This window comes from Balaenoptera ricei, chromosome 2 (genome assembly GCF_028023285.1).
Source record: "Balaenoptera ricei isolate mBalRic1 chromosome 2, mBalRic1.hap2, whole genome shotgun sequence".
Taxonomy (NCBI): Eukaryota; Metazoa; Chordata; class Mammalia; order Artiodactyla; family Balaenopteridae; genus Balaenoptera; species Balaenoptera ricei.
The window spans coordinates 100,479,884-100,540,831 of record NC_082640.1 but is presented as its reverse complement, the minus strand read 5'-3'; the positions used below and the strand labels follow the sequence as shown (position 1 = coordinate 100,540,831).

The window sequence follows — 60,948 nt, the reverse complement described above, 5'->3', positions numbered from 1 at the left end:
ACCACCTCCCAGAGGCCCCCTCCTCCTAATACCATCACCTTGGGGGATAGGATTTCAACATATGAATTTGGGGGGGGACACAGATATTTAGTCCAAAGCCATGACCTTTGAGGAATATAGGCTAAGGATATAAAACTACTATTTTTTAACCGATATTTTATGTTGAATTACAATATTTGGTTATAAAAATCTCAAAAATGATATTGTTTCCCAAAACTATGCTTCTATTTACATTATAGGACAGGTGCATATGTAGACAGAGAAAAGTTGAGACTTTGTTTTCCAAATCTATATTCAATCTATAATCAGGTAATTCAATTTCTGTGATTAATCTGTAATTGTCACATTTATAAAGAAACTCCTGGTTAAGAGAAACTTTTAAAAAGAGACTGTTTGGTGCTGCATTTAGTCTCAATGTTTGTTTGTTTGTTTGTTTATTTATTAAAAATTTTACTTTCTTCATTTCAATGTTCATTCATTTTATTTTTTTTTAATATTTATTTATTTGGTTGCGCTCGGTCTTAATTGCAGCAGGTGGGCTCCTTAGTTGTGGCATGCAAACTCTTAGTTGCAGCATGCATGTGGGATCTAGTTCCCTGACTAGGGATCGAACCCAGGCCCCCTGCATTGGGAGCGTGAAGACTTATCCATTGTGTCACCAGGGAAGTCTCAAGGTTCATTCATTTAAATCACCTATAATATTTGGAAAATTTTTTCACCTTAGGAAAGTGCAGTTTAGGGTTTCATTGAATTATACCTAAGCTCTAAAATATTTCTGTTACACAAAATTGAATGAATTACAATTGAATAAATAAGATTACATAGACAAAAGTGAAGATTTTCCTTTCACATTTAAATTATATTTGTTTTACATGTAAGACTGTCTGAAAACAAGTTGGAAGAGACTATTAAGGACAGTGACAGTGACAGTTTATTGCATTTTTCAGCATCTTTTTTTTTTTCATGTTAAATAGGAGTACTAAGTTCAACTTTTCTGCTTACTTTCAAAAAGATGGATTAGCGTAAAACCTGAATGGCTGACACTACTACCATGACCATTAAATTGTTCATGGATCAGAACTCAACTCTATCAAAGTTGCTTCCTTGTAAATTTTGATCATGAGCTTTAAATGCTCTAAGCAGAATATGGATATGACTATATTTGCCTAACCCTGATTTGATGCTGAAGATGGTTCCAGGATGTCTTTTGGTTTCATATCCAATTCATCTGTGCCTATAATATATTTCCTCCTATGCTTGGTCCTGTTCCCCCATATTATCCAGGATTAATTCAGAGGAAGTCACCTTTCAGAAATGGTGCTGAATGTATAGTCACCAACCTTAGTGTCCACCATGTGTACTCTACCTGATTTTCTCTGTTCAAAAACTGAGGTTTTCATTCCTGGAGAGGCATGATGAAAATCAATATCTTTTCCTGCTTTATCTGAAACGTGGTAGTTGATTTCCACTGAGGTGAAAGTCACTGTACAGAAGAGCTGAGGCTAGCTCAGGAGCAGGCTGGCTCTTGTCACCCATCCTGCTGGAAGAGGTGGACTCATTCAAGTTGGCTGAGAACCTCCAGATAGCGGTGTCAATCGTCCTCAGAGCTGGGAGCATGGTCGGAGAACGGGAGAGATCCAGGTTGGGCTGCAATCACTTTCTGAACACTTGTGGGCCTCTGTGTCCTCAGTACCCTCTTCCTCCTAGTGTTTTATTTTGAAAATCTTCAGTCTGACAAAAAGTTGAGAGGATAATAAAATTAACTTCTGTGTATCCTTTACTTAGCAGTTGATAACATTTTGCTTAGCAATATTCTTTATTTTTTTATTTTTTAAAATTAATTAATTTATTTATTTTTGGCTGTATGGGTCTTCATTGCAGCCCGCAGGCTTTCTCTAGTTGCGCGGAGCAGGGGCTACTCTTTCTTGCGGTGTGCGGGCTTTTCATTGAGGTAGCTTCTCTTGTTGCAGAGCACGGGCTTCAGTAGTTGGGACATGCAGGTTCAGGAGTTGTGGCTCGTGGGCTCTAGAGCGCAGGCTCAGTAGTTGTGGCACACGGCCTTAGTTGCTCCGCGGCATGTGGGATCTTCCCGGACCAGGACGCGAACCCGTGTTCCTTGCATTGGCAGGCGGATTCTTAACCACTGCGCCACCAGGGAAGTCCCGCAATAGTCTTTAAATAAACTCCTTCTCTGCTACATCAGGCAGTGTCTGTCCCTAGTGATCAGGGACTTTGGCTGACAGACTATGAACAGGAAATTCACAGGAGAAAAACAAATAACAAGTAAACATATAAAACATCTTAAACATTTCCTCCTTGAGAAAATAATTTCCCCAGATGAGCCCAGTGCCCAGCACCTAGCAAGGTGACAGTAAAGGTTTGTAGAACCTGAATGATTGCTGTGAACACTGAGGCCTGATGGATAGGTTGGGGCCAGGCTAAGAAGAAAGAAGCCAAAGCTTTGCGGCACCTTTGTCCTGGGGACTAGAGGGCTCCTCTTCTTACTCTCCTTCCCTGTTCAGCACTGGCAACGGCAGGTAGAGCAGGAGTGGTTTGGCCCACTGGGTGCGTGCTGTCAGAGAAATAGTCCAGAAATGGCAGGGCCAGCTGGGCCCACATCACTGGGGATGACCCAGCTCAGTCGGGGCAGGGTAGGAGGGGGAGGACCAAGGCTCCTGACCAAGCCAGGCTACAGCAAAACTCCTCCCCCCTCAGCTGTTGAGCTGATGATAGCCCTCCCTCACACGAGAGTACCCAAAATGCGCTGTGTGGCCAGATCTGGTTAACCGACAGGTAAAGACATTGAAAAGGCAAATATTTACACTGAGCTAGGCTCCTGGCAACCAAGGCCCAAACCTGTATGATTCTGGAGCAGTACGAATGGGGTTTGTTTGTTTTTTTTCATGCTGCTGTTATACATTACCACAAACCTGATGGCTTAAAACAACACAATTTATCATCCTACAGTTCTGTAAGTCAGAAGTCCAACACAAGTCTCCTGGGCTTAACATTAAGGCAGGGCTGCTTTCCTTTCTGCAGACTATGGGACATTCCATGTCCTTACCTTTCCCACCTTCTAGAAGTTGCCTACATTCCTTGACTCATGGTCCCTTCTTCATCTGCAAAACCAGCATGCTGCATCTCTCTGATCATACTTCTGTAGTCACATCTCCCTCTGACCACAGTCAGGAAAGTTCTCTGCGGTTTTTTTTTTTTGCCACTCAGCGAGGCATGCAGGATCCTAGTTCCCCGACCATGGATCAAACTGGTGCCCCCTGCAGTGGAAGCTCAGAGTCCTAACCACTGGACCATCAGGGAATTCCCTATAGTTTTTTGATTGTTCCAGTTTTCTATCATATGCATATATAGGGAAGCCCCAAAGTTCTCTGCTGTTAAGTCCTATGTGGTTATACTGGGCTGACCCCAATCATTTCTGATAATCTCCCCATCTCAAGGTCCCTAACCTTAATCACACCTGCAAAGCCCTTTATGCCATGTAAGGTAACATATTCACAGGCTCCAGGAATTAGGCTATGAACATCTTCTTTTGGGGGGAGGGGGGGAGGCATTAGTCTCCCTACCACAAGGTATGGTAAGGAAAAATGTATAATATTGTTAATGATAAGTAGGCAGCTCTGTACATAACGACATGGATAGTATCGATGATATATTATGAAATGGAAATAAGCAAGTTCAGTAAGTATTTATAGAATGATCCAAATTTTGTGGAATCTCCCTTGCCCCCAATAAATGCTGAATGAATTCTCTCTGAGCCACACCCCACCGTTCATAGCCTGGCTTCGTCGGGGAGATGGTGGAGCCCACCTCACCCACTCAACCCTCAAGGCACTGGTTTCTTCACAGTCCTCTTTTAGGAGAAGAGTTTAGAAAGGTCCAAGACACCAGAGAGTAGAGAGAAAAGGATCTGATGCAGGTTCAACATAGCAGGGGACAGCCAGAAAAGACCACACACTGTAATTGGCCAGAGGCAAGTGTCAGCCAAGCAATGTGGAAAGTGAGAAGGCGAGGCTTACAGGAATTTGCCAAAAAGGAAAAAGGGCATTTGAAGGAGAGTCTTCATTTTTAATAGTGCTGAATAGAATCCAAGGCAGGATAGAAAGTCCAAGCAGGAATTCTGCAGTTTTAAGTAGGTTCTGAGATGCAGACCCAAGGACCTATGAGAGGAAAACACCCATGAAAGGAAGCTGTGCCAGTAACTTAGTCACTGGGCGTAGCATTCCCCAGGGACGGTGCCCAATCCTTGGCTCCTGGGATTGTCCTGTTGTCCCCACAGTGTCAGGGGGTCTTGGCTTCAGCATTTCCCTAACCCTCTCTCCATCCAAGCTGAGGACCGATGCTACCTCTAACCCCCTTCATGCTTTTAGTGGGCACTGAGTTCTTAACACATAATAATAGCAGTCTCTGTAGTTATAATTTTAAAATTCCTCACCTTCCAAACTATATACAATATATATCCACGAAGGGATAGGCACCAAAGCTTAACAATGTTTCCAGAGGAGAGGACAGTGAGACGGGAAGAGACACAGGAGGGCAACTTTCACTTTCACTCAGTAGACCTCTGACTGTATTTTTGCAACAGACATACATTCATGTATCAGAATTGTAATTAAAAATAAAAAGTGCTTGAAACACTGTGGTTACTACTGTTTATAGTTCTGTACTGCTTGATTTATTTTATACCAGGTCTGTATGATTTTCCCAATTAAATCACCCTGGCAATTGGAAGAGCGTGGTGGTTACACGCAAGCCTGTGAGGCAGAGATTCCTCACCAACGAGATACTTCACCTGTCTCAACTTTAGGCTTCCCACATACTCTCCCTCAATTAGTGAAAACAGTACTTGCCTTCCTGGGATCTTGTGAGGTTTTTCCCCTCCTTTGTATGGCGTCTGACTTTGTAACTATCAGGAAACAAAACAGCTCCCCTCTGTGTCCCATTTGCTTTGGGTCTGTTGCCTGTTATGTAACAGCACAAATCTGAGAATTCAGTCGGCATGAACACCTTAGGTGGCTGCTAATAAATTAATTATTGGGCTGATTTGAACTCTAGATTGGATTCTCCTGGTTGGCAGTCTGGCATCTTCTGATTTATCCTTACAGTATTTCCATTTGCCACAAAGCCTGCACTCAACTGACATTGGCTGTATTCAGTGGAATTTAACATAGAAGACTGAGGATTGCGAGCTCCAAAACAGATCTAACCAGGATTGACTTTTTTGTTAATTCTATTTTTCTAATTGATGTATAGTTGATTTACAGCACCGTGCCAATCTCTGCTGCACAGCAAAGTGACTCAGTTATACACATAGAGACATGCTTTCAGGATGGACTTCTGAGCAGGCAACCACCTTCAGACTCATTAAATTAAACCATTTAACGATAGTTCTCTCTGGGTTGGAGGGTCACTGTGGTTTTAATTTTCCTCTTTATAGTTTTTCTTATTTTTAATTTATTTTTAGTTTTTAAAAAAATTTATTTTGGTCACGCTGCACAGCTTGTGGGATCTTAGTTCCCCAACCAGGGATCAAACCACGGGGCCCCTGTAGTGGAAGCTTGGAGTCCTAACCACTGGACCATCAGGGAATTCCCTATAGTTTTTTGATTGTTCCAGTTTTCTATCATATGCATATATTATTTTTGTGGGCAGACAAAAACAAATGTGAGTTAAATAACAACTACCATACATTGTCTTACTTGTTCCTTCTTCTCTGCACCTTCTCATATGCTTTTAATCCTTGCCCTGATCCAAGCCACCCAGTGAACCGTTTCCCGTGAACCCCTTCTCAGAAGTGGTTGTCAGGTGGACGTTATAAGCCCTTTCGAATCACATGGACCAGCATTGGAATCATAGCTCAGAGCTAACGTGGACAAGCATCTTAATTCTCTGAAACTGTCTCTTTATCTGTAAAAGAAAGTAAGACCTACCTTCTGGATTGTTGAGTAGTTTGGCGCAGCGGCTTCACAAACTTTAATGTGTATACGAATCACCTGGGATGTTGTTAAAATGCAGGCTAGGATGGGCCCAAGTGTCTCCATTTCTAAGAGCTCCTAGGTGTTGCTGATGTTGTGATGCATGTACCACACTTTGATTAGTGACATAACATTTGAAAGAGCCCAGGCACAAATGTCCTACAGGTGCTTGTTCTTCTCCTTCCAGGGGGCCTGGATTTTCTGGCCGTTTGATGAGTTCACCTCAGAAAAGTGCTGACTGAGATCCACTGAGGTGCAACCCAACTCATTTGAGCTTTCACCTATTCCTATTTTCTCCCCACTTCAATATCCTTCTTTTTCTTTCTGTACAAGGACTTCATTCTTCCTTGGCCTAACAAAGATACAGGTACCTGTGCTTTTAGGTTTTTTTGTTTTTTTGATTTGTTTTTGGCCGCACCACGCGGCCTGTAGAACTTCCCTGCCCAGGGATTGAACGCATGCCCACTGCACTGGAAGCGTGGAGTCTTATTAGGTTATTTCTTTTTAAAAGGAGCTTTACTGAGGTATAATTGACGTATGATAAATTACACTTAAAGTATACACTTTAATAAGTTCTACTACATGTACACACTTGAGAAACTATCATCATACTCAAGATAATGGATCAAGCGTCCTTAGCCTCCTGATGCTCCCTCCACCCTCTGGAAACCAACCATCTGCTTCTGTTACATAGATTAGTCTGCTTTTTCTAGAGTTTTAAATAAAAAGAATCATACAGCACGTACTCTTTATTGTCTTGCTTTTTTCCTTCAGCCTCATTATTTCATCCATTAATCTGTGTACCAATAGTTCATGCCTTGTTTATTGCTGATAGTATTCCATTGTATGCCTGTTGATGGAAGTTTGGATTGTTTCCAATTTCTGGCTGTTACCAATAAAGCTGCTTTGAACAGTTTTGTACAAGTCCTCATCATGAAAATACACTTTCATTTTCTCTTGGGTAAATACCTAGAGTGAGTGGTTGGGTCATATGGCCAGCATATGTTTAACTTTCTTAAAAACTGTGAAACTGTTTTCCAAAGTAGTTGTACCATTTTCCATTCCCAGCAAGAGTGTATGAAATTCCAGTTCTTCCACATTCAGAAAATATTTACTATTATGAATAACATTTATTGTAAAAAAATTTTTTAGAAAAGTCATTAGGCCAAAAAAATAAAAAATTCCATCTTTCATTCCACTAATGGAAGATAACACTGTTAAAAGTCCATGTTTGTACATTTCCAGAAGTCTGCCCTCCTAGGCAGTGGTCTCCTTTTTAAAAAAAAAAAAAACTGAAAACATATAATTTTCTCTGTCTTCACTGTTTTTTTTAAAAAGTGTTTTTAAAACTGGTTTTCCAAGTGAATAGATCAGATTCTATCTTTTAAGAATTTTTAGTACTCCAGTATTTGTCTGTGATGTGGTAAACAAGGAATACAGAGGTGACCACTAGCCCCGTCTCTTCCTATACTCCCAAGGCACTAGAAAAGAATTCAACACTGACATTCCAGGCGTTAAGACCCTTAAATGAGTTAACAACAAACAAACAAACAAAAGGGAGGGGCAGGAGTGCCTTTACTCATCACTTTATGACTAACAATTATTCTTTCATTTCGACAGAGTTATAGAGAGCTGGTAGAAAAAATAGGTAACTAGCATCAATAATCATAGTACACTTCTTAATCATTACTGAACACTCCCTCTGTGCTCCCTGGGGCTCTCTCTGTGCATTATCTCCTTTCATTAGGTCTGCGGAGAGTATCCTACTTTTTTTAGTTTAGACACAACCACCACAGTAGGGATAGTTGCAATGTCTAAAAACATGTAAAAGAAATCCAGATGACATTTGTTGTGCTCTTTGGGGAAGCACCACCCAACTCCCTTCAAACTGCAAACTAGGGTGATTTCCAAGATCTCTGCCCCTCCCCGCCCCCATGGTTCACTCCCTCTTCTGAGTGTTCCACTCAGAATAGATCCCTGGACTCAGCCACCAGGTGATGTCAGCATCTTTTTATGGTATCTCTAGAGTGGAGGTTTCCTTAAGGAGTCTAACACTGACACGGTCTTAGAGTCAGTAGGCCTAACTTCTTTGGCTGGGCCCACAGCAGATGCAAGCGAAATTCTCACTAAAATTGTCCAGTCCTCTTATCTTCCAAGTGTCTGAAGCACGAATGACAAATGAATCAGGCCCGTCTGAAACCTAACACTTAGCCTTTGTTTTCCTATCCATTAAAATGTAACGGGGTAATTCCTACATCCTAATGTTTACTCACGTATTCCCTCGCATGTTCGTTCGTTCCTTCATTCGTAGGTTCATCCATCCATCCTTCCATCCATCCATCCATTCACTCATTCAGTCAGTTTACCAAGTATTTACTCCATGCCAAGCACCATTCTAGTGTGGTAATTCGCAGGGAATGATGTTCCTCAAGGGGTCGGTAAAGTCTAACGCTCTAAGCACTTACTGCTTTTACCTTTTACTATCAGGGGTCATTTCCCCACAAATCAACAAAACAAAGAAAATTACCTAAACTACAGCGGCAAGATACAGGCCACACTTTCTCCGCACAGGATTTTCCCTGAAAGGACTCAGGAAGCAAGAAGGTCCTCCTTCACTCTGGACGGTTCTCTGAGCTGTCCTCATGAGGCCTCGAGGTTTCTGAACGACTTTTCTTGCCCAAAGAATCCAGAAGCCCTACAGCGTACTTCCGGGCTGTAATTGTGAACCCAAGTTCTGATTCTGCCCAGTACCATTCAATCTCTGTCCTTACGCTTATTAATTTTTCTGGGCTTCAGTTTTCCCGATCGAAAACCAGGTTCTAGGCTCCTGACTCGCTGGGGCATGCTTGGGGAGCAAGTGACTGAGCGTTTCTGGTGCTGTTCCGAAAAGCGAAGCTTCCTCCAGACTCAAGTTCTCGGGTGGGTGGCCCGCGCCCCAAGCTTGGGCGCGCACCCCTGATAAGAGGGCGCCGATGTACAGACAGCGAATCCACCCGGTTGAACCCTGCCTTCCTAAGCATCACGAGACTTACCAGAAAATGAAACTGAAAACCGGGAAGTCCCTCTTTCTAACCTGCCCGGGCCTCGCTCGCTAGGAGACCGGTGACGTCCCGGCGGGCAGGGTTCTGATTGGCGGCCTGGGCGTGGACTATAAGTGCGGGCGCGGGACCGGGCCCTCACTTCGCTACCCGGGCTGCTCCTGTAGCGATGGCTCCCTTCGTGACCTTGGTCCTGCTCGGGCTGCTCTCGCTGTCTGGCCTGGACGCCGTCCCGCGTGAGTGTCCCCTCCTCCCTTTCCCTCTTCCACCAGCCCGTCCTGTCCCGCTCGCAGCCACTGGGCACTAACTCCGTACCCCCAGGTCCCGCTCCCAAATTTTCCTTCCCGACTCGGTGGAGTAGCACGCGGCTTTCTCTCAGGCTGTGGAGGCAGTGGGGGGGTGGGGAGTGGGGAGGGGGTGCGAGCCCAGGACGCCTGCTTCCCCGGGATGGGGGAGGGGACCTCTCGCACGCCCGCACCGGGTGGGTCGGGACAGAGCGACCGAGGTGGGGGAGGGGTTCTCTTCCGCTGGTTCGCGGGGCCTTTGGCTCCCCCCGCGCAGCGGGAGCGGAGGGCGGGCTGGCAGGTCCCAAAGGGCTGGGTTGGGGGCTGCGAATGGGTGGAGACCACGCGTGGGCTTTGGGGGAGTCGCCGCCAGGGTGTATCAGTCCGCTGGGAGCCCGAGGGCCTCGAGCTTCCTCCAGGCGCCCGCCAGGTTCAGCTGACGCTCTGCACTTTTCCCAAATACGCGACGACCAAACCACGGCGAGGAAGTTGCACGCGACTTTTGTGGAATGTCCTGAGGTGTTTACATACCGTTTCACGTCGTTCATTCTCTTGTTCTCGCTACCTGTCACTCTTAGTAATAATCATAGAGCTACCCGTTGGCGGCTCACTGACCTGCGCTATGCGCTGTCATTTAATTGTGAAATGCGCCTGCGATGTAAACAGGATGCCTTTATCATCAGCTTGTCACAGATGAGGAAAGAGAGGCTCGAAGAGCTGAAGTGACTTAATCACGCAGGGGATTAATGGCAGACAGTAGAGCCTGACCAGAGCATTTGGCGGGTCGTGAGCCCTTTGCCTGTAATCCGTGCGTTTTTCACAACCTTCTGGGGTGAGATTCTCGGGAGCAAGCTGGGCGGACATGGGCCCCTGTTGCCTTTCTTCACAGAGGGCCCCTCCTTTGGCTCCTTGCCTGGTTCTTTCCAAGATGAGCTGAGTCTCTACTTTCAGTTTTGAGTAAGCGAAGGTTTATCATTCAGAAAGGTTGTAAAACTAGGGATAAGAGTAATCAATATGCTTACCCAAGCTGTCTGTCAGCGACACCATGGATACTGAGTACCTTCTAAATACCCTGCAATATACCGGACCCTCAGATTTTTCTCTCTCACAAAAGGCTCTGTGAAGCGGGTGTTTTTGTTTGTTTGTTTGTGTGTTTGTTTGTTTGTTGTTGTTCATGAGAAAAAGGAAGTTTAAAATTTATTTACAAAAGCAGCATAATGTCTGTATTATCACTATTATTGATATTTGTGGTGGCATATAGCTTTAGAAAAATAGCAAGCCAACATTAAAAACTATCTGAATTTGAAAATTTCCTAAGTAGTACATGCCTGGAAGATATACAAGGCCATTTCCGGAACGTATACAAGAAACATGTAATTGTGATTCCCTCTGGGGGATCTATTTTCTGCTCTTTCCCCTGTGTGGGTTTTATTTCACTCTGGGTGTAGATAATTTTTCGATTAAACTACAGAAACTCAAATAACTCTCCCCAAAACCCTGAGCCAGTAAGTGGTTGAGGGCAGATTCAAACCCAGGCCTGTCTGATACACCTCCTCCTCTTAGAAGCCACTATTGTGATATTCTTCCAAAAAAAAAAAAAAAAACCCACAAACTGCCTAGCTCCCTCAGAGAGAGAATTCCAAGTGGGATGAAACTGTGCTCTCACTACTGTAGCACCTACTATGTTCTAATTATTAGAAGCTCAAATGCAAAGAGGTTTCTGAATTATCTTCACTTTGAACTATGAAAATATATCGAGGCTTCATGGTATTTCCAGTCTAGCCGTTGGTGGGCCTAGGGACCTTTTCTTTGATGATGGGACATTTTTAGACAGATACATCTGTTCAGAGTGGCCTGGTACTCCACCTTCTCTCTACCACTGGACATGGAGGATGAGCTGACCTTTATAACCATGTACTCTGAGTATATTTGTATTTAAGTGGTTATATATATATATTTATATCAGTCTGTATATTCAGGAGCAGTAACACTTCACTTTGGAAGAAAAATATAGAAATAGAGTTTATAATATTTTCTTTACACATCCCCATGAAGGGTCTAGACATGCATCCCATTTTGGAAGCCACTGTTCTGTAGCATTATGCAATATTCCCAACCTGGCAGATTATGGCAATCACTTGAGCATGCTAATTAAAAATACAAATTCCACTGTCACATGCATTACTCCACCTGGTCCTAATGGAGAGTATGTTCTCTCCCATTTGCCATAGTCCTCACCCTTCCCTGTTGTTCTTACCCAGCCCAACTACTTCATTTAAGGTATTTGCCAGCTCCTGTAGGTGTTTCAGTTTTTGTTTCTTTGTTTTCTAGCTCATGAAATCAGATACAGATTCAGATAGAGATTTGTCATATAAACTCTGGACATGATGAAGAGGTTGTGTTTTGTAGAAATATACTTTCGGTTGACTCTGTTAGGAACCTGAGCAAGGAGGTAAAATAATTACACCTGCCACTTACAGAGCAATTGCTGTGTGCCAGGCACTGTACTAGGCACATATTGAGAAGTCTGATTGGTCTGGATCTAGGCAGGAGGCAAAAAAAAAAAAAAAAAAGGAGTAAACATAGGGGGAAAAAATTGACTGGGTTGAAACAGCGTACAATAACGGGAATTTTTGATGTGGCTAATCTGGAGGGAGTGTGAAGTGAGAAACGAAGCTTGATAAGTAGATTAGGGCCAAATCATGTATACTCTTGAATGATAAGGAATTCTGTGGGTGCTGAAGAGCCATGAAAAGTTCTTGAGATTCTCCACAGAGAGATTATTAAAGATACAGCACAATCTCCATTGACAGAAGAAGATGTTAAGAGAAATCTGCTAGAAAAAGCCCTGAAGGCATGTGTAGGGGAATTATGTGGGAAAGATACTAAGTCATGGTTTATCCCAGAAAATGGAGGCTGCCTTTTGGAAAAATGGAAGCTCATTTGGCATGAGGGGAAATGGAATTGGGAGAAATGGAGGATCAAATATAAACACCTGGGGCCTGATCTAGCTTTAGACCAAGGTAGCCCCAAGTGAAATACTCTGCAATTTCATCTGTCTTTTCCCTGCTGCTCCTCAGGTCCTCCGAAGGTTCAGGTTTACTCACGACACCCCGCAGAGAATGGAAAACCAAATTACCTGAACTGCTATGTGTCTGGGTTCCATCCACCCCAGATTGAGATTGATTTGCTGAAGAATGGGGAGAAGATGGAAGTGGAGCAGTCAGACCTGTCTTTCAGCAAGGACTGGTCTTTCTACCTTCTGGTCCACACTGCGTTCACTCCCAACGCAGTGGATCAGTATAGCTGCCGCGTGAAACATGTTACTCTCAGCGAGCCCAAGATAGTTAAGTGGGGTAAGTTCCCTTCCTTAGCTGCTGACAGTTGTATCTGAACATAGCCACAGCATAAAGCTGCCTTGATATAAAAACATCTGCATACTGGGATTATCAGGGAATGTTATTAAAGCTCTGATTAGTGGCACCTTCTGAGAGATCTCTGCACAGCGTGGTCACTGAGACAGTGGTTTCCCTGTAGTGAGAGCAGGGGGCAGTAGCAGCGCTTCCACAAGTGCACAGGCATTCCCAGTGGTTCTTCCCTGCTGGCTCCCTTGGGCCTTCCTGACAGCCTCAGGGATACTCAGGACCAAGGAGAGTCTCAGGAAGGCACCGGCCTTGTCTGTAAGCCCTGCTGTGGTTGTGCCCTCCAATCCTAGACTCCTGCAGTTCTCTGGCTGGCTTGGGGTCTAAGGCTAGTAGGCAAGGTGGGCACCTCCTGGGTTTTTCTTAACAAGACACTCACGGTGAGGGACAGTGGGCTCTTCTGCCGGCTTTATTTATAACAGTTTTAGACATTTGTTAGTACATAGTATTTCAAAAGTGAAACTTAACTGTTTTTCTTTTTCTTTCTCCATTTTCTTTTCTGTAGATCGAGACCACTAACCAGCATCATGGAGGTGGGTTTCTAATCTTAAGAAAATCTTTCTTTTATAAATTTATTTATTTATTTTTGGCTGTGTAGGGTGTTTGTTGCTGCACACGGGCTTTCTCTAGTTGCGGCGAGCGGGGGCTACTCTTCGTTGTGGTGGGCTGGCTTCTTACTGTGGTGGCTTCTCTTGTTGCGGAGCACGGGCCTAAGCGTGCGGGCTTCAGTAGTTGTGGCATGTGGGCTCAGTAGTTGTGGCTCGCGGGCTCTAGAGCGCAGGCTTAGTAGTTGTGGTGCATGGGTTTAGTTGCTGCGTGGCATGTGGGATCTTCCCGGACCAAGGCTCGAACCCATGTCCCCTGCATTGGCAGGTGGATTCTTAACCACTGCGCCACCAGGGAAGCCCCAGAAAATCTTTTTTTAATGTCACTATCCTGGAGACTGTTATAGACAGCTCTAATATGATAACCCTCACCGTCTGGAGGACATTAATCAGGGTAGCAATTTAGCAGGCAGAGAAGAACCCCATGGGGTCACATTCCCTTCTCCTGTGGGGTGGCATGAGGAAGGCATGTGGCCCTGGGTGGGGCTCTGCCAGCATCACTGACCCTCTAAAGGGAGGACAGAAGAGCTGCAGGTGTGCTGTGACAGGACCGAGGCAGCGGTTACCCACAGCACCCGCAACGGTTTCCTCTTTCTTCTGCCATTTCTGCCTTGGGCATCTCTGGGCCTTCAAAAGTGAACCGTCCCTTCCTTTGCATGGCAGTTACTTTGTTATTTAGCCAGAAGGGAAGAGTGACATGGTTCTGCAGACGCATCATTCCTAAGTGTGTGGGCACTGTGGTTGCCTTTAGAAGCTCCCAGTCCAATAGAGGAAAGAAATGGAAACAGATTGTTGTAACCTAATGTAAAGCTACTATAACAGACGTATCTTGCAAGTATCTGTAGCAGCATGAAACAGGGAGCAATTGGACTTCTCTGCATCTTCAGTTGGAGGCCAGAAGCAGATAATCCAGCTTTTCTGGGAAATTTTACTCCACAGGGTATCTTGGCACTGAAAACATATTCAAATTTCCTGTTACACTGTAGGACAGGGAAGGTAATTTTCGAGAGCATGAGAGTTTGGGTGACCTGCCCAGAGTCACACAGTTACTAAATGGTAGAGCCAGAATCTGAACTATAGTACCAGCATTCTTTCCTCTAAGGTCGTGGGGAAACCAGTGGGATAAACTAGTAGGATATGCTCTTTTAATGGATCTAGAAAATCACCTGCACCTACTACTTTTACCAACAGTGAGTTATTTATACAGCACAAGTTACATAAGTTTGGTGGTGCTATCTGTAATCCAAATAAAATAAATGTATTTACTAATATTCCATTTTTTCTTTTTTTCAGGTTTGAAGATGCCTCATTTGGATTGGACTAATTCCAAATTCTGTTGTCTTGCTTTTTATTTTTTATTTTATTTTTTTAAAATTTATTGAAGTATAGTTGATTTATAATATTGTGTTAACTTCTGCTGTATAGCAAAGTGATTCAGTTATTGTTGTCTTGCTTTTTAATGCTGATATGCTTTTTGCTTTACGCATATAAATCAGAAGTTGTATTGATGTTACCGCAAATATCATCTTCCTTATAATTCTACCTAGGGCGCCACGTCTCCATGTTTGACCTGTCTTGGCAGGTAACTGGCGCTATGTCTCCATGTTTGACCTGTCTTGGCAGGTAGCTGTTGTGGGGGCTCTGGCAGCCTAGAGGTGGGGAAGACGGAATTTCAGGTTTAACATCAACATCTTGGTCAAATCTGAACTCTTCAGTCTCTTCTGCATACAAAACTGGATAATAAGATAGTATGCATGTTTAGAGTAAGCCTCCAATTTGTAATTTTTCTTAGAATTTTGGAAAAATTTTGAAAGATAATTTTCAGAATTATGGAAATTTGTTATAGTGGATAAAACATTTTGCCATATAAAATTCATATTTACCTCTTAACATCTGTTAGAGACTTGGTTGTACCCATTTTGTTTGTTTCACTAATTAAAACAATGGTAAAACATTGTGTTCAGCTTCTCAAAGGAACAACAGCTGACTTCTCAATGTCAGTGGGATCCAGAACATAGCAGAAAGTAATCATGAATGTAGTAAAACAACTGCCTACCTAGAATTCCATACACAACAAAAATATCTTTTAAAAAATGACAGCAAAGTAAACATCGTTAGATAAAGAGTAAGATTTCAGTACCCTTTAGATCCTCACTAAAGGAGATTCTAAATGATACACTTCAGGCAGAGAGAAGGCCTAAAATGTGAGAAGAAAGGAAGAGCAAAGGAAATGTATCAGTTTTGTGTAAAAAGAAATCAACCTAAATAAGCACATAAACTGAATATTTAATATCTAACTAGTAGAGGGCACAGGAGCTTATGGAGTGCTAGTAATGTTTTATTTCTTGACAAGGATGGTGGTTACAAGAGATTTTGCTTTGTAATTTTTTGTTAAATGTACATATATTCTGCACATTTTAAAGGAATGTTATATTTCACATTAAAAATCATAAAATTGATTAATGTGCTTTATTACAGTAACAGATTAAAGGAGATGATTTATATGCTTATTTCAAAGATTCAGAATAAGTGTTCAATTAAATTTCAACACTCAGTGAGTTTATGATAAAAAACTCATAGCTGGAGGAAAAACAGGCTAATTTACTTAGACTTATAAGGGTTTTCTTAACACACATAAACAGACACATACACACATTGAGAGATACCGGTATTTTACAGGTAAAATCAGAGATAAGATAAGGAGGCCCAATGCTACTTCTGAGTGTTATTATACTAGAGGTCCCAGCAGCAAATTAAGACAAGGAAAAAAAGTAAAATGAATAAGGATTTGAAGAGAAGAAACAAAATTATATTATTTTGATGTTATATATAGATTAACTGTATAGAAATGTCAATAAGGTATAAAAGATGAATTATTAGGATTAATAAGAGAATTTAACAAATTTGCTGGACACAAAAATCAACATAAAAGTTAAATGCATTTATACTGGTAACAAAATGTAAATTAAAAAATATTTAATTTATAATAGCAATATACATAGTACTTAAGTATATATAAATATATATGCTATATATGTTCAAATAACAGTATTTAAATTTAAATACACACACATTTAAATATATACAGTGTTGGGGCTTCCCTGGTGGCGCAGTGGTTGAGAATCTGCCTGCTAATGCAGGGGACATGGGTTCGAGCCCTGGTCTGGGAAGATCCCACATGCCACAGAGTGGCTGGGCCCGTGAGCCACAATTACTGAGCCTGCGCGTCTGGAGCCTGTGCCCCGCAACGGGAGGGGCCGCGATAGTGAAAGGCCCGCGCACCGCGATGAAGAGCGGTCCCCGCACCGCGATGAAGAGTGGCCCCCGCTTGCCGCAACTGGAGAAAGCCCTCGCACGAACCGAAGACCCAACACAGCCAAAATAAATAAATAAATAAATAAATAAATAAATAAAGTAGCTATTAAAAAAAAAAAAAAACGGTGTTACATTTAAAAAAAAAATCACCGTCTATAAAAAATAAAAAAAAAATAAATAAATATATACAGTGTTTAAATATAAATGCATATACCAATATAAAGCTAACAAAAGATGTTAATGGAAGCTCTTAATGGAAAAATTGTAGGAATTGTTTTATTGGAGGAAATTAATGAAAACTTAAAAAAATGGGGAGAGAGAGTATGTTTATGTATAGGAAGATTAAATATCCTAAAGATACCACTTCTTCCCAACTTGATATATAGATTTAATGTAATTATTAACAAAATTTTAATAGTTTTTCATGAAACTTGACAAACTGATCCTAAAATACGGAAGAGGGTTAATGGAGGAAGAAAGACAAAGACACACTTGAAGAATAATAAAGTGAGAGATTTATAATTAAAACAGGATGGTATTGGCCCAGGGATGGACAAAGACCAATGGAATAGAAAAGAGCCCAGAAACAAACTCATGCATCTATGGAAACTTGACATACAAGACATTTCAGATCAATGGTAAAAGGAAGGACTTCTGAAAAAAAAAACGGTGCTGAGACAAATGGTTATCAATATGTGGAGGGAAAATAGGTCCCTACCTCACACTATGCACAAATGTTAAGTTCCATCAGAAAAGGACTTAGATGCAAGATTCAAAAATTTTAAACATAGGAAAAAAATATAAAACCATTTTTCTGACCTCAACATGGAAGTCACAAATTACATGCATATAGCAAAAGACTGATTAATCTCATTAAAATTTAGAACTACATTAAAATTAGAGACCCCATGAAAAAAGTAAAAAGTCAAGCCACAGATCTGAATATATTCACCACACCTACAACAAAGATTGGTATCTAGAATATATCAAACACTACAAACCACTAAGAAAAAGGCAACACCCCAAGAGAAAAATAGGCAAAAGACTTGAATAGTCATTTTACAAAAAACTCCACACCATATATATATGGTGTTTAACATTAATGCAAATTAAAACCCATCATACCATCAGATAGGCAAAAGTTTTAAAAATCTGGATATGCTAAGTGTTGGCAAAGACATACCCCAATGAGGACTTATTACATTGCTGTTGAGAGCATAAACTGATAAAACAACTTTGGAAAACTAGAGTATTATGTAGTAAAATTAAAGATGCACATGCCCTATGACCCAGCAATTCTACTACCAACATAGAGAAACTCTTGCACATGGGCTGCAATAGATGTATAAAATGTGTATGCATATGGCTGATTCGCTTTGTTGTACAACAGAAACTAACACAGTATTGTGAAGTAATTATACTCCAATAAAGATCTATTAAAAAAAAAGTTTACTGCAACACTGTTTCTAACAGCAAACAATGGAAACAATCTAAAGTTGGATAAAGATACATTCAGACAATGGAATGCTATGCAGGGGTGAAACTGAATGAATTGTTGTTATAAAAATTAACATGGATGAATCACAATAAATGTTGAGTGAAGAAAAACCCAGCAAGTCCCCCACAAAATATATACAGTGATTCCATTTTATATAAAACTCAACAGTAGCCAAAACTAAATAGCACTATTTGGGTATATATTTATATGGAGTAAGTAAGATAAAGAAAAACAGGGAATGGTAGAAAATTTCAGAATGGTAGTTAACTCTGAGGCTGGCAAGGTAAGGGAATAGAATGGGGATGGGCACACACATTCAACAGGAGGGGCACACATTTAAAGATATTGGAGATACCTGAGTTCTTGCCTGGATGGTGGGAACAAGAGTATGTGTTTTGTTATTATTGTTGTTATCAATTAAATCATACATATTCACTCATTTGTATGTAGGGGGAGACTAAGGCTAGAACAATGCTGTAATACCACAAAATAATAATTTAACTCACACACGCCTGCACACTGTAGAAGTGCAGAGGCTCTGCAGTCACACTGCCTGGGTTCAAATCCTGGCACTACCACTTACTGCCCAAGTACATCTGAATTAGAATTCCTAATCTCTCTGTGTTCCCTCATCTGTAAAATGGAAATAATAACAGTACTTACCTATAAAATTGATAAGATTAACTAGATAACACCTGATTGTTAACATTAATATTTAAGAAAAAACAACTATAAGGAAATAATCCTAATAGTAAACAAGATCACTTTGAGTAATAGATTTATAAGTGACAAATTTCCTTTTTTCCTCTATTACTCAAATGTTCTACAGCGATATTCTGTAGTATATAAAGGTAAGTTTTTCAACAAATGGTGCTGGAAAAATGGAATATCCACATGCAAAAGAATGACGTTGGGTCTGTTAGTCATACCATACACAAAAAATCATCAAAATCCATCAAAGACATAAATGTGAGAGCTAAAACTATAAAACTCTTGTAAAAAAATCTTCATGATCTCAGATTAGGCAATGGTTTCTTAGACGTGACACCAAAAGCACAAGTGACCCGAAAAAGGTAAAAACTGACTTTTAAAAACTTTTGAGTTTCATAGGACACCATCGAGAAGGTGAAAAGACAACCCATAGAAGAGAGAAAATATTTACAAATCATATACCTCAGAAAGGTCTAGAATATATAAAGAACTCTTAGAACTCAACAATAAAAACAAATAACTCAATTACAAAGTGAACAAAGGATTTAAGTAGACATTTCTCCAAAGTCATATATAAATGGCCAATAAGCACTTGAAAACATGTTCAACACATTAGTCATTAGGAAAATACAAGTCAGGGCTTCCCTGATGGCCCAGTGGTTAAGAATCCGCCTGCCAACGCAGGGGCCACAGGTTCGATCCCTGGTCCAGGAAGATCCCACATGCCGTGGAGCAATGAAGCCCGTGCGCCACAACTACTGAAGCCCACGCGCCCTAGAGCCCACGAGCCACAACTACTGAGACCATGCACTGCAATACTGAAGCCCGCCTGCCTAGAGCCCATGCTCCGCAACAAAAGAAGCCACCACTATGAGAAGCTTGCACATTGCAACGCTGCAACTAGATAAAAGCCCACGCGCAGCAACAAGACCCAATGCAGCCAAGAAATAAATAAAATTTAAACAAACAAGAAAACAAAATACATCCTCTTTAAAAAAAAAAAAAAAAATATTCCCAGCCCCTCCCCTGCTCCCCTGTTAAAGGGCCAGCATCCCCAACCACTGCATCCTGGTAGAAATGTCAGAACACAAACTCATGAGAAAGAAAACCCTTGAAAGGGCAAGAGAATTAAAGTGCATTTTTAACCATCCATGGTTGTGAGTACAGTTTGTTGGGATCACTACTGGGGAGCAGATATTTAAAAAGAGGATCCCTGTTTTCCACACCCTTAATAGGAACTGTGTGAAGTTATGGTCTCTCAATCCTTAAGCTTTGCTCCATTAAATTGGATAGGAAATCCCTGGGTGGATCTTGAGGTGATTACTGAGCAGCCAAGTTCTCAGTGCTTCAGGGCAGGGTGCTTGTGGACCCCTAAGGTCCACCTGGTGATGCTTGCCCTTCACTGGGTCCCGTGAGCTTGAGTTGGCTACCCACTCATGGGTACTACGCTCAGAATGTAGAAGCCAGATGTTCAAGTTAAAAACACTTTTGCATGAGTTACACAGATAATCCCATATCTTCTTGGCTGCTGTAAATGGAAAACTGGTTCAGAAGCTCAGGAGTAAAAAGAAAAAGAAACAACAACAAAAACAAGCACCTTGGGCTTACCTGGTGGCACAGTGGTTGAGAATCTGCCTGCCAATGAAGGGGACACGGGTTCGAGCCCTGGTCTGGGAAGATCCCACATGCCGCGGAGCAACTGGGCCTGTGAGCCACAGCTACTGAGCCTGCACGTCTGGAGCTTGTGCTCCACAACAAGAGAGGCCGCAATAGTGAGAGGCCCACGCACCGCGATGAAGCGTGGCCCCCGCTCGCCGCAACTAGAGAAAGCCCTCGCACAGAAACGAAGACCCAACACAGCCAAAAATAAATAAATAAATAAATTTATTTAAAAAAACAAGCACCTCGGGACTGCTGGTGGCAAAACCTGAGACCCATCTGCGCCTCATCTAGCCCCTCAGCGATTCTGGGTTCTGTGCCCACATCCTGTGTTCAGCTGAAACACACAGGCTTTACAGAACTTCTGAATAAAACTAAAAGTGAAGCTAATTCTCTACACTAAAAATGCAAGTTAGAGCTCTTTTGTCATGGTTATAAGACTATTAATAATCTCTACTGTGACAGTTTATTGCATTTCAGCCCCCTTTATAAAATGTTAAATAGATTGGAGTAAGTTCTACTTTTCTGCTTACTTTCAAATAGATGGATTAGCATAAAACCCGAATGGCTGACACCACTACCATGACCATTAAATAGTTCATGGTCCAAAGGGCAGTTTCATAGTGTGCAGGATGAGTTATAATAGAAAAAAACTGGAAACATCCCCAATACAGGATTGGATAAAAATATGGAATATTCATATAATGAAATGCTACGAAAGTATGAAAAAACTATGTACATCTTTTATTATAGAAAGAGATATATTTTCATGACACATCATTAAATAAAAAAGCTGTTGCAAAGAAATATGAGCAGAATGATTACATCTTTCCAAACATATATACCCATGCTTATATCTGTATATGAATAGACAAAGTCTGGGAACAAACATCAATTCATTAGCAGTGGATATTTTTGGATGGAGGGTTAACAGGTGATTTAAATTTTTATCTTTATTCTTACCTATATTGTGTGAACTTTTCATAATGGATATGAATTTTATAATTGGAAAAAAATTAAGCTAAGTGGAAAAGTTTTTTAAAATATCAAACAAAAAATGCTCAAAAGAAAACCACAAGGAAAAAACAAAAACAAAACCCCAGCTCCACTGGCACCAGCATCATGGTCTAAAGGTTAAGTCCACATTATTTTTCTTGGCTCCAAAGTCGATCACAGGCTCTTTGACCCCTCCATGTGGAATAGGCTGCTTCCCTGGAATCATAATCTATTAAAGGTATATAAACCAGAGTCCATGAATTCTTTGAGGAAAGAGTTTTCCCCAGACCAGCCCAGTGCCCAGCACCTAGCAAGGTGACAGTAAAGGTTTGTAGAACCTGAATGATTGCTGTGAACACTGAGGCCTGATGGATAGGTTGGGGCCAGGCTAAGAAGAAAGAAGCCAAAGCTTTGCGGCACCTTTGTCCTGGGGACTAGAGGGCTCCTCTTCTTACTCTCCTTCCCTGTTCAGCACTGGCAACGGCAGGTAGAGCAGGAGTGGTTTGGCCCACTGGGTGCGTGCTGTCAGAGAAATAGTCCAGAAATGGCAGGGCCAGCTGGGCCCACATCACTGGGGATGACCCAGCTCAGTTGGGGCAGTGGTAGGAGGGGGAGGACCAAGGGCTTCTGACCAAGCCAGGCTACAGCAAAACTCCTCCCCCCTCAGCTGTTGAGCTGATGATAGCCCTCCCTCACACGAGAGTACCCAAAATGCGCTGTGTGGCCAGATCTGGTTAACCGACAGGTAAAGACAACATTGAAAAGGCAAATATTTACACTGCGCTAGGCTCCTGGCAACCAAGGCCCAAAACTGTATGATTCTGGAGCAGTACGAATGGGGTTTGTTTCTTTTTTTTCATGCTGCTGTTATACATTACCACAAACCTGATGGCTTAAAACAACACACTTTATCATCCTACAGTTCTGTAAGTCAGAGGTCCAACACAAGTCTCCTGGGCTTAACATTAAGGCAGGGCTGCTTTCCTTTCTGCAGACTATGGGACATTCCATGTCCTTACCTTTCCCACCTTCTAGAAGTTGCCTACATTCCTTGACTCATGGTCCCTTCTTCATCTGCAAAACCAGCATGCTGCATCTCTCTGATCATACTTCTGTAGTCACATCTCCCTCTGACCACAGTCAGGAAAGTTCTCTGCGGTTTTTTTTTTTTTGCCACTCAGCGAGGCATGAAGGATCCTAGTTCCCCAACCATGGATCAGACTGGTGCCCCCTGCAGTGGAAGCTCAGAGTCCTAACCCCACTGGACCATCAGGGAAGTCACAAAGTTCTCTGCTGTTAAGTCCTATGTGGTTACACTGGGCTGACCCCAATCATCTCTGATAATCTCCCCATCTCAAGGTCCCTAACCTTAACCACACCTGCAAAGCCCTTTATGCCATGTAAGGTAACATATTCACAGGCTCCAGGAATTAGGCTATGAACATCTTCTTTTGGGGGGAGGGGGGGAGGCATTAGTCTCCCTACCACAAGGTATGGTAAGGAAAAATGTATAATATTGTTAATGATAAGTAGGCAGCTCTGTACATAACGACATGGATAGTATCGATGATATATTATGAAATGGAAATAAGCAAGTTCAGTAAGTATTTATAGAATGATCCAAATTTTGTGGAATCTCCCTTGCCCCCAATAAATGCTGAATGAATTCTCTCTGAGCCACACCCCACCGTTCATAGCCTGGCTTCGTCGGGGAGATGGTGGAGCCCACCTCACCCACTCAACCCTCAAGGCACTGGTTTCTTCACAGTCCTCTTTTAGGAGAAGAGTTTAGAAAGGTCCAAGACACCAGAGAGTAGAGAGAAAAGGATCTGATGCAGGTTCAACATAGCAGGGGACAGCCAGAAAAGACCACACACTGTAATTGGCCAGAGGCAAGTGTCAGCCAAGCAATGTGGAAAGTGAGAAGGCGAGGCTTACAGGAATTTGCCAAAAAGGAAAAAGGGCATTTGAAGGAGAGTCTTCATTTTTAATAGTGCTGAATAGAATCCAAGGCAGGATAGAAAGTCCAAGCAGGAATTCTGCAGTTTTAAGTAGGTTCTGAGATGCAGACCCAAGGACCTATGAGAGGAAAACACCCATGAAAGGAAGCTGTGCCAGTAACTTAGTCACTGGGCGTAGCATTCCCCAGGGACGGTGCCCAATCCTTGGCTCCTGGGATTGTCCTGTTGTCCCCACAGTGTCAGGGGGTCTTGGCTTCAGCATTTCCCTAACCCTCTCTCCATCCAAGCTGAGGACCGATGCTACCTCTAACCCCCTTCATGCTTTTAGTGGGCACTGAGTTCTTAACACATAATAATAGCAGTCTCTGTAGTTATAATTTTAAAATTCCTCACCTTCCAAACTATATACAATATATATCCACGAAGGGATAGGCACCAAAGCTTAACAATGTTTCCAGAGGAGAGGACAGTGAGACGGGAAGAGACACAGGAGGGCAACTTTCACTTTCACTCAGTAGACCTCTGACTGTATTTTTGCAACAGACATACATTCATGTATCAGAATTGTAATTAAAAATAAAAAGTGCTTGAAACACTGTGGTTACTACTGTTTATAGTTCTGTACTGCTTGATTTATTTTATACCAGGTCTGTATGATTTTCCCAATTAAATCACCCTGGCAATTGGAAGAGCGTGGTGGTTACACGCAAGCCTGTGAGGCAGAGATTCCTCACCAACGAGATACTTCACCTGTCTCAACTTTAGGCTTCCCACATACTCTCCCTCAATTAGTGAAAACAGTACTTGCCTTCCTGGGATCTTGTGAGGTTTTTCCCCTCCTTTGTATGGCGTCTGACTTTGTAACTATCAGGAAACAAAACAGCTCCCCTCTGTGTCCCATTTGCTTTGGGTCTGTTGCCTGTTATGTAACAGCACAAATCTGAGAATTCAGTCGGCATGAACACCTTAGGTGGCTGCTAATAAATTAATTATTGGGCTGATTTGAACTCTAGATTGGATTCTCCTGGTTGGCAGTCTGGCATCTTCTGATTTATCCTTACAGTATTTCCATTTGCCACAAAGCCTGCACTCAACTGACATTGGCTGTATTCAGTGGAATTTAACATAGAAGACTGAGGATTGCGAGCTCCAAAACAGATCTAACCAGGATTGACTTTTTTGTTAATTCTATTTTTCTAATTGATGTATAGTTGATTTACAGCACCGTGCCAATCTCTGCTGCACAGCAAAGTGACTCAGTTATACACATAGAGACATGCTTTCAGGATGGACTTCTGAGCAGGCAACCACCTTCAGACTCATTAAATTAAACCATTTAACGATAGTTCTCTCTGGGTTGGAGGGTCACTGTGGTTTTAATTTTCCTCTTTATAGTTTTTCTTATTTTTAATTTATTTTTAGTTTTTAAAAAAATTTATTTTGGTCACGCTGCACAGCTTGTGGGATCTTAGTTCCCCAACCAGGGATCAAACCACGGGGCCCCTGTAGTGGAAGCTTGGAGTCCTAACCACTGGACCATCAGGGAATTCCCTATAGTTTTTTGATTGTTCCAGTTTTCTATCATATGCATATATTATTTTTGTGGGCAGACAAAAACAAATGTGAGTTAAATAACAACTACCATACATTGTCTTACTTGTTCCTTCTTCTCTGCACCTTCTCATATGCTTTTAATCCTTGCCCTGATCCAAGCCACCCAGTGAACCGTTTCCCGTGAACCCCTTCTCAGAAGTGGTTGTCAGGTGGACGTTATAAGCCCTTTCGAATCACATGGACCAGCATTGGAATCATAGCTCAGAGCTAACGTGGACAAGCATCTTAATTCTCTGAAACTGTCTCTTTATCTGTAAAAGAAAGTAAGACCTACCTTCTGGATTGTTGAGTAGTTTGGCGCAGCGGCTTCACAAACTTTAATGTGTATACGAATCACCTGGGATGTTGTTAAAATGCAGGCTAGGATGGGCCCAAGTGTCTCCATTTCTAAGAGCTCCTAGGTGTTGCTGATGTTGTGATGCATGTACCACACTTTGATTAGTGACATAACATTTGAAAGAGCCCAGGCACAAATGTCCTACAGGTGCTTGTTCTTCTCCTTCCAGGGGGCCTGGATTTTCTGGCCGTTTGATGAGTTCACCTCAGAAAAGTGCTGACTGAGATCCACTGAGGTGCAACCCAACTCATTTGAGCTTTCACCTATTCCTATTTTCTCCCCACTTCAATATCCTTCTTTTTCTTTCTGTACAAGGACTTCATTCTTCCTTGGCCTAACAAAGATACAGGTACCTGTGCTTTTAGGTTTTTTTGTTTTTTTGATTTGTTTTTGGCCGCACCACGCGGCCTGTAGAACTTCCCTGCCCAGGGATTGAACGCATGCCCACTGCACTGGAAGCGTGGAGTCTTATTAGGTTATTTCTTTTTAAAAGGAGCTTTACTGAGGTATAATTGACGTATGATAAATTACACTTAAAGTATACACTTTAATAAGTTCTACTACATGTACACACTTGAGAAACTATCATCATACTCAAGATAATGGATCAAGCGTCCTTAGCCTCCTGATGCTCCCTCCACCCTCTGGAAACCAACCATCTGCTTCTGTTACATAGATTAGTCTGCTTTTTCTAGAGTTTTAAATAAAAAGAATCATACAGCACGTACTCTTTATTGTCTTGCTTTTTTCCTTCAGCCTCATTATTTCATCCATTAATCTGTGTACCAATAGTTCATGCCTTGTTTATTGCTGATAGTATTCCATTGTATGCCTGTTGATGGAAGTTTGGATTGTTTCCAATTTCTGGCTGTTACCAATAAAGCTGCTTTGAACAGTTTTGTACAAGTCCTCATCATGAAAATACACTTTCATTTTCTCTTGGGTAAATACCTAGAGTGAGTGGTTGGGTCATATGGCCAGCATATGTTTAACTTTCTTAAAAACTGTGAAACTGTTTTCCAAAGTAGTTGTACCATTTTCCATTCCCAGCAAGAGTGTATGAAATTCCAGTTCTTCCACATTCAGAAAATATTTACTATTATGAATAACATTTATTGTAAAAAAATTTTTTAGAAAAGTCATTAGGCCAAAAAAATAAAAAATTCCATCTTTCATTCCACTAATGGAAGATAACACTGTTAAAAGTCCATGTTTGTACATTTCCAGAAGTCTGCCCTCCTAGGCAGTGGTCTCCTTTTTAAAAAAAAAAAAAACTGAAAACATATAATTTTCTCTGTCTTCACTGTTTTTTTTAAAAAGTGTTTTTAAAACTGGTTTTCCAAGTGAATAGATCAGATTCTATCTTTTAAGAATTTTTAGTACTCCAGTATTTGTCTGTGATGTGGTAAACAAGGAATACAGAGGTGACCACTAGCCCCGTCTCTTCCTATACTCCCAAGGCACTAGAAAAGAATTCAACACTGACATTCCAGGCGTTAAGACCCTTAAATGAGTTAACAACAAACAAACAAACAAAAGGGAGGGGCAGGAGTGCCTTTACTCATCACTTTATGACTAACAATTATTCTTTCATTTCGACAGAGTTATAGAGAGCTGGTAGAAAAAATAGGTAACTAGCATCAATAATCATAGTACACTTCTTAATCATTACTGAACACTCCCTCTGTGCTCCCTGGGGCTCTCTCTGTGCATTATCTCCTTTCATTAGGTCTGCGGAGAGTATCCTACTTTTTTTAGTTTAGACACAACCACCACAGTAGGGATAGTTGCAATGTCTAAAAACATGTAAAAGAAATCCAGATGACATTTGTTGTGCTCTTTGGGGAAGCACCACCCAACTCCCTTCAAACTGCAAACTAGGGTGATTTCCAAGATCTCTGCCCCTCCCCGCCCCCATGGTTCACTCCCTCTTCTGAGTGTTCCACTCAGAATAGATCCCTGGACTCAGCCACCAGGTGATGTCAGCATCTTTTTATGGTATCTCTAGAGTGGAGGTTTCCTTAAGGAGTCTAACACTGACACGGTCTTAGAGTCAGTAGGCCTAACTTCTTTGGCTGGGCCCACAGCAGATGCAAGCGAAATTCTCACTAAAATTGTCCAGTCCTCTTATCTTCCAAGTGTCTGAAGCACGAATGACAAATGAATCAGGCCCGTCTGAAACCTAACACTTAGCCTTTGTTTTCCTATCCATTAAAATGTAACGGGGTAATTCCTACATCCTAATGTTTACTCACGTATTCCCTCGCATGTTCGTTCGTTCCTTCATTCGTAGGTTCATCCATCCATCCTTCCATCCATCCATCCATTCACTCATTCAGTCAGTTTACCAAGTATTTACTCCATGCCAAGCACCATTCTAGTGTGGTAATTCGCAGGGAATGATGTTCCTCAAGGGGTCGGTAAAGTCTAACGCTCTAAGCACTTACTGCTTTTACCTTTTACTATCAGGGGTCATTTCCCCACAAATCAACAAAACAAAGAAAATTACCTAAACTACAGCGGCAAGATACAGGCCACACTTTCTCCGCACAGGATTTTCCCTGAAAGGACTCAGGAAGCAAGAAGGTCCTCCTTCACTCTGGACGGTTCTCTGAGCTGTCCTCATGAGGCCTCGAGGTTTCTGAACGACTTTTCTTGCCCAAAGAATCCAGAAGCCCTACAGCGTACTTCCGGGCTGTAATTGTGAACCCAAGTTCTGATTCTGCCCAGTACCATTCAATCTCTGTCCTTACGCTTATTAATTTTTCTGGGCTTCAGTTTTCCCGATCGAAAACCAGGTTCTAGGCTCCTGACTCGCTGGGGCATGCTTGGGGAGCAAGTGACTGAGCGTTTCTGGTGCTGTTCCGAAAAGCGAAGCTTCCTCCAGACTCAAGTTCTCGGGTGGGTGGCCCGCGCCCCAAGCTTGGGCGCGCACCCCTGATAAGAGGGCGCCGATGTACAGACAGCGAATCCACCCGGTTGAACCCTGCCTTCCTAAGCATCACGAGACTTACCAGAAAATGAAACTGAAAACCGGGAAGTCCCTCTTTCTAACCTGCCCGGGCCTCGCTCGCTAGGAGACCGGTGACGTCCCGGCGGGCAGGGTTCTGATTGGCGGCCTGGGCGTGGACTATAAGTGCGGGCGCGGGACCGGGCCCTCACTTCGCTACCCGGGCTGCTCCTGTAGCGATGGCTCCCTTCGTGACCTTGGTCCTGCTCGGGCTGCTCTCGCTGTCTGGCCTGGACGCCGTCCCGCGTGAGTGTCCCCTCCTCCCTTTCCCTCTTCCACCAGCCCGTCCTGTCCCGCTCGCAGCCACTGGGCACTAACTCCGTACCCCCAGGTCCCGCTCCCAAATTTTCCTTCCCGACTCGGTGGAGTAGCACGCGGCTTTCTCTCAGGCTGTGGAGGCAGTGGGGGGGTGGGGAGTGGGGAGGGGGTGCGAGCCCAGGACGCCTGCTTCCCCGGGATGGGGGAGGGGACCTCTCGCACGCCCGCACCGGGTGGGTCGGGACAGAGCGACCGAGGTGGGGGAGGGGTTCTCTTCCGCTGGTTCGCGGGGCCTTTGGCTCCCCCCGCGCAGCGGGAGCGGAGGGCGGGCTGGCAGGTCCCAAAGGGCTGGGTTGGGGGCTGCGAATGGGTGGAGACCACGCGTGGGCTTTGGGGGAGTCGCCGCCAGGGTGTATCAGTCCGCTGGGAGCCCGAGGGCCTCGAGCTTCCTCCAGGCGCCCGCCAGGTTCAGCTGACGCTCTGCACTTTTCCCAAATACGCGACGACCAAACCACGGCGAGGAAGTTGCACGCGACTTTTGTGGAATGTCCTGAGGTGTTTACATACCGTTTCACGTCGTTCATTCTCTTGTTCTCGCTACCTGTCACTCTTAGTAATAATCATAGAGCTACCCGTTGGCGGCTCACTGACCTGCGCTATGCGCTGTCATTTAATTGTGAAATGCGCCTGCGATGTAAACAGGATGCCTTTATCATCAGCTTGTCACAGATGAGGAAAGAGAGGCTCGAAGAGCTGAAGTGACTTAATCACGCAGGGGATTAATGGCAGACAGTAGAGCCTGACCAGAGCATTTGGCGGGTCGTGAGCCCTTTGCCTGTAATCCGTGCGTTTTTCACAACCTTCTGGGGTGAGATTCTCGGGAGCAAGCTGGGCGGACATGGGCCCCTGTTGCCTTTCTTCACAGAGGGCCCCTCCTTTGGCTCCTTGCCTGGTTCTTTCCAAGATGAGCTGAGTCTCTACTTTCAGTTTTGAGTAAGCGAAGGTTTATCATTCAGAAAGGTTGTAAAACTAGGGATAAGAGTAATCAATATGCTTACCCAAGCTGTCTGTCAGCGACACCATGGATACTGAGTACCTTCTAAATACCCTGCAATATACCGGACCCTCAGATTTTTCTCTCTCACAAAAGGCTCTGTGAAGCGGGTGTTTTTGTTTGTTTGTTTGTGTGTTTGTTTGTTTGTTGTTGTTCATGAGAAAAAGGAAGTTTAAAATTTATTTACAAAAGCAGCATAATGTCTGTATTATCACTATTATTGATATTTGTGGTGGCATATAGCTTTAGAAAAATAGCAAGCCAACATTAAAAACTATCTGAATTTGAAAATTTCCTAAGTAGTACATGCCTGGAAGATATACAAGGCCATTTCCGGAACGTATACAAGAAACATGTAATTGTGATTCCCTCTGGGGGATCTATTTTCTGCTCTTTCCCCTGTGTGGGTTTTATTTCACTCTGGGTGTAGATAATTTTTCGATTAAACTACAGAAACTCAAATAACTCTCCCCAAAACCCTGAGCCAGTAAGTGGTTGAGGGCAGATTCAAACCCAGGCCTGTCTGATACACCTCCTCCTCTTAGAAGCCACTATTGTGATATTCTTCCAAAAAAAAAAAAAAAAACCCACAAACTGCCTAGCTCCCTCAGAGAGAGAATTCCAAGTGGGATGAAACTGTGCTCTCACTACTGTAGCACCTACTATGTTCTAATTATTAGAAGCTCAAATGCAAAGAGGTTTCTGAATTATCTTCACTTTGAACTATGAAAATATATCGAGGCTTCATGGTATTTCCAGTCTAGCCGTTGGTGGGCCTAGGGACCTTTTCTTTGATGATGGGACATTTCTAGACAGATACATCTGTTCAGAGTGGCCTGGTACTCCACCTTCTCTCTACCACTGGACATGGAGGATGAGCTGACCTTTATAACCATGTACTCTGAGTATATTTGTATTTAAGTGGTTATATATATATATTTATATCAGTCTGTATATTCAGGAGCAGTAACACTTCACTTTGGAAGAAAAATATAGAAATAGAGTTTATAATATTTTCTTTACACATCCCCATGAAGGGTCTAGACATGCATCCCATTTTGGAAGCCACTGTTCTGTAGCATTATGCAATATTCCCAACCTGGCAGATTATGGCAATCACTTGAGCATGCTAATTAAAAATACAAATTCCACTGTCACATGCATTACTCCACCTGGTCCTAATGGAGAGTATGTTCTCTCCCATTTGCCATAGTCCTCACCCTTCCCTGTTGTTCTTACCCAGCCCAACTACTTCATTTAAGGTATTTGCCAGCTCCTGTAGGTGTTTCAGTTTTATTTCTTTGTTTTCTAGCTCATGAAATCAGATACAGATTCAGATAGAGATTTGTCATATAAACTCTGGACATGATGAAGAGGTTGTGTTTTGTAGAAATATACTTTCGGTTGACTCTGTTAGGAACCTGAGCAAGGAGGTAAAATAATTACACCTGCCACTTACAGAGCAATTGCTGTGTGCCAGGCACTGTACTAGGCACATATTGAGAAGTCAGATTGGTCTGGATCTAGGCAGGAGGCAAAAAAAAAAAAAAAAAGGAGTAAATATAGGGGAAAAAAATTGACTGGGTTGAAACAGTGTACAACAACGGGAATTTTTTTTTTTTTAAAGCTTTTTTTTTTTTTTAATTTTATTTATTTATTTATTTATTTATTTATTTATTTATTTATGGCTGTGTTGGGTCTTCGTTTCTGTGCGAGGGCTTTCTCTAGTTGCGGCAAGCGGGGGCCACTCTTCATCGCGGTGTGCGGGCCTCTCACTATCACGGCCTCTCTTGTTGCGGAGCACAGACTCCAGACGCGCAGGCTCAGTAGTTGTGGCTCACGGGCCTAGTTGCTCCGCGGCATGTGGGATCTTCCCAGACCAGGGCTCGAACCCGTGTCCCCTGCATTGACAGGCAGACTCTCAACCACTGTGCCACCAGGGAAGCCCAATAACGGGAATTTTTGATGTGGCTAATCTGGAGGGAGTGTGAAGTGAGAAACGAAGCTTGATAAGTAGATTAGGGCCAAATCATGTATACTCTTGAATGATAAGAAATTCTGTAGGTGCTGAGGAGCCGTGAAAAGTTCTTGAGATTCTCCACAGAGAGATTATTAAAGATACAGAACAATCTCCATTGACAGAAGAAGATGTTAAGAGAAATTTGCTAGAAAAAGCCCTGAAGGCATGTGTAGGGGAATTATGTGGGAAAGATACTAAGTAAGGGTTTATCCCAGAAAATGGAGGCTGCCTTTTGGAAAAATGGAAGCTCATTTGGCATGAGGGGAAATGGAATTGGGAGAAATGGAGGATCAAATATAAACACCTGGGGCCTGATCTAGCTTTAGACCAAGGTAGCCCCAAGTGAAATACTCTGCAATTTCATCTGTCTTTTCCCTGCTGCTCCTCAGGTCCTCCGAAGGTTCAGGTTTACTCACGACACCCCGCAGAGCATGGAAAACCAAATTACCTGAACTGCTATGTGTCTGGGTTCCATCCACCCCAGATTGAGATTGATTTGCTGAAGAATGGGGAGAAGATGGAAGTGGAGCAGTCAGACCTGTCTTTCAGCAAGGACTGGTCTTTCTACCTTCTGGTCCACACTGCGTTCACTCCCAACGCAGTGGATCAGTATAGCTGCCGCGTGAAACATGTTACTCTCAGCGAGCCCAAGATAGTTAAGTGGGGTAAGTTCCCTTCCTTAGCTGCTGACAGTTGTATCTGAACATAGCCACAGCATAAAGCTGCCTTGATATAAAAACATCTGCATACTGGGATTATCAGGGAATGTTATTAAAGCTCTGATTAGTGGCACCTTCTGAGAGATCTCTGCACAGCGTGGTCACTGAGACAGTGGTTTCCCTGTAGTGAGAGCAGGGGGCAGTAGCAGCGCTTCCACAAGTGCACAGGCATTCCCAGTGGTTCTTCCCTGCTGGCTCCCTTGGGCCTTCCTGACAGCCTCAGGGATACTCAGGACCAAGGAGAGTCTCAGGAAGGCACCGGCCTTGTCTGTAAGCCCTGCTGTGGTCGTGCCCTCCAATCCTAGACTCCTGCAGTTCTCTGGCTGGCTTGGGGTCTAAGGCTAGTAGGCAAGGTGGGCACCTCCTGGGTTTTTCTTAACAAGACACTCACGGTGAGGGACAGTGGGCTCTTCTGCCGGCTTTATTTATAACAGTTTTAGACATCTGTTAGTACATGGTATTTCAAAAGTGGAACTTAACTGTTTCTCTTTTTCTTTCTCCATTTTCTTTTCCGTAGATCAAGACCTCTAACCAGCATCATGGAGGTGGGTTTCTAATCTTAAGAAAATCTTTCTTTTATAAATTTATTTATTTATTTTTGGCTGTGTTGGGTGTTTGTTGATGCACACGGGCTTTCTCTAGTTGCAGCAAGCGGGGGCTACTCTTCGTTGTGGTGGGCTGGCTTCTTACTGTGGTGGCTTCTCTTGTTGCAGAGCACGGGCCTAGGCGCGTGGGCTTCAGTAGTTGTGGCATGTAGGCTCAGTAGTTGTGGCTCACGGGCTCTAGAGCGCAGGCTCAGTAGTTGTGGTGCATGGATTTAGTTGCTGCGCGGCATGTGGGATCTTCCCGACCAGGGATCGAACCCATGTCCCCTGCATTGGCAGGCGGATTCTTAACCACTGCGCCACCAGGGGAGCCCCAGAAAATCTTTTTTTAATGTCACTATCCCGGGACTGTTATAGACAGCTCTAATATGATAACCCTCACTGTCTGGAGGACATTAATCAGGGTAGCAATTTAGCAGGCAGAGAACCCCATGGGGTCACATTCCCTTCTCCTGTGGGGTGGCATGAGGAAGGCATGTGGCCCTGGGTGGGGCTCTGCCAGCATCACTGACCCTCTAAAGGGAGGACAGAAGAGCTGCAGGTGTGCTGTGACAGGACAGAGGCAGCGGTTACCCACAGCACCTGCAACGGTTTGCTCTTTCTTCTGCCATTTCTACCTTGGGCATCTCTGGGCCTTCAAAAGTGAACCGTCCCTTCCTTTGCATGGCAGTTGCTTTGTTATTTAGCCAGAAAGGAAGAGTGACATGGTTCTGCAGACACACCATTCCTAACTGTGTGGGCACTGTGGTTGCCTCTAGAAGCTCCGAGTCCAATGGAGGAAAGAAATGGAAACAGATTGTTGTAACCTAATGTAAAGCTACTATAACAGACGTATCTTTTTTTTTTTTAACATCTTTATTGCAGTATAATTGCTTTACAATGCTGTGTTAGTTTCTGCTGTATAACAAAGTGAATCAGCTATACGTATACATATATCCCCATATCCCTTCCCTCTTGCATCTCCCTCCCACCCTCCCTATCCCACCCCTCTAGGTGGACACAAAGCACAGAGCTGATCTCCCTGTGCTATGTGGCTGCTTCCGACTAGCTATCTATTTTACATTTGGTAGTGTATATGTGTCAATGCCACTCTCTCACTTCATAACAGACGTATCTTGCAAGTATCTGTAGCAGCGTGAAACAGGGAGCAACTGGACTTCTCTGCATCTTCAGTTGGAGGCCAGAGGCAGATAATCCAGCTTTTCTGGGAAATTTTACTCCACAGGGTATCTTGGCACTGAAAACCTATTCAAATTTCCTGTTACACTGTAGGACAGGGAAGGTAATTTTCGAGAGCATGAGAGAGTTTGGGTGACCTGCCCAGAGTCACACAGTTACTAAATGGTAGAGCCAGGATCTGAACTGTAATACCAGCATTCTTTCCTCTAAGACTGTGGGAGAACCAATGGGATAAACTAGTAGGATATCCTCTTTTAATGAGTCTGGAAAATTATCTGCAGCTATTACTTTTACCAACAGTGATTTATATAGCATAGGTTAGGTAAAGTTTGGTAGTGCTATCTGTAATCCAAATAAAATAAATGTATTTGCTAATAACCGTTTTTTTCTTTTTTTCAGGTTTGAAGATGCCTCATTTGGATCAGAGTAATTCCAAATTCTGTTTTCTTGCTTTTTAATACTGATATGCTTTTATGCTTTATGGACGTAAATCAGAAGTTATATTGATGTTACCACAAATATCATCTTCTTTATAATTTTTCTTTGTGCACTACGTCTCCACGTTTGACCTGTCTTGGCAGGTAGCTGTAGTTGGGGCGCTGGCAGCTTAGAGGTGGGGAGGAAAGAACTCTCATGTTCAGCATCAACATCTTGGTCAAATTTAAAGTCTTTATTGTCTTTTGCACACAGAACTAGGTAGTAAGATAACTATGCATATTTAGAGTAAACCTCCAATTTGTAATGTTTCTTAGAATTTTGGAAAATTTTTGGAAAGATAATTGTCAGAATTATTGGAAATCTGTTATAGCGGATGACATTTTGTCATATGAAATCATATTTACTTCTTAACATCTGTTAGTATGAGACATGGTTGTGCCTGTTTTTATTTTATTTTGTTTCACTAATTAAAATGCTGGTAAAACTTGATGTGTTTAGTACTTATATATTACTCCTCTTCTAACCCCTTTGTTCAAACAGGGAAATGATCTTCCAGTATCACTTGGAGGAGAGTGTGAACTCCTGATGTATAGGGTTTGGCTCACAGTGGAAGGGGCATCAGCGATCTGCATTTTCCGAATGAGGAACAGCATCCCCAAGAAGTTAAATGACTTAGGGTGACACAGCTATCTGCTGGAAGACCTGGCTTCTGTCTTTTAACCAGAATTCTGTTCCCTGGGCTAAGAAGTGAGGACTGTGAGGACTTTAAGAGGGAGCAAAAGTATCTGGAGGATTTTCTATTTTAGCAAGCAATATACCTAAATGAAAAATACTAGATTAAAAAATTTCAAGGCATACTGGCATACTTGATGACCAGCTTTGTGCATTTAAAAAAATTTGAGCAGGAATTTGAGTGAGTTAGTGCCAGGTACTGACGAGATGAATAAGACACAACACTGCTCTCAGATTGCCTTAGTGGAGGGGTAGACATGCACTTGAACAAGTAAAATATATCCTGATAAAGAGTATAGCATAGTTGTGCCCAAAGAACTAGGTGATAGGAAAATGTGTTCAGGGAACAAAAATCCTTAGGTAGGTTGTACGGTAGCTCTGTTTTTATTTCTTAAGGAGTTTCCATACTGTTTTCCATAGTGGCTGTAGCAATTTACATTCCCACCAACTGTGTTCCCTTTTCTCCAATATTTATCTATATTTCTGCCTAACTAACTAACTTCCAATATGCAAAAACAAAAACTTTAGGTAAGTGTTAAGGAAGGCATTTGCTTGTGCTGAGACTTACTGGGTAGTGGTTCTTCCAAATGGTAAACGGGGCCTGAGGTAAGGAGGTAAAATTATAAGATGTATAGAGGTGTGACAGGTGTGGATAATTCCAACCAGTGGAGCAAGGGTACCTGGGTGAAGACTTGTAGGAACTCAGCTGAGCAGATTGAGGGGTGCCTTATTTAGACTGGTAACTCTCCACCATCGATGCACATTAGAATCACCTGTGGAACTTAATAAACAATACCAGCTCTAAAAAATAAAGTCTATTAAAAAAAAAACACCCCAGCTTTCCAGGCACCAATCCAGACCAACTAAATCACAGTCTGTAAGTATGAAGCCCAGATATCAGTATTATTATTACTGGTTTTTTTTCTTTTAATTAAGACCTTATGTTTTTAGAGCAGTTTTAGGTTCACAGCAGATTTGAGGGGAAGGTGCAGGTATTTCCCATATACCCCCTGCTCCCACACATGCATAGCCTCCCCCATTATCAACATCCCCCACCAGAGTGGTACATGTGTTACAACTGATGAACCTACACTGACACATCATAATCAACAAGGTCCATAATTTAAGGTTGCTCTTGGTGTTTTGTTCTGTAGGTATATACTATGTATAATGACATGTATCCATCGTTATACTGCCCTAAAATTCCTATGTGCTCGGCCTATTAATTTCTCCCACCCCTGGCAATCACTGATCTTTTTACTGTCTCCATGGTTTTCCTTATCCAGAATCATACAGTATGTAGCTTTTTCATACTGACTTTTAAAATTTTTTTTAAATTTTATTTTTAAAAAATTTATTTATTCATTTATTGGCTGCATTGGGTCTTCGTTGCTGTGCGCAGGCTTTCTCTAGTTGTGGCGAGGGGGGGCTACTCTTCATTGAGGTGCGCGGGCTTCTCATTGTGATGGCTTCTCTTGTGGAGCATGGGCTCTAGGCACGCGGGCTTCAGTAGTTGTGGCACATGGGCTTAGTTGCTCCACGGTATGTGGGATCTTCCCAGACCAGGGCTCAAACCTGTGTTCCCTGTATTGGCAGGTGGATTCCTAACCACTGCACCACCAGGGAAGTCCCTCATTGACTTCTTTCACGTAGTTATATGCATTTAAAGTTCCTCCATGTCTTTTCATGACTTTATAACTCATTTTTTAGCTGGATGTACCACAGTCTATTTATCCATTCACCTACTGAAGTACATCTTGGTTTGTTCCAAATTTTGTCAATTATGGATAAAGCTGCTATAAATGGCATGTGCAGATTTTTGTGGACATAAGTTTTCACAGTATTGTTTGTTTAAATTTCTGAATAGTTCCTATGTGCAGCCAAAGTTGAGACCTATTGGGTTAAATCATAAAGGACTTTTTGTTCCATGTCACTCAACAGAACAATTTTGTGAAAAGCTGCTTTGCTGGCTAATGGTTCAATGTAATGCCCCTTTGGAGCATGGCTTAGTCCCCCATTTCAGAAGAAGAGATTGATCAAAGAGGAAAAATATTGGAGCTTAATTAAGCTTATTAAATATAACTGTGCAATGCAAATTAAAAAGTCTCAATTTCAGTAATAAAGAATTAGATCTTATATACTGACATGGAAGAAGAACCATGCTATATTGCTGAAACAAAAAGCAGTTTCTAGAAAATATATATTGGAAGCCATTATATACAAGCACATGCATTTTATATTTGTTATCACACACCATAGCAGGTCTGGTAGGTAATGCCCTTAATAGTTGTTACTCAAGGCATGGATGAGGGGTAAATAAAGAAGAGAAAGCTGACTAGTATGTTAGAAAATCAATTTGCTAAAATCCATTTTCCTTGGTGTCAGTTGGTGTTTTTCTGAAACCATATGTATTGGGGGGAAGGAGGAGGGATTTTTGGGGTGGGATGAGAGTGGAGGAGTAGAGGGGAAATGGCAGGGTCAGACCCTGAACAGTGGTGTTTCCCTCCTGCTCACCATGGCCAACAATAGAGCCTGTGTCTTGCTCTTCTAAACACGGGGATGTGGCAGCTGACCCAACCACCACCTACCATGGCCTGGCCAGATGGAAGGAGGGTGGAACCCACAATACTCCGCCATTCTCCCAGGCAGAGGGCTGGTCTCACCCCAGGCTGTGCTGATGAAAGGTCCCAAAGAAGCTGTCTCTCAGTTTGGGGCAAATTGATTATTTGAAGAATTATTTGGCTAATTGATATATAACCTTTTTCTTTTAGAAAATTGATTTTATAATTGTTCTAAAATTGTCCCCCTCATCATCAAATACTGAAAATAAAGAAAAAAATATCATGAACTCCTGTAATCTCTTATAACAGGATTACCACCTTTTGGATTCCACTGGATTCTCTCAATGTTTACCCATCACACTCCATTTTATGTTATGGCTATTTTTAAAATTTAACCTTTGGTAAATAGTTCTCCTTCCATTTCCTTATAATTCCCCATTTAGAAGAATTTAGAAAGATCCAAGAAACTAGAGAAAGACAGCATATGATCAGATGCAGGTTTTAGAACTGCAGGGACAGCCTGAGGGGACCCCCTACCTTAACTGACCAAAGCAAGCAATAGTGAGAAAAAGCTTTAGGGAGGGACCCATGGCTTAAGGCAATTCACCAAGGTAAAGGGAGAAAAAACACACCTGGAAGAGAGAGTCTAAAGAAATACAGAAATGTGAGTTAGGATTCATCAGTTTTAACCTGGAACTGCTCTGTTGATCCAAAGACCTACAAGGAAACATCAAGAGATGAGACTGTGACTGTAACTTAGCGGTTTGTGTATTCCTCAAGAATATTCCTCAAGAATGGTGCTCAGGGGCTTCCCTGGTGGCACAGTGGTTGAGAATCTGCCTGCCAATGCAGGGGATACAGGTTCAAGCCCTGGTCTGGGAAGATCCCACATGCCGCGAAGCAACTGGGCCCGTGAGCCACAACTACTGAGACTGCGCGTCTGGAGCCTGTGCTCCGCAACGGGAGAGGCTGCGACAGTGAGAGGCCCGTGCACCGCGATGAAGAGTGGCCCCCGCTCGCCACAACTAGAGAAAGCCCTCGCACAGAAACGAATACCCAACACAGCCAAAAAAAAAAAAATTAAATAAATAAATTAATTAATTAAAAAAAAAAAAAAGAATGGTGCTCAGATCTTGGCAACTGTGGTGGTCATCCTGCTCATCCCCCATTTCAGAGCATCAGCGTTTGCCATCTCAGGTACTCCAAGCTGAGGTGCTACCTCTGACCACATTTTTATATAGATTTAAAACAAACTACATTAACTTATTTTCTCAACCTCTCTAAGCAGATACACCAACAAGAAAAGGTCCAAAAATGTATCCAACAGCCTCTTAACAATGTTTACCTGGGGGTAGGGGCTAAGATGTCAGGAGAAGATGGAGGCAGACTTTTAAAATATAATTCTACATACTTTTATATGATCTGAATTTTTACCACTTTTATTGAGTGTATGTTCATTATTTTTAAAAATAGAAGTTTGTATAGGCAGAAAAAAAACTTGTTAATCCCACCACCTAGAGATGATCACTTATCAGTGTTCATTTTGGTGTGGTTGGCTTTTCAGGAGATTTTAATTCTATCATTTAAAAAATGGTCATTATTATTATGTTTATTTAAAAATTGTTTGAAATAATAATTTTTATATCTCACTTTTTTTTCACTGTCCCAAATGAAAACATGGCATAAAAGGAAACAATACAGAGAACTGGCAAATGTTCTTTTCTAGTTTTTGTCAACAACTACTCTCCCAATATGTTTGGGCTTGTTGCTTTTTACTTATATTTCTTATGTTGTAAACCCTTGAGGTAAAACTCAAAGCCTTTCTTTAATAAAAATCAGTATTTTGTCTGCAATGTAGCCATCAAGATTTTAGGGCCAAAAATCAGCCTCATCTTTCCTTGAATTCTAGGCTTTTACAAAAAAAAAAATTGAAGACTAAAATTTGGGTCCCAGTTATCTTAAGAAATAAAATATCTGTGAGTACCTTAATTGGTAACTTTATGCATTAAAAACTATTCTGATACTTTAGAGAGCACAAGAAGGGCTAACAGAAAAAAAACCAACTAGTAAATATAATTAAAAATCACAGTTTGATCATGTATCAAGTACTTACTATGCACTAAATTCCACACAACTTCTCTCATTAATTGGATACAGTTATTCATCTTCTTTGGTCCTCCACAACATAGATGATTAAAAAGTCCACAAAACTAAGAAGATATTTATATCTCTACAGCACACAGGCCCAACTGAAGACCTCAGTGATGTGCAGCCTTCCCCTCCCCCATGGCCCACTTCCTCTTTTTTACTGTTTTCACTTAGAAAAAACAGAGAGGACTCTTGATGCCACACAATGCCATACTGTTATTTGAAGTGGTTTTCATGGTATACTAAGCTATCTACAACTTTGCATACCATTTTCACCATCTGAAGAGTCAGTGAATGTCTTAGGTTGAGTTCTTGCAGAAGCAGGCCCTGAGCCAGGGATTTGGATGTAAGTGATTTAGTTTAAGAAAGGGTTTCCACGCAGAGAGTCCCATATAGGATAAACCCAAGGAGAAACATGCCGAGACACATAGTAATCAAACTGGCAAAAATTAAAGACAAAGAAAAATTATTGAAAGCAACAAGGGAAAATGACAAATAACATACAAGGGAACTCCCATAAGGTTAACAGCTGATTTCTCAGCAGAAACTCTACAAGCCAGAAGGGAATGGCATGATATACTTAAAGTGATGAAAGGGAAGAAGGTACAACCAAGATTACTCTAGCCGGCAAGGATCTCATTCAGATTTGATGGAGAAATCAAAAGCTTTACAGACAAGCAAAAGCTAAGAGAATTCAGCACCACCAAACCAGCTCTACAACAAATGCTAAAGGAACTTCTCTAAATGAGAAACACAAGAGAAGAAAAGGACCTACAAAAACAAACCCAAAACAATTAAGAAAATGGTCATAGGAACATACATATCGATAATTACCTTAAACGTGAATGGATTAAATGCTCCAACCAAAAGACACAGGCTTGCTGAATGGATACAAAAACAAGATCCATATATATGCTGTCTACAAGAGACCCACTTCACACCTAGGGACACAAACAGACTGAAAGTGAGGGAATGGAAAAAGATATTCCATGCAAATGGAAATCAAAAAAAAAGCTGGAGTAGCTATACTCATATCAGATAAAATAGACTTTAAAATAAAGAATGTTACAAGAGACAAGGAAGGACACTACATAATGATCAAGGGATCAATCCAAGAAGAAGATAAAACAATTATAAATATACATGCACCCAACATAGGAGCACCTCAATACATAAGGCAACTACTAACAGCTATAAAAGAGGAAATCGACAGTAACACAATCATAGTGGGGGACTTTAACACCTCACTTACACCAATGGACAGATCATCCAAGATGAAAATAAATAAGGAAACACAAGCTTTAAATGACACAATAGACCAGATAGATTTAATTGATATTTATAGAACATTCCATCCAAAAACAGCAGATTACACGTTTTTCTCAAGTGCGCACGGAACATTCTCCAGGATAGATCACATCTTGGGTCACAAATCAAGCCTCAGTAAATTTAAGAAAATTGAAATCATATCAAGCATCTTTTCTGACCACAACACTATGAGATTAGAAATGAATTACAGGGAAAAAAACGTAAAAAACACAAACACATGGAGGCTAAACAATACGTTACTAAATAACCAAGAGATCACTGAAGAAATCAAAGAGGAAATCAAAAAATACCTAGAGACAAATGACAATGAAAACACGATGATCCAAAACCTATGGGATGCAGCAAAAGCAGTTCTAAGAGGGAAGTTTATAGCTATACAAGCCTACCTAAAGAAACAAGAAAAATCTCAAGTAAACAATCTAACCTTACACCTAAAGGAACTAGAGAAAGAAGAACAAACAAAACCCAGTTAGCAGAAGGAAAGAAGTCATAAAGATCAGAGAAGAAATAAATGAAATAGAAACAAAGAAAACAATAGCAAAGATCAATAAAACTAAAAGCTGGTTCTTTGAGAAGATAAACAAAATTGATAAACCATTAGCCAGACTCATCAAGAAAAAGAGGGAGAGGACTCAAATCAATAAAATTAGAAATGAAAAAGGAGAAGTTACAACAGACACCGCAGGAATACAAAGCATCCTAAGAGACTACTACAAGCAACTCTGTGCCAATGAAATGGACAACCTGGAAGAAATGGACAAATTCTTAGAAAGGTATAACCTTCCAAGACTGAGCCAGGAAGAAACAGAAAATATGAACAGACCAATCACAAGTAATGAAATTGAAAGTGTGATTAAAAATCTTCCAACAAACAAAAGTCTAGTACCAGATGGCTTCACAGGTGAATTCTATCAAACATTTAGAGAAGAGCTAACACCCATCCTTCTCAAACTCTTCCAAAAAACTGTGGAGGAAGGAACACTCCCAAACTCATTCTATGAGGCCACCATCACCCTGATACCAAAACCAGACAAAGATACCACAAAAAAAGAAAATTACAGACCAATATCACTGATGAATATAGATGCAAAAATCCTCAACAAAATACTAGCAAACAGAATCCAACAACATATTAAAAGGATCATACACCACGATCAAGTGGGATTTATCCCAGGGATGCAAGGATTCTTCAATATATGCAAATCAATGAATGTGATACACCATATTAACAAATTGAAGAATAAAGACTGTATGATCATCTCAATAGATGCAGAAAAAGCTTTTGACAAAATTCAACACCCACTTATGATAAAAACTCTCCAGAAAGTGGGCATAGAGGGAACCTACCTCAACATAATAAAGGCCATATATGACAAACCCACAGCAAACATCATTCTCAATGGTGAAAAACTGAAAGCATTTCCTCTAAGATCAGGAACAAGACAAGGATGTCCACTCTCACCACTATTATTCAACATAGTTTTGGAAGTCCTAGCCACGGCAATCAGAGAAGAAAAAGAAATAAAAGGAATCCAAATTGGAAAAGAAGAAGTAAAACTGTCACTGTTTGCAGATGACATGATACTATACATAGAGAATCCTAAAGATGTCACCAGAAAACTAGTAGAGCTAATCAATGAATTTGGTAAAGTTGCAGGATACAAAATTAATGCACAGAAATCTCTGGCATTCCTACACACTAATGATGAAAAATCTGAAAGAGAAATTAAGGAAACACTCCCATTTACCATTGCAACAAAAAGAATAAAATACCTAGGAATAAACCTACCTAGGGAGACAAAAGACCTGTATGCAGAAAACTATAAGACACTGATGAAAGAAATTAAAGATGATACCAACAATGGACAGATATACCATGTTCTTGGATTGGAAGAATCAATACTGTGAAAATGACTATACTACCCAAAGCAATCTATAGATTCAATGCAATCCCTATCAAATTACCAATGGCATTTTTTACGGAACTAGAACAAAAAATCTTAAAATTTGTATGGAGACACAAAAGACCCTGAATAGCCAAAGCAGTCTTGAGGGAAAAAAACGGAGCTGGAGGAATCAGACTCCCTGAGTTCAGGCTACACTACAAAGCTACAGTAATCAAGACAATGTGGTACTGGCACAAAAACACAAACATAGATCAATGGAATAAGATAGAAAGTCTGGAGATAAACCCACGCACCTATGGTCAACTAATCTATGACACAGGAGGCAAGGATATACAATGGAGAAAAGACAGTCTCTTCAATAAGTGGTGCTGGGAAAACTGGACAGCTACATGTAAAAGAATGAAATTAGAACACTCCCTAACACCATACACAAAAATAAACTCAAAATGGATTCGAGACCTAAATGTAAGACCAGACACTATAAAACTCTTAGAGGAAAACATAGGAAGAACACTCTTTGACATAAATCACAGCAAGATCTTTTTTGATCCACCTCCTAGAGTAATGGAAATAAAAACAAAAATAAACAAATGGGACCTAATGAAACTTCAAAGCTTTTGTACAGGAAAGGAAACCATAAACAAGACGAAAAGACAACCCTCAGAATGGGAGAAAATATTTGCAAACGAATCAACGGACAAAGGATTAATCTCCAAAATATATAAACAGCTCATGCAGCTCAATATGAAAAAAACAAACAACTCAATCCAAAAATGGTCAGAAGACCTAAATAGACATTTCTCCAAAGAAGACATATAGATGGCCAAGAACCACATGAAAAGTTGCTCAACATCTCTAATTACTGGAGAAATGCAAATCAAAACTACAATGAGGTGTCACCTCACACCAGTTAGAATGGGCATCATCAGAAAATCTACAAACAACAAATGCTGGAGAGGGTGTGAGAAAAGGGAACCCTCTTGCACTGTTGGTGGGAATGTAAATTGATACAGCCACTATGGAGAACAGTATGGAGGTTCCTTAAAAAACTAAAAATAGAATTACCATATGACCCAGCAATCCCACTACTGGGCATATACCCTGAGAAAACCATAATTCAAAAAGACCCATGCACCCCAATGTTTATTGCAGCACTATTTACAATAGCCAGGTCATGGAAGCAACCTAAATGCCCATTGACAGACGAATGGATAAAGAAGGTGTGGTACGTATATACAATGGAATATTACTCAGCCATAAAAAGGAACGAAACTGGGTCATTTTTAGAGACATGGATCGATCTAGAGACTGTCATACAGAGTGAAGTAAGTCAGAAAGAGAAAAACAAATATCGTATATTAACACATATATGTGGAACCTAGAAAAATGGTACAGATGAACCGGTTTGCAGGGCAGAAATTGAGATACAGATATAGAGAAGAAACGTATGGACACCAAGGGGAGGAAGCGGTGGGGGGGTGGTGGTGGTGGTGGTGTGTTGAATTGGGCGATTGGTATTGACATGTATACACTGATGTGTATAAAATTGATGACTAATAAGGACCTGGTGTATAAAAAAATAAATAAAATAAAATTCAAAAAAAAAAAAAAGAAAGGGCTTCCAGGAGAAACCAATAAGGGCATGGGGGATGAAGGATAGAGAATGGTAAGAAGCCAAATGAGGGTGTGATTTCAGAAGTCCTACACTCAACCTATGCCCATGGGAGTTCAGAATAAAGGAATAGACATCAGAGTTTGTCCTGCCTTGAAACAAAGGACCTGGGCTTTTGTACTCCACATCAGCCTGGCTTTGGCTATAGGCTGCCAGGAGGGTGAAGTGGGGTGAAACATAGAACTCCCAGGTACTTTCAGCTCACTCCAGTGCCTGAGGGTAATTTGCAGGACTCTGGGTAATGTGCAGGTGCAGCTGATAGCAGCAAAATATGAAAAAGCTGGGGATGGGCTCATAGACCATGGGTGGGGCTTCAGTTTGGTACTGTGAGTTTCCTGTTAACTTCCTCTACTGGGCCCACAACACATGTAATCCCAAACTTCCAATAAAGTTCAAAGTTTCTAAGCAGCTGGCATTAAAGTGTGAATACCATTGAACCCCAATTTGAGTTGAAATCCTAATTCCACAGAAGGAATGGGAAAAGTCATATTACTGTTTAAGTTTGAATCCTAACCCCATAAAAGAAATTGGAAAAGTCATTATTACTGTCTTGACTCTTTGTCACCATATCCATAAAACGGAAGAATCATCCCTACATCAGAAAGTTTACTCATTTATTTGATCAATCATTCATTCCATGAATATGGAGTGTGTACTCTGAGATTCTGTTCAAGGGTTATTCTGAGAAGCGGATGGTGATAAGAAGAGCTCTGTAAAATGTAAAGCTCTAGGCAACTGCTTTTATTTCCAGTGGTTATTTATTTTCACAGCCCACTAGAAAACATAAAATTACCTAAAACCACAGCAAGGAGATACAAGGGAAAACTTCTTGGTACTGAGCTGGTATAAGCAGGTTTTTCAAAGAGAGAGAGGAAGAGAGAGAGAAACAGAGTGTGTGTATAGGCTGGGGTCCCTGGCCCTCAGCCCTTAAATACCCGTAGGGACCACATCATTGGAAGAAGCAAAAGAAACCCAGTCAATTTCCGCCTCCATTGAGAACCACTTTTCCCAGCGTGAGAGTTGCTGATCTAATGAATAGGGACGGGAAAGTCCCCTCTTCTAACCTGGAACAGCGATTTCTGCCCAGAGACCTGTGACGAGCTACTACGGGGTCGAATGTTGATTGGGCAGTTGAGAAACTAAACTAGCGGGTTGAAAGGAGAGAAAACCCCAGCGTTGTCTGCCATCAGGTGGGTGGGAATAAGCGCCGCGACTGCTGCTCCGTGACCTTGGCTCTGTTCTTCACTGGGTGCTGCCGCCAGCCTGGGCGCGTTCACCGTGAGTACCCGCTCCCGCGCCGCCCCCTCCCTCCGCTTCTCCTTTTCTTCCCTGGCCTCTGGCTCCTTGGTGCTCTTTCCCGGCCCAGTGTAGTCAGGCGCCAGGTTCGGCTGGTTCAGGCTCGGTCCCGAGCGGACCGACAAGCAGCGGAGGGGCCGGAAAGTGACAGGCCGCTGGAGCGCAGGCTTCCTGCTCTATTCTTAGTGCATAGCTACCCAGGCAGGACAGGGCGCAACCGGACAAAACACTAGGTCATTGATGAGCTGCTGGCTGCGTGGGTGGAGTCGAGGGTGGTGGGCACTGTTTTGCAGGGCTGCCCGGTGTCACCCCGAGGGTTGTCTTTCCCTGAGTGCAGAGCGTTGGAGGGGCAGGCCGGTCACGAAGGTAGTGATCCGATGAGAGACAGGTGTTTGTGGGGTCTAAGATAAGGACTGACTCAGTAAGTAGGTGGGCGCCATCGGGTGGAGCATTGAGCACTGCGCCCTCCTCTGGGCTTCCCCCATTTTCTTCTGGGGCTCCCAGCTTCCAGGGCTTGTGTCTAAATTTAGATATCTCACACTGTTTTGTGTAATATTTCTATGGCATCTTTAGGTATTTGTTTTCGTTAAAGCTTTATTGAGGTATAATTCACAAACCATAAAATCCTCCTATTTACAATGTACTTCAGTGGGTTACAGTATATTCATGGAGTTGTGCAACCATTTTCTCAATATTAGAACATTTTCATCACCCCCAAAAGAAACATTGTACCGATTAGACATCATTCCTCATTTCTCCCCAACCACCCCCAGCCCTAAGGAACCACTAATCTTTCTGTCCCTATGGATTTGCCTATTCTTGATTTATCATATAAGTGGGATCATACAGTATGTGGTCTTCTGTGATTGGCTTCTGTCATTTGATATGATGTTTTCAAAGATCATCCATTATAGCAAGTATTGGCACTTTATTTCTTTTTTTATTGCTGAATAATATTCCATTGTAGGACTATACCACATTTTATTTATTCATTCATCAGTTTATGAGTATTTGGGTTGTTTCCATTTTTTGGCTATTAAAAATAATACTATTACTGGGCTTCCCTGGTGGCGCAGTGGTTAAGAATCCACCTGCCAATGCAGGGGACACTGGTTCGAGCCCTGGTCCGGGAAGATCCCACATGCCGTGGAGCAACTGAGGCTGTGCGCCACAACTAGTGAAGCCTGATGCCTAGAGCCCGTGCTCCGCAACAAGAGAAGCCACTGCAGTGAGAAGCCCGCGCACCACAACAAAGAGTAGTCCCCGCTCACCGCAACTAGAGAAAGCCTGCATGCAGCAATGAAGACCCAACACAGCCAAAAATAATAAATAAATTAAATAAAATTTTTTTAAAAATAAAAATAATACTATTATTGACATTCATGTACAACTTTTCAGTGTGAACAGAAGTTTTCAATTCTATTGGGTATATACCTAGGAGTGGAATTGCTGGGTCATATAATAACTATATGTTTATCATATAGTTATGTTTACCTTTTGAGGAACTGCCAGACTATTTTCCAGAGGTGCCACACCATTTTACCTTCCCAACAGCAGTATATGAGAGTCCCAATTTTTCTACATCCTTGCCAACACTTAGTTTTTCTTCCAGTTTTATTGAGATATAATTGACATACAGCACTGTATAAGTTTAAGGTGTTACATCACGAAACAATTATCACAATAAGTTTAGTGAACATCCGTCATTTCATATGGATACAAAATTAAAGAAATAGAAAAAAATTTTTCCTCGTGATGAGAACTCTTAGGATTTACTCTCTTAACAATTTTTATATATAACATCCTGCTGTTAATTATATTTATCATGTTGTACATTACATCCCTATACTTATTTATCTTATAACTGTAAATTTGTACCTTTTGACTGCCTTCATTGAATTCCCCCTCCCACAACCCCCTGCCTCTGGTAACCACAAATATGGTCTCTTTTTCTATGAGTTTGTTTTTGAAGTATAATTAACCTACAACACTATATTAGTTCCTGTCACACAATGTAGTGATTTGATATTTCTATACATTTCAAAATAGTCACCATGATTATAGTGTCACCATACAAAGATATTACATAGTTATTGACTATATTCTACACACTGTACATTTTATACCCATGGCTTATTTATTTTGCAACTGGACATTTGTACCTCTTAATCTCCCTCATCTATTTCTTTCCTCCCCCACCACTGCCCCTCTGGCAACCACCTGTTTGTTCTCCGTAATTATAACTCTGTTTCTGTTTTTTTATGTTTATTTGTTCTGATTTTTAGATTCCACATATAAGTGAAATCAGACAGTATTTGTCTTTCTCTGATTTATTTCACTTAGCACAATACCCTCTAGGTCCATCCATGTTGTCACAAAAGGCAAGATTTCATTCTTTTTTATGGCTGAGTAATATTCCATTATATATATAATCTGTAATATTTTATGGGAAAACACAAATGAACTTTTTGGCCAATGCAATATATATACACATACATACCAGAACTTCTTTATCCATTCATCTATTGATGGGCATTTAGGTTGCTTCCATATCTTGGCTATTGTAAATAATGCTGAAATGAACACAGGGGTGCATATATCTTTTCTAATTAGTGTTTTTGTTTTCTTTGGATAAATACCCAGGAGTGGAAATGCTGGATTACATGAGAGTTCTATTTTTAATTTTTTGAGTAATCTCCATACTGCTTTCCATAGTGGCTGTACCAGTTTACATTCCCACCAACAGTTCACAAGTGTTCCCTTTTCTCTACATCCTCGCCAACACTTGTTATTTGCTGTCTTTTTGATAATGGCCATTCTGATGGGTGTGAGGTGATATCTCATTGTGGTTTTGATTTGCATTTCCCTGATGACTAGTGATGTTGAGCATCTTTTCATATGTCTGTAACCATCTGTATGTCTTCCTTGGAAAAATGCCTGTTTAGACCCTTGGCCCATTTTTTAATCAGGTTCTTTGTATATTGTGGATACTAACCCCTTATTGGATATATCATTTACAAATACCTTCTCCTATTCCATAGGTGGCCTTTTCATTTTAATAGTTTCCTTCGCTGTGCAAAAGCTTAGATGCAGTCCCATTTGGTTATTTTTGCTTTCATTTCCCTTGCCTGAAGAGACATATCCAAAGAAACATTACTAAGACTGATGTCAGAGAGCTTACTGCCTTTGTTTTCTTCTAGAAGTTTTATTGTTTCAGGTCTTACATTTAAATGTTTAATCCACTTTGAATTTATTTTTGTGTATAGTGTGAGAAAGTAATCCAGTTGGTTTTTTGCATGTAGCTGTCCAGTTTTCCCAACATCATTTACTGAAGAGGCTATCTTTTCTCCATTGTATATTCTTGCCTCATTTGTCCTAGGTTAATTGCCCATATAAGTGTGTGTTCATTTCTGGCCACTCTGTTCTGTTCCATTGATCTATATGTCTGTTTTTGTGCCAGTACCATACTGTTTTGATGACTGTAGCTTTGTAGTATAGTTTGAAACCAGGGCATGTGATACCTTCAGCTTTGTTCTTCTTTCTCAAGATTATTTTGGCTATTCAGGGTCTATTATGTTTCCATACTAATTTTAGAATTACCAGATTCATTGGTGAGTGCTAGTAGTTTTTTGGTGGTGTCTTTAGGAATTTCTACATATAGTATAAAGTCATCTGCAAACAATGACAGTTTTACTTCTTCCTTTCCAACTTGGATTCCTTTTATTTCTTTTTCTTGTCTGATTGCTATGGTTATAACTTCCAATACTATGTTGAATAAAAGTGGTGAGAATAGGCATCCTTGTCTTGTTCCTGATCCCAGAAGAAAAGCTTTCAGCTTTTCACCATTTAGTATAATGTTAGTTGTGGGCTTGTCATATGTTGCCTTTATTATGTTGAGGTATGTTCCTTCTATACCCACTTCACTGAGAGTTTTTTTCTTTTTTAAACATCTTTATTGGAGTATAATTGCTTTACAATGGTGTGTTAGTTTCTGCTTTATAACAAAGTGAATCAGCTATACATATACATATATACTCATATCTCCTCCCTCTTGCGTCTCCCTCCCACCCTCCCTATCCCACCCCTCTAGGTGGTCACAAAGCACCGAGCTGATCTCCCTATGCTATGTGGCTGCTTCCCACTAGCTATCTATTTTACATTTGGTAGTATATATTAGTCCATGCCACTCTCTCACTGACAGTTTTTAATCATAAGTAAATGTTGAATTTTGTCAAAACCTTTTTTTTTTGCATCTATTGAGATGATCATATGATTTTTATTATTCAATTTGTTAATGTGATGTATCACATTGATTGATTTGTGGATATCAAACCATCCTTGCATCTCTGGGATAAATCTCACTTGATCATGATGTATGATCCTTTTAAGGTTTGTTGAATTTGATTTGCTAATATCTTGTTGAGGATTTTTGCATCTATGTTCATCAGGGATGTTGGCCTATAATTTTCTTTTTTCTGATATTTGTTTGGTTTTGGCATCAGAGTGATGCTGGTCTTGTAAAATGAGTTCAGAAGCATTCCTTCCTCTGCAGTTTTCTTGGAATCGTTTGAGAAGCATAGGAGGATAGGTGTTAACTCTTCTCTTAATGGTAGAATTCACCTGTGAAGCCATCTGGTCATGGGCTTTTTTTTTTGGTTGGGAGTTTTTTGGTTACTGATTCAATTTCATTACTGGTAAAGTGGTCTGTTTCTTCCTGGTTCAGTCTTGGGAGATTGTACATTTCTAGGATTTTTTCCGTTTCTTCTAGGTTGTCCACTTTATTGGCATATAATTGTTCCCAGTAATCTCTTATGATACTTGGTATTTCTGTGGTGTCAGTTGTAACTTCTCCTTTTTCATTTCTGTTTTCATTTATTTGGGCCCTCTCTCTTTTTTTCTTGATGAGTCTGGCTAGAGGTTGATCAATTTTGTTTATCTTTTCAAAGAACCAGCTCTTAGTTTCATTGATCTTTTCTATTTTTTAAGTCCCTATTTCATTTATTTCCACTCTGATCTTTATGATTTCTTTCCTTTCACTAATTTTGAGTTTTGTTTTTCTTTTTCTAGTTCCTATAGGTGTAAGGTTAGGTTGTTTATTTGAGATTTTTCTTGTTTCCTGACTTAGGCTTGTATCACTATAAACTTCCCTCTTAGAACTGCTTTTACTGCATCCCACAGATTTTTGGATCATGTTTTTGTTTTCATTTGTCTGCAGGTATGTTTTAAATTTCTTCTTTGATTTCTTCAGTGATCCATTGGTTGTTTAGTAGCATACTGTTTAGCCTCCATGTGTTTGTGTTTTGTGTGGTCTTTTTTTTCTTGTAGTTGATTTCTAGTCTCATAGCATTGTGATTGGAAAAGACGCTTGATATGATTTCAGTTTTCTTAAATTTACTGAGACATGTTTTGTGGCCTTGTTTTGTGACCTATTCTGGAGAATGTTCCATGTGCAACTGAAAAGATGTGTGTTCTGCTTCATTTGCATGGACTGTTCTTTATATATCTATTAAGTCCATTTGTTCTAATGTGTTTCTTAAGGCCAGTGTTTCCTTATTGATTTTCTGTCTAGATGATCTGTCCATTGATGTATGTGGGGTGTTAAAGTCCTCTACTATTATTATGTTACTTTCAATTTCTCCCTTTATGTCTGTTCATATTTGCTTTATGTATTTAGGCGCTTCTGTGTTGGGTGAACACTTGTTATTATCTATCTCTTAAATTATAGTCATCCTAATGGGTGTGAAATGGTATCTAATTATGGCTTTGATTTGCATTTCCCTAATGATGACTAATGATGCATTATTTTTAAATTACAAAATAATTTTTAAAAAGTATTTGCGGGCTTCCCTGGTGGCGCAGTGGTTGAGAATCTGCCTGCCAATGCAGGGGACATGGGTTCGAGCCCTGGTCTGGGAAGATCCCACATGCCACGGAGCAACTGGGCCCGTGAGCCACAATTACTGAGCCTGCGCGTCTGGAGCCTGTGCTCCGCAACAAGAGAGGCCGCGATGGTGAGAGGCCTGCGCACCGTGATGAAGAGTGGTCCCCACTTGCCGCAACTAGAGAAAGCCCTCGCACAGAAACGAAGACTCAACACAGTCATAAATAAATAAATAAATATAAGCAGTCATTTACATTAAAAAAAAAAAAAGTATTTGCATGCTGAGGTTTTGAGAACTTTGTCTAGGTCACATGTCCCAAAGTCACAGAGCCTACACTCAAACCAAGTCTCTCTATGGCTAATGCTTGAACTCCATCTCTTGTTCCTAGATCAGAATCTAGGATAAAACTCTTTATAACTTCACTTGCTGCCTCTGTTAGAAAAGGAATCCTGGGCAAGATGAACCTCTGCATAGACTAATTGGTTCATTTCTTATTTGCTATTAGAAACTCAAATTATCAAAGAGCTTTTTAGTCTCTCCATTTTTACTCTGGAAAAAAATAAGTGTTTTCTTGAGATCCTCATACTGGATCATGTATGAAGTAGTGACCCTTTCTTAGTGTTTAATGATTTTGTGCTTCTCTTCATGTAAGTGCCCATTGGGCTTCTCCTTCTCCTCACTACCATCAGGACACAGAATGAGGAGGGACGCAAAGTTTAAACTTTGTTTAAATGCACAGTTATCAAAAACTTCTGAGTACACATTTTTCTCTATTTATATATTTTATACTGCTGTCAATCTTAGTTTAAGTATTACTAATGCTTAATCTTTGTCTCATTTTTTTTCAGTTAAAAATTCAGATTGAGCTTTCTCATAAGTGGCTCCCAGAAGATTCACCCCACCCCACTGTGGGAACACAGCAGTTGTGGAGATGGAGACAGGAATGGAACCAGAATCGGAGTTCAAATATACCAGAAAATGTGGGCTCTAAATTCTTATGTAAGTCAGAGACTGACTGGCCAAGAGCTGTGGGACATTGAGGACTTCAGCATTCGCTGTAAACTTTGGCACAGGTCACTTATTTCTCTGAATACTGGATCCAAAAAGCACAATGAACACAAGAATGTGCTATGGTACCAGGGTGAATTCCAGACAATCACGAGAATTCTGTACACCGGGGCAAGGAGGCACAACTCCTGAGGTGATTCTGGCAGTGGAACTGATAGAACTTGGGGAAAGTGATGAAATAATTGACCTCACTTGTGACTCTCTAGAACCTTCAGTGATTGACCTAACTCACCATGACTCTATTGTGATTACTGAAGAAAGGAGGAGGCCAAGGGGAAATACAAGGTCACTCCAAGGCCAAACTGGCAGCTGTGTGGTGAGCAGTGATAAGGAGGGGTTGATGAGGGACAGAGATGTATCTGTAACCAACAGTGCCTACCATAATGCCCTGGAAGAAGAAACTTTAAGTTGCACACTACCCGGTTATATCTGGTGTCGAATTTGTATGGATGGGTACTTAGAGATTGAACTGAGTAAATGACATATCTACTCTACAGAATGTGGCCACATCTTCTGTAGTCAGTGCCTCTGCACTTCCCTTAAATATACTAGAAATTGCCCAGTTTGTTTGAAAAAAATCAGCTGCCATCTGTACCACCGCATCTATATGTGATGTGTGCTGTGTTGCTCAGGACAGACAGACAACCTAGCTAGATTCTTCCACGTCCTTGTGCAGAAACTATGGGTTGTTGGCATTCAGTGCACTGAGTTAAAAATGCCTGATTTTAAAAATTGCTCTCTGAAGTATATAAAATTTTTTTTTATTTCCCACACACAATGAGACTACCTTTTGATTTGTTTTGTTTCACGCTGCAGGACTGGACTTGGTTGTCATAGTGTGCCAGAGACTGGTGGTTGTCCTCAAAGCAAATTTTCCTTTCTTTCTCATAACAATCAATTTTTTTTTTTTTTTTTTTTTTTTTGGCTGTGTTGGGTCTTCGTTTCTGTGTGAGGGCTTTCTCTAGTTGTGGCAAGCGGGGGCCACTCTTCATCGCAGTGCGCGGGCCTCTCCTTATCGCGGCCTCTCTTGTTGCGGAGCACAGGCTCCAGACGCGCAGGCTCAGTGATTGTGGCTCACGGGCGTAGTTGCTCCGCGGCATGTGGGATCTTCCCAGACCAGGGCTTGAACCCGTGTCCCCTGCATTGGCAGGCAGATTCTCAACCACTGCGCCACCAGGGAAGCCCAACAATCAATTTTTAATTGGCCACATGTGAGCATTTTGGGTCATGTCAATAAGGGCAACATCCTAGAGATGATGGAACAAGAAGATGGAAGGAACCTGAGAGACTGACAACTTTGCAAACCAGAGCCACCTACAAGTTTGGGCTTTTACTTGAGAGATGAATAAACTTCATTCTTGTTTACACAACTATTATACTGAGTCTTGTTTAGAGCAATGGGAACTTTAATTAATGGAGCAGGCAGGGTGATATATTCCTGGTTTTTCTGAATTTCCTGACTCCACTGGAATAAAAGGAAGTCAGTCCTTTCTGACCACCTCTCCGACCAGCAAGGTGGAGGCAGGTATACAAGCAGGCACCATGTCCTGCTGGGACTCCTGGTGGCCTTTGAAACCAGCCTGAGGAGTCACCTAGACACACTGGAATCTAGAGTTGTGGTTCTGTGCTCTCTGACCTGCCACACCAGAGAGAGGCTCCCTTCACCGTGGGCTTACAGGTGTGCCTGCCTTCCACCATACTGGTCAGCTAATCAACAAGTTGGTCTGCTTCTCTGTGAACAAATACATCACTGCATCACCATCCTAGCTGCTCCTGCAGCCTGACTGGGTCACAGGCTTGAGAAGACCTCATCGCCACTACCCCCAGACCCCCAACACACAGACACACACACGCACACACACACACTAGCTCTTTTTTCTTTTGAAGAAAATCACAAAGGACTCACAATTCCATCTGTACTTTAGAATTAGAGAGGACATGATTTCTACTGTGCTCTCTCCTTTTCCCTCATAATGAAATGTGCAGTAAAGCTTGTTCCTTACTTTCAATGGTTGTAGCAGTGTTGCTTTCCTCCGTGGAGGCTCAGTTGTGCCAATGGAGCAGTGCCCATCCCAGCATCATGTCTGTTCTACACACTGCATTCTCTGCAATATCTCATACTCCAAACCTCAGTTGCTTGTCTTGGCACAGGATATGCAAGATAAATGGGTATACACCCTTGCGTGGGTTTCTTTGTATGTTCTAAAATGAAATGAGGGGATTTCCCTGGTGGCGCAGTGGTTAAGAATCCACCTGCTAATGCAGGGGACACAGGTTCGATCCCTGGTCTGGGAAGATCCCACATGCTGTGGAGCAACTAAGCCCGTGTGCCACAACTACTGAGCCTCTGCTCTCTAGAGCCCGCAAGCCACAACTATTAAGCCCGCGTGCCAAAACTACTGAAGCCCATGTGCCTAGAGCCCATGCTCCACAACAAGAGAAGCCACCTCAATGAGAAGCCCGCGCACCGCAATGAAGAGTAGCCCCACTCGCCGCAACTAGAGAAAGCCCACGTGCAGCAACGAAGACCCAACGCAGCCAAAACTAAATAATAAACTTATTAAAATTAAATAAAATAAAATGAGGAAGAAAAACAACATGAAAATTTTTTTAAAAGAAAGAAGTTCTAAATATTAGATGTAGAACTTCCTGCATTTCAATAGGACATCTTGTGTGTTCCACTTTGGAGACTGTTAATTGCTCTGTCACATAGCACAGTGTATCACAAACTTGGCTAATGATCGAAACACCTGAGGTGCCTATTAAATATACAGATTCTGCTTTTGCATATATTGCCCATGTGATCAGGAAAAAGAGCATACTCTCTCCAGCTTGCCAGCAGCCCTTGACCCTCCCTACTGTGTTCTACCCAGTCCACTACATTTTTACCTTATCTACCAAACTCATGTAGACATTTGAGTTTTTGATCTCTGCTTTAGGGGAAAAAATAGAGGGGATTCTGACTTTTCTGAAAAATTGAGATAAATTTTACAGACAGAAAAATTCACTGATCTTAAGTGTATAATTAGATGAGCCGGGGCAAATATGTACATTCACAGGACCAACACCCCAATCAAAATATAGAACAATTCCAGAGCAGTTCTCCTGCGTTTCCTTTTGCTCTCCACTTGGGTGCCCCTTCCCAGTAAAGTCTTTTACTTTGTCAGGAAAAAAATATATATACACACACACACACACACACACACACATATAAAACAATTCCATCATTCCAAAAAGTTCCCATCTAGTCAATCCCCATCCCCCACAGGCAACCACTTTTTTGATTACTACCAACCACTTTTTTGATTACTACCAACCACTTTTTTGATTACTATCATCATAGATATGTTTGGGGACACTGACTTTTATTACTTCATTAGCCCAGATCATCTGGGAGGAAAGTTTGATAGGGAAATTTGGAACATAAGCATTAGGCAAGGGTTAAGGGTTTATTTTAGTGGGAGTATGACATATCATCTCAAGAATTGAAGCAAGAAGGTATTAATAATGACACCTGCTATTTATTAAACAATAGCTATTTTCCAGGGGCTTCCCTGGTGGCACAGTGGTTAAGAATCTGCCTGCCAATGCAAGGGACACGGGTTCGAGCCCTGGCCAGGGAAGATCCGACATGCCGCGGAGCAACTAAGCTCGTGCTCCACAACTACTGAGCCTGAGCTCTAGAGCCTGCAAGCCACAACTACTGAGCCCACGTGCCACAGCTACTGAAGCCCACAAGCCTAGAGCCTGTGCTCCACAACGAGAAGCCACGACAATGAGAAGCCTGCGCACTGCAACGAAGAGTAGCCCCCGCTCACTGCAACTAGAGAAAGCCTGCACACAGCAACAAAGACCCAACACAGCCAAAAATAAATAAATAAATTAATTAATTTAAAAAAAAAAGAAAAAAATAGCTATTTTCCAGGCACAGTACAAGGTACTTCACACATCACAGGCAGTCAAGGTATACATCTAGGCAACAGCAGGAACCCAACAGGATGTAAGAACAGAAGTTGAAGGCAGCTGCCACGGGCACATTAGTGTGAATAGGTTGGCTGACTATTGTACATGGCTGTGGGAAGAAGTGAGGACTAAAGCTACAAAAGAATATTAAGGCCACATCATGAGTAGAGCATTGTGTGCTGTGTTATGGAGTTCAGATTTTATTCTACAGTTGCTAAGGAACCATTAAAGGCTCTGAAGAAGAGCCTCCAGAGAAGGATTCTTAAGGATTCAGCATGATATCAGTGAGGGCTGAAGATACTGTTTGAAAATTGGGGGGAAAATATGGAGGTAGGATCAGGAAGGAAAGATCCTGGTGTTGATTCTCCTCTCAAAATAGAAGTGAATTTTCTGAAATGTGTAAGAAAAAGGATGAAAGTAACCTTGGTCTGAGGAATGTGGTAATGCACTGGTACTCTCTTGCCCTTGATATTAACAGTTTCATTTTAGCACAGCCACCAGGGCTGTGCAAGTCTTTTGAGCTATGGCAGCTCTTGGGAGATGGTTGTTGGTCTGAGGTGGCAATGATAGGAATCAAGAGAACAGCTGTGGCGGTTTGGATTTAGCTTTCAGGTACCTTTTTGGAAAAGTGGAAGCTCATTTGACCAGAGTGGAAATGTATTAGAAGAGGTTGGACAATCAAATTTATCCACTTGATGACCAATCTAGCTTTAGAACAAGTTAGCCTCACAGTGAGATAATCTGGCAATTTAAATTTGCTGTTTCCTGATGTTCCCTGAAGTTACAGCAGGGAACTAAAGCCAAACTTCTTGAGCTATAATATGTGAGGATTTCATCAATCACTGATTAAAATCAAGCTGTTCAAGAAAAGGGTTAAGAGAGACAGAGTGGAGAAGTCAGAAGCGTCTTTCAGCAAGGATTGGTCTTTCTATTGTCTGATCCACACTGAATTCATCCCTGCAGCAAATGTTAAGCACACCTACCAGAAGGAACAAGTTACTCTCTGAGAACCTAAAATTGTTAAGATGGATAAACTTTTAGATCCTTTCCTTAGCTATATCAATTAGATCCCACTGATTTGATATTAAAATCTGCATACTGAGATGACTATCCCAGGGCGTGTTAATAAAGTAGGTTTCAATGATATCATTGGCTCAGTGTCTTGTCTCTAAAACAGTAGTTTCCCTGCAACAAGAGCAGGGAACAGCAGCGGCACTTGCACAAATGCACAGGCACTCCCAACGGTTCTCTCCTACTGGTTTCCTTATTTATAAGAGCTTTAGACATTTGTTAGTACATAGTATTTTGAAAGTAAAACATGTAGTTTTCTTTTCCCATCTCCAGTTTCATAGTTCAGTTTCATGTTATTATGCAGATGGATTTCCGACTTTGAGAAGATGTTTTTTGTTTCACTATCCAGGGACTATTTACAGACAGCTCTAACGTGATAACCCTCCTGTGTGGGGAACATTAATCAGGGCAGCATTGGACATGGGCCCTTCCCTGCCCCCTTAGCTTTCAGCAGGCAAAAAGATCCTACAGGGCATAGTCCTTTCTCCTGTGGAGTGGCATGGAGAAGGCATGTGGCCCCAGGTATGACTCTGCCAGCATCACTGACCCTCTAAAGGGAGGGCAGAGGGGCTGCCAGTGTGGTGTGACAAGACAGAGGTAGCAGTTACCCACAGCACTTGGCTTCCCTGCTGAGATGAGAGCCTTTAGAGAACAAATTTCTCTCTTCCTTTCCTCTGAACAAGGCCAAGTCACAGAAGTAGCAACTGCTGTATTCTCCAACCAGAAAAGAGAAGGTGCAGTGCATTGCTGGGCATGGACCATTCATTAATTCTTTCATTCATCTGCTCATTTGCCTAGTATTTATTAAATTTTGATAGTGTGGTAGACCCATATAGTTAAAAAGATATATAAGACAGTCTCCAAGAAGCTCACAGCTAGTGGGGAAGAGATGTGAAAATAGTTATAATACAATAAAAGAAATAATGCAGTGAAATAAAAGCTATGACAGAAATATCTGCCAGGTGCTGCCGAGGCATAAAAGAGGAAATAACTCTGACTTCTCAGTAGCTTCCTTGGAGTCTAGAAGATGGAAAATTGAACTTTTAATTTACATTCAGCTCCATGGAGTCCTTGAAGATTAATACCTACTTACATTTCTTGTTATATTTCAAGACAAAGTTAATTTGAGGGGGCATTAGTTTTGTAAACTATTTTCTATACCAATGTTAGTACAATAACAATAATAATAGCTATGACCATTTATTGGGTGCTCACTATGTGCCAGGTACTGTTAAGCACTTTACATACATCATCTCATTTAATCCTCACCACAATCCTATGAGGTAAGTATTATTATCTCTATTTTTAATTTTTTTATTTTTTGGCCACACTCCACGGCTTGTGGGATCTTAGTTCCCCAACCAGGGATTGAAGCCATACCCCCTTCAGTGGAAGCATGGAGTCCTAACCACTGGACCGCCAGGGAATTCCCTATTATCTCTATTTTATATATGATAAAATTGAGGCTTGGAAAAGAAAAGTAACTTTGGTTTATGACTTTGTTTTTGTTTCCCATCTCCTGGTACCAATTATATGGTAAAACCTGGTATGTAGTTTCTTAAACATCACTGTTCCGCTGCACAAAACTTGGTTTTTAAATAGTAAAACAGAAGCTTGAAGTGCCTTTTTGTGAGATTTGGGACCTCTTGCTACATAGGTTGTGGAATCACAAACTTTGGAGGTGGAAGGGGAGTCTTAGGAACTCATATTTTATGGTGGAAGAACTGATGCCCAGAGGAGTTAAACATCTTAACCAAAGTTACTCATTGTTCTGGTGGGAGACAAGGCTTCTCTCTTCTTTTTTAATAAATTTATTTATTAATTTGTTTTTATTTTTGGCTGTATTGGGTCTTTGTTGCTGCTCATGGGCTTTCTCTAGTTGAGGCAAGCGGGGGCTACTCTTTCGTTGCGGTGTGCAGGCTTCTCATTGTCTTGGCTTCTCTTGTTGCAGAGCACAGGCTCTAGAGCGCAGGCTCAGTTGCTCCGCGGCATGTGGGATCTTCCCGGACCAGGGCTCAAACCCGTGTCCCCTGCATTGGCAGCCGGATTCTTAACCACTGCACCACCAGGGAAGCCCAAGGCTTCTCTCTTCTAGCCCACCGTTCTTGCCCCAGGGCCAAAGACTCAAGAATGTGCAGACTTCAGGTTTTCATACAATCATCTTTACTAAACATTGTTAAACATTTTAGCCAACAACAAAACATTCAAGATGAAACAAAAAAAATTCTTTTTTTACTTGGGGACATCGTTTCTAGGTGATCATCAGCATTTCATAGCCATTTATTTGACAAAGAATTTGATCCAATGAATGCCATGTACTGTCAAGGTAAGCAAGACACAGCACAACCCAGCAGTTGTTCACAACTTAGGGAAGGGGCAGACATGCAATCCAACAATTAAAATAATTATGTACAAGCATGTACAAAGGTTTAGGGTGCTATAGAAATGTGTAAAGCAATGATTCCCAGCTGGGGGTGGGTCCCACTCCCATATACCCAACAGACGTTTGGCAATGTCTGGAGACAGTTTTGGTTCTCACAACTTGGGGGTGGTGGTGGTGGTGGTGATACTGGTATCTTGCGATCAGAGGCCAGAAATGCTGCTAA

The 60,948-nt window shown here is 41.6% G+C and overlaps 2 protein-coding genes and 2 pseudogenes across 2 annotated transcripts; 3 read left to right on the top strand and 1 right to left on the bottom strand.

Annotated features, from left to right (window-relative positions):
- Nucleotides 1–922: 922 nt before the first annotated feature.
- Nucleotides 923–1,617, bottom strand: LOC132360105 (transmembrane emp24 domain-containing protein 5-like; annotated as a pseudogene).
- A 7,535-nt stretch (nt 1,618–9,152) lies between these two features.
- Nucleotides 9,153–15,798, top strand: LOC132359425 (beta-2-microglobulin). Its single transcript, XM_059913393.1, has 4 exons — nt 9,153–9,264; nt 12,393–12,668; nt 13,240–13,267; nt 14,633–15,798. Exons 1-3 carry the CDS (start codon nt 9,198–9,200, stop codon nt 13,251–13,253), a joined length of 357 nt encoding a protein of 118 aa, XP_059769376.1. The 5' UTR covers nt 9,153–9,197; the 3' UTR covers nt 13,254–13,267; nt 14,633–15,798.
- Nucleotides 15,799–28,576: 12,778 nt separating this feature from the next.
- On the top strand, nt 28,577–35,202 carry LOC132359424 (beta-2-microglobulin-like). Its single transcript, XM_059913392.1, has 4 exons — nt 28,577–28,686; nt 32,162–32,437; nt 33,009–33,036; nt 34,675–35,202. Exons 1-3 carry the CDS (start codon nt 28,620–28,622, stop codon nt 33,020–33,022), a joined length of 357 nt encoding a protein of 118 aa, XP_059769375.1. The 5' UTR covers nt 28,577–28,619; the 3' UTR covers nt 33,023–33,036; nt 34,675–35,202.
- Nucleotides 35,203–46,218: 11,016 nt separating this feature from the next.
- On the top strand, nt 46,219–54,678 carry LOC132360482 (E3 ubiquitin-protein ligase RNF4-like; annotated as a pseudogene).
- Nucleotides 54,679–60,948: the final 6,270 nt, after the last annotated feature.

Excerpts from the sequence above, each read along its gene's own strand:
- LOC132359424 (XM_059913392.1), top strand. The coding sequence starts at position 28,620 with ATGGCTCCCTTCGTGACCTTGGTCCTGCTCGGGCTGCTCTCGCTGTCT. Across the intron at positions 28,687-32,161 it reads TGGCCTGGACGCCGTCCCGC|GTCCTCCGAAGGTTCAGGTT; the intron begins GTGAGTGTCCCC and ends GCTGCTCCTCAG.
- LOC132359425 (XM_059913393.1), top strand. The coding sequence starts at position 9,198 with ATGGCTCCCTTCGTGACCTTGGTCCTGCTCGGGCTGCTCTCGCTGTCT. Across the intron at positions 9,265-12,392 it reads TGGCCTGGACGCCGTCCCGC|GTCCTCCGAAGGTTCAGGTT; the intron begins GTGAGTGTCCCC and ends GCTGCTCCTCAG.